Raw genomic sequence first — 72,089 nt, 5'->3', positions numbered from 1 at the left:
AGTGAACCCGCAGACATTGATAACATCAGACAAAACTCACATGGAGGCGATACTCTCCTCAGAGCGTCGACGCTTACCTTACGTGTAATGCTGGATATTTTTAATCTTAAAGTGTGAGCCTGATTCTCTCACACAGGCACTCGACATAGTGTTCTGTAAAATATCCTCATCCCTGTGTAGTATTGCATCAGTTTGTTGATAACAGCATGTGGAATAAGATTAGGCTCCTTATTAGTGACTACAGAGTGATGCCTCAACCTGCAGTTCCGACTTTGCCCGAGGCAATACAGCCTCAGACAAGTGCACGCACACACACACACACACACACACACACACACACACACACACACACACACACACACACACACACACACACACACACACACACACACATATGCAAACACACTACTGTACGATTTAGGGAGCATTTGGATGCACCACGCATAAACTGGAATCCAGCCTGGAGCGAAAATTTTCAGGCTGTAAATACCTCCATACTCTCCTGTTGCCCTTATTGTTATTTCGAATGTACCAGGGAAGTCAAGCAAGATTGTTGTTTATACAATCAATTTTTTTATCCTTTAAGGCAAGAGATGAAATCAATTCAGTCTTCCTTTTGTTTCTCTAATGATTGAGCTGATACTGTGGACTTACAATACTCATTAGGGGATGCTGATTCAAAAACAGATTTTATATTAAGAATGCAGGGAGAGTGTTTGCTCTGATGGCTGACTGTGAATAAAGTAGTCAACTAAGTTGAACAATGGGTAAAAACAAACATAAAAACATGTAGGAACCATTGGTTCCTAAAAAAAAACTTTATTTGGATGGTCCACATTAGACATCCTACTATAACTTTGCTACTACTTATCATCTAGGGTTGCCAACTTCTGGAAAGGAAAAAAAAAGGGGACAAGTGTTGTTCTTTATAGGAAAATAAGGGACAAAATAAGGGGCACTTAAAACATTTGCACTGTACCACACAGTGTATGTCAATTCAGTGTCTGCAGTTAAGTGTGTTTAAAGGTGTATAAAAGGTTAATACACAGAAATAAACTTTGGGCCATTCCGTGTCAAACTCAAACACATTTCCAACACTTTCCCGGCTCAAATTTTAGATTTTGTTATTATTATTTTTTCTTCTGAAGAAAGACACACATATATGAAGCCAATGTGATATATGTATGTATATTTACAGAATAATTGAATATTTTGTAGAGGAGGTTAAAAAATGTAAATTTTAACCTGAGATTTGGAGTCAGGGGGGTAAAATGACTTCCCAACAGCATCATTATTTATTTTTCAGACAGAGATTGGTAGGTTTATTAGTTAAATCTGTTGACTTTAGCAATCTTTGTTTACACAGTATTTTTTCAAAGTGTGTGTTCCTGTAACTATATATATATATAAAAAAAAATAATATCCATCTATGCTCATTCTTTATAAACTTTTCTTTTGTAATCTTCATTTTAAAGATCCTATTGTTAAAACCAATAGATCATGTGGCTCTATGTTCAAATTGATGGATTGGTAACACTTTATAATAACTGCACGCTATTAATCATTAGTTAAGCATTAGTAAACAGTTAATTCATCATTTATAAAGCATTAATATACATTAAAAAGCAGTTTATAAATACAGCTACAAATGCTTTATTCTTGATTTATAAGCATATCTATTTGTAATTTCTAAATGAAGTATTGCATTATTTACAAACCAGTTATTTAAGAGTTGTCAGTGATTTATAAGATCACTTAGAAAGTGTAAGTAAATGTAGTAAATGCAGGTAGTTATAAAGCATTTAGTAGTGGTGAGTTAACTATTTTTGTGAGCTCATCTAAAGTGAGGACTATTCATGCCTTGTAAAGCATTTACAAAGGATATTTAAAGGCTCATTTGTCTTCTAAACAGAAAAAAAGACACAAACACAACACAGTGATACAGAACATAGAAATATTAACAGCCTTTAAATCTCCTTTGTAAATGCTTTACAGTGCATAAATAGTCCTCACTTTAGATGAGCTCACAAAAATAGTTAACTGACCACTACTAAATGCTTTATAACTACCTGAATTAACCATGAATTACAGTAGAAATACATGTTAATAAAGCATTTACTAACACACTAAGTAACTATTACTATATGTCTGAATAATAAGATGTATGAATGTACATTTAAATAGATTATTAATCATTTACATACACTTTCTAAGTAATATTATGAACCACTGACAACTCTTAAATAACTGGTTTGTAAATAATGCAGTACTTAATTTAGAAATGATAAATTGATCATTAATAACATATGAAAATATAATTATTAAACACATTATAGATATGCTTTTAAATCAAGAATAAAGCATTTTTAACTGTATTTATAAACTGCTTATTATTGTCTATTAATGCTTTATAAATGACGAATTAACTGTTTACTAAGAATTAACTAATGATTAATAGTGTGCAGTTATTATAAAGTGTTACCGATGGATTTTGTTTTATCCATTTTCTATAGCTAAACCAACGGATATTAAATATCATCAACCTTTAATCTAAACGATAATATAAAAAGTTTTTTTTTTTTTTTTTGTCAGGAAGATACATAGATGGCATAATATTTGAAAGCATAATAACTGAACGTCTTTGACATTTCAGCCAATAAAGCATTTGTTTTAAGCAATGGCATACAATTTAAAACTAAATCTTGTTATAACTATGAAGAATAAATTAATAATTGAAAATGCATATTTTTAAATAAAAAATAACTTAGAGGGTTAATATGAGCTGCATTTGATGCTTGAGGCTTGTTATTTTGTGTTTCAATAATGAGGTCCAAGAATACGCTAAAGTTACTTAAATGTAAAAATAAAATTCTTAACATTAACTTACATAAGTCTTCCCTTTTTTGATCACGTCTTCCCTGCAGGAGAATGCATGTTTTCTTGCGTTGCTGAATGTTGGACTCATGAACAATACTCACGCTGTCTGCATTCTCCCCAAAATTATCTGCCAAAATCAAAACGCAGGCAGTGAAAGAAGGGATTTGCCGTTAGTGCGAGGCCCACTCACTGTGAAGTGGGAACAACCAACCGGCAGATGATTCTGCTGGGTCTTAAAGCCTTCAGCAAATGGCTACATCTGCAAATCAAAAAAATGATTTGTCTCAAAAGAAAAAGGGGAAATCCAGCATCCGGAAAGCGTACCTTCTATGGTGGCATCCATTGGATAACAAGACATCACCTGCTGTTAGCATTCCATTGACTCCCATTCATTTTGGTGTCACTTTCACAGCGAATAACTTTACATCTGAGGTGTTTAAAGACTCTATTTGTCCATTGTTTATTTCTAAAAAAACAAGACAATGTATAAAAGTCATTACCTTGTATCTTACGTTATGGTCCCGTAGAAGCCGTTTTTATAAAAATAGGCTTACGATTGCGCCATAACCACGCGACTCTCTGTCGCACAGTCGAGAAATTACCGTATAGACAGGCGGAGAAGCTTGCAGGCAATCGGGGGGACGTGGAGGAAAAATGACAAAATAATGAATCAGAATACTTACCAAAAGTTGCTCCTGCTCCTAGCTCATGGACAGCTCCCATTCACGCTCTCTGTCTCTGCAAGATTCGGAAGGGAATGATTCAGATTTCTCTTGGCACAGCTCCTAGAAGACTTACAACTGTCAGACAGGCTGCTCACATCACATCTACATCGTCAAACTCAGTTTGAGGCTGCGCAGTACGCTCAACCATCAGGAAGAAAGTGCTTCTAATTGACTTCACTGGTCTCCGTCGAACTCTATGGGGTCGCTGTGTACATTTATTTTAATGTCTATGCAAAAGAATGATTTATTCTCAATTTAGAGCATATGCCTGAGTATACGAGACAAACTCTGTTCCGTATGGCTCTCATTGATCCCTTAAATATTCAATTCAATTACATTTTCATTTATTGGTATACTGTAGTGCTTTTCACAAAACATATTGTTTCAAAGCAGCTTTACAGAAAAAACAAATATATATATTAGGGGTGTCACGATTCTCCAAATTCTCGATTCGATTACATTTTCGATTCTAAGGTCACAGTTCGATTCGGTTTTTACTTTTTTTTTTTTTTTTTTTTTTTTTTTAAGCACAGGTTGCTATGCCATTTTTAGACCAAACTTTTATGCATAATATCTGACCTTTGTTCGCAATGTACCACAGTACATTGTCAAATTTAAAACATTTATTAAGAACATAATGTAACAATACTTCTTCAGTCAATTGGAAACTAAAGCAAAATAACCTGCGATCTAGTTTCTCTTTTGTAACTGCAGTCTTCTTCACAGAAGATGACATTCAAGTTCACAACAAAACAAACAAACAGTTTAAAAGATAAATCTATGCGTCGCACAGAGCCACGTCTTTAAAATTCTAACACTTTATTCTCTGAGTGTACACACACACACACACACACACACACACACACACACACACACGGCGCCATTCGCCGTCTGTCCGCGGCGCCCAGCAACGGCTCAGGACCTTGTTCAAAACGAATCCTGCCGCGCCAGAGTGCGCCATTCACATTGTATATTACATTTATTATAAATTAATAAATTTTATATACATTTATTTGTCTCAAATCGTCGTTATGACTTCGCTGCAATATACATGTTTTACATTCATTTACAGAAATCAGCTGGTTGAATGAAAATTGCTGATGTTATCGGATTTTCAGGATACATTCAGTTAACGGACGCTCTCTGAGATAAAGTGCAGACTAAGCAACGTTGTACAGTAGCCTCATAACATAGACATGATCTTAATTCCATAATGTCCTTAAACACAATATTGCAGGCCACATGAAAGTGCGCATCCGGTGTGTGCGATACCTCGAGTTGTCAGACGCGACGCTTCTCGTCCGGTGTGTGCGATACCTCGAGTTGTCAGACGCGACGCTTCTCGTCCGGTGTGTGCGATACCTCGAGTTGTCAAAGACGCGACGCTTCTCGTCCGGTGTGTGCGATACCTCGAGTTGTCAAAGACGCGACGCTTCTCGTCCGGTGTGTGCGATACCTCGAGTTGTCAAAGACGCGACGCTTCTCGTCCGGTGTGTGCGATACCTCGAGTTGTCAAAGACGCGACGCTTCTCGTCCGGTGTGTGCGATACCTCGAGTTGTCAAAGACGCGACGCTTCTCGTCCGGTGTGTGCGATACCTCGAGTTGTCAAAGACGCGACGCTTCTCGTCCGGTGTGTGCGATACCTCGAGTTGTCAAAGACGCGACGCTTCTCGTCCGGTGTGTGCGATACCTCGAGTTGTCATAGACGCATAGATTTCTGCTTGACAAGCCGACCGAACGTGACATGGGGGCGTGGCAGCATCGACGATTCCATTTTTTAATTCGATGATCGAGATTGTGACTTAATTTCGATCGATTTCGATTTAAAATCGAAATCGTGACACCCTTAATATATATATATATGGGACAATTCTCTATTATATGGAATGGATGGCAACATCATGTTAACTAACTGTCATTAGAGTATTAGTAAACTGTCGGCTTAATGTCTGCTGACACTATTTTATTACTTTCCCAAAAGACATTCTACTGACATTTAAAGTAACTTTGCAAGTATGTCAACTTATTCTACTTCCAATGAGCCAAATAATGAGAAAGAACCAAATTGCTTACCACAGCTATGCAGACGACACACAGATCTACTTAGCCCTATCGCCCAACGATTACAGCCCCATTGACTCCCTGTTCCAATGCATTGATGAAGTCAACAGTTGGATGTGCCAAAACTTTCTTCAGTTAAACAAAGACAAAACTGAAGTCATTGCGTTTGGAAACAAAGATGAAGTTCTCAAGCTGAATGCATACCTTCACTCTAGAGGTCAAATAACAAAACATCAAGCCAGGAATCTTGGTGTGTCTCTAGAGTCAGACCATAGCTTCAGTAGTCATGTCAAATCAATAACTAAATCAGCATACTATCATCTGAAAAATATTGCAAGAATTAGATGCTTTGTTTCCAGTCAAGACTTAGAGAAACGTGTGCATGTTTTCATCACCAGCAGGGTGGATTATTGTAATGGACTCCTCACTGGCCTTCCTAAAAAGACCATAAGCCAGTTGCAGCTCATACAGAACGCTGCCGCCAGGATCCTGAGCAGAACCAGAAAATATGAACATATCACACCAGTAAGGTCTTTACACTGGCTCCAAGTTACATTTAGGATTGATTTTAAAGTATTATTACTGGTTTATAAATCATTTAATGGCCTAGGACCTCAATGCATTGCAGATATGCTCACTGAATATAAACCCAACAGATCACTGAGATCATTAGGATCACATCAGCTAGAAATATCAAGGGTTCACTCTAAGCACGGCGAGTCCGCTTTTAGCTATTATGCCAGCCGCAACTGGAACCAGCTTCCAGAAGAGATCAGGTGCGCTCCTACACTGTAAAAAAAAGATTAGTTGACTCAACTTAACTAAGTCAAGTCATCTTGTTGCTTTGACTGAGTTAATTTGAGTCAACTTATAGTGTCAAGTTTATGCATCAATTCGTGTTTTGAAGTGTAATAAACTTGACACTATAAGTTGACTCAAATTAACTCAGTCAAAGCAACAAGATGACTTGACTTAGTTAAGTTGAGTCAACTAATATTTTTTTACAGTGCAGTAGTCACATTCAAATCCAGATTCAAAACGCATCTGTTTAACTTTGCATTTACTGAATGAGCACTGTGCCACTGTTCGTCCGACTGTTTGTACTGTATTTTATTTTTATGTTTTTTCTAAACTGTTTCAATTATTCTTATTTCTTTTGATTATTTTAATTTATTCTATGTAAAGCACTTTGAATTACCATTGTGTATGAAATGTGCTATATAAATAAACTTGCCTTGCCTAACCCTTAACCCTAACCTAACTGTCTACTAATACTCTAATGAGAGTTACACAATACTGTACAGGGCTGCGTTTCCCAAAAGCATCGTAAGCTTAATTTGACCCTAGAACAATTGCCACCAATGGTATCTACGATCAATTTAGGCTTACAATGCTTTTGGGAAATGCAGCCCTGTACTGTATGAACAGCCAGTCTCACAGACAAAACATATATATCACAGTAAGAGTTCCTGGTTAATTTAAAATCTGACATAAACCAAAAATGGATTTGCAGTTCAGGGAGGGAGTCAGCTGTGAACTCAATAATGGCTGTGAAAGTTTACCTCACTCAGTGAATCTCTCAAATCTCTGATTCAAAACATTAATGCACAATGAGTCTGAAACCATTTTGTGGAGAGTTTTAACTGTTCGAGTGTTTCAAAAGGGTGTAAAACAAAAAGTCATATTTTTTTAATTCTGGGTTACTTTTCAGGTATTAAACTTGCAGTATGTTGTTTTTGTAGAGTAACCTCAGATTTTCAATTTCATGACCCCTTTAAAATATTTTGCAATCAAATCATAGAATATTCCTAGATTATGCCCTAAATCTTCAAGCACACAAAACAGTCAATATGCTTCCCTTGAGCAACATGATCAATGCAACAGGATCATGGAGCATAAGAATATGGATTGTGGATCTAAACATGGACATAATGAGATCACCAGACACATGGGCTCTTATACAACCCCTCCAACCCACCCATGTATCCACGTATCCACAAACACTGATTTCCTTTTACTGGTGGAGGACGTCAGGCCCTTACAAACAGCGCATGGGTGGTCACAACATGGCGTATTGATTTATTCTTCCTCTTCAGCATTCAGTTAGATAGTATCTTTTGCCTCCCTCCCTCTTTCTCTGTCTCATCCTGTCGCTTTCACCCCTAGCATCACCTCTATCGTGTGCAGCGTGTGAGAAGCATAGTTGAAAATCTGGGATTGAGCTGAGACAGTCAAAACAATGCCAGCCGGCCAAACTCTCGTAATCTCACTCCATGGCAGATGGCACAGTGTAACCTATGGCCTTGACAGATTGCTGTCTCTCTTCACCCTTCCAGAGCAATCTCTCGGTCCAAATGAGAGAGGAAGGGAGAGAGCGAGAGAGAAAGCCGTGTCGCTCCAAATAGTGGAAATTACAAATGCAGCATGATTTGACAACTGGGGAATGCAGTGACTACAGGCAGGTTGTATGTCTGCAACTCCATAAATGATGTTCGGATATAAAAAAGAGAAGGATGCAAAACTTGGGTCTATCAAAGGCAGGAATATTTCCAACAATGACACTCAAAACATGAGAAGGAAAACAAGTCCTGTTAGCAAGCTGGTAATTATAAACCAGCCCCACTGATGACTTGTCATCTATAATTCAGCGGTTAGAGGAAGAGACTAGCTTTAATTAGTGGCATAGTGCTGTAGCCTAACCTTCCAGCTCTTCTGTAACGATGGGATGCTTTCGGGCCAACATGACACCGTTGGCATTTCAGCTCCTCTGGGGAAAGACCAATTACGAACAATGACAGTGCCTTACATGGTTCAATTGAGATATTATTTAATTGTCCAAAGTACGAAGTATGAAGTTCTGGAAGGAAATGCGATTATGATGATGGAGATAATGATTGATTAAGAAGATGAAAACAATGCCTACAACTATCTGAGAATTCTTAACATACTCTAAACAAGCAGTTTTCCCATTAAAAACAATCCAACGCTTTCATGTTTACAAGTTCTTATTCTGCACGAAAGTTCCCCATTCCCCACTTCTGTCACTATTCATTTATTTATTTTGGACTTTATGTCCTTGGAATTTAGATTAGATTGTTATTAACATGGTGGGGAAATCTGCAGAATCTGAAGGCTACATGTTCAATTCAAAAGCTTTCTGCCAGAACATCATTTGGAAAGGATCATATGAAGTTCATGTTTTTTCTCTAATGCTACATAAATCACACGTTTTGTGGGCCCTGGGAACAGCGGCCAATTAACCTAGATGTGCTGGCGTAGTTTTTGAAAGCGTTTCACATGAGACATGGACATTGATCAGACTTCAAGAGCTGAAAAAGAGAAAAGTGGGTATTATCAGGACAGTAACATTAGCAGTACAAGTTCTTATTGCTAATTTCGCCCACACTCTCATTTCCCTGTTTTCCCATTTTGAGGAACAGAGACCATTACACTGCTGTGTGTGCATGAAAGTGGGAGTTGAACAGTGGGATAAATATTCTTCAAGCACGTCAACATTTTTTTCAACAAGATGTATTCACTGCCTTATGTATTTGCCAGCACTACACATACAATTATAATATGCAGCAAGGTAAACAAGCTGTTGTTTCTGCTTCAAAAAAATAAAAATAAATCTATTGGTTCATATTGGCTATAATAACATACACCACTGATTAAAACATGGTTTGGCATAATGGATGGATTTACTTAAATCACATGTGTCAAACTTTGCTCTTGGAGGGCCACTGTCATACAGAATGTTGCTCCTACCATCTCCAAAACACCTGCTGGAAGCTTCTATTGATCCTGAAGACCTTGGTTGTGGTGTGTTTAATTAGGGTTGGAACCAGACTCTGCAGGAAAGTGGTCTTCCAGGAACTGAGTTTGACACCCCTGATTTAGCGCTCATACTGTACATGTCAATGATGTAATTTTTTTTTAAACAATTTTCCTTTGCATTTTTTATGTACAGAAAACAGCGTTGTCAAAATGATCCCCGTTCACACAGATCCGATTAAAAACGCCACCAAGCAGGACGTGGCCGAGAGCTGTGAGAACAGACCTGCTTGCCACCGCTGTATTCTGCATGCCAGGCCAGTAGTTGGCGAGGTCACGTTGTAAACACTACACACCTATAGGCTGAACAGATAATATGCATGCGCATGTTTCACAAATTTGTGTTTTTTGTTTACACAGAGTTGATGACGTTATAATTTTCAAAAAAAAGTTTATCAAAAAGTTTATAAAAAGTTTGTTTTCAGGCTGCAAAAATGTCTCTGTAGCATAAACAAATGGCCAAAGCACATACAACGTTTTCCGTTCTTAGTGTTGTGTAAACGGCCCCTTAAATTTTGTGTTAATGATCATTGTTAAATCTGTTTTTTTATGTTTTTTTAAGCCACTGAAACTTAATTATTTGAAATTCATAGATGGCATTTTTATTAACTGTGCAAAGCAATTCAAAGTAGGCAAATAAAATAAAAAGTGAAGAAATTCAAGGACTCTTCTCATTTATTTTCTTTCTTTTATCTGATCTAATCTCTTTTATTTCATTCTCCCTTTTTCAGCTTTAAGACTGACTCAGGATCTCTCCATGTCTCTTCTGATAAATATTAAAAGATATTTCTGGAACTGAAATGTTTAGAAATAGGGAGATGAACCCATTAACATCTCTAAAGAGAGTGTGTGCACCCTAATTAACAAAGTAATGACATAAAAAAGAAAGAAAAGAAGTTCATTTCCGCTACTCTGTCACAGAGGGCCTAATACACACATAATAAAGCTTTTTACATTCCTACTCTCCATTGTCACTCACTGTTTGAGGCTAATTGGATTTTGATAATGAGTCACATTACGTCAAGGGGACAGTTCCTGATTCCAGTTTATTTCAGTGCAAATGACTTGTCTATCTCAGGGATTTGTAATGGATTCCAGCGCTATATGCTAAAGAAAGAGGCTGTTTAAGCAAATTAGGAAAAGGGTAGGAGATGACCATATACAATTGTATTAATATTGCAACGCAATAGGGAAATTTAATTAGAGTAGGTTGTGTTTAAAGGACGATTCAGTACAAGTTAGGCTCTATCAACAGCATTTGAGTAATTTTGATTATAACTGAAAATAGTTTCACATATCTAACTTTTTCCAAACAAAAATAGCTAACAGTAAAATACTTAAATACTTAAAACGTGCAAAGCCATGAACATAAATATACACAAAAATATTATGCATGTTGGCATACGACTAATCAACTAACCAGTTTATTTCAAATTATACAGAAAAAAAATGTAGAAAGTCATAGTAGTCATAGTATAAAATCTAAAGTGGACTATCGAAATAAAGTGTAATCAAAATGTGCAAAAATGTTACCTTTAAAATTTGCAACAGCTTGTCACTGGGACAGTACCCTTAAACAATAACACTTTACATTAAGGTTCCATAAGTTAACATTAGTTAATGTATTAACTAACAATGAACAAAACATGTGTTACAGTATTTATAAATCGTTGTTAATGTTAGTAAATAAAAATACAGTCGTTTGTTCATTTTACAGTAGTTCATTAACTAGTGTTTACAAACACAACTTTTGATTTTAATAATGTATTAGACATTGTTGACATTAACATTCATTTAGATTAATAAATGCTGTAGAAGTATTGTTCATTCTTAATTCATGTTTACTAAAGTAGTTAACTAATGTTAACTAATGAAACCTTATTGTAAAGTGTTACCCCCCTAAACTTTTTACATTACATACTAAAGTTGCATAAAAGTTGCATTTTAGAACCTTAAAATAGTTATAGAAAGGTGGACACTTAATATTTAGCAATATTAGTGATTAGACTGTACTGAGACTATTGGAATGAGAACTGAATTGAGCTGGATGATGACATGAATGTTCCCTTTTGAGGGAACTCGCGCTGCATCGTATGATGACATTTTGTGAAACGCCTTCAGCGTGACTGTGTCTAAAGCATGTGTGCAACTAGTCCAATCCTGATTGGTGATGCGTTACCTCGTGACATGTGACAGTGCAAAGTGATCTCATGAGATTACGTGTGTATTTTTAAGTCTAGTTCTACCACACGTACATTTATTTACGTTTTATACACACAGAAACGTATAATACTGACGTATTTACAGTACTAAAACGTAAAACATTTACGTATTGACAGCACAAAAACTTAATTTATTTACATTTAAACAACTCTACCAACGTACAAATGTATACGTATTCATATTTATGCATATTAAAATCGTGGCATTAATGTTTTAACTCTTGCATTCAATTGTCTTATCACAGTCGCATTTAATAATGCAGTTTACTCAAAATAGTCATAAATAATAACATTTCGCTCTGTCCGTGCCTTCTGCTACAAACTCGTTTCGGATCGTTAGCCTAACTTACATGGTGTTAAAAAAGAATACACTTTAAAACCTTAAAAATACTCCTATAGAACCATATACACTAAAACACAACATAAATTCACAAAAGACATCAATTTTATTAATTAGATGTAATCCCGTTGGTAGAATGCATACGTTGTTTGCAAGAAACAGATTCAAATGCAGCCCTTTATCCAGCGATCTTCATCTTCATTATCAGCAGCGACCGTAAACGTCAAAATCCCGCGCTCGTGAAGAATTCAAATTCAAAAATTGTTACACGCGTTACGACATGTTTTACGCCAGTGATATCAAACGCTCATTGGCTCTCGCCTGCTTTGTCACAGATTGTGACATGCCGTGTTTTGGTGCACTACAAATGAAATGGAGAAGCGTGCACGCCATCACGAAGTCGGAATGCTGATTTACATTTTCAAGGATTAATAACTTAAATTCTGCTCTGTACCTCATACAAAACTATTACTGCCAGATAGGACTGCGACTGCAACTGCAATACAACGTCATGTGAACGACTTTCGGTACCGGTTTTGACATTTTCACAATAAATAATTTATTGTGATTACACTTGCTGGATGTTTTTCTTCTTAATTTGTAGTCTACGTAGTTTTAATGGTTACGGGTTTAGGGGTTAGGAATAGGATTAGTGGCTCAAAATATCTTTGTACGCATCTCTGTCCATTAAGTTTTATCATTTTTATATAAAATGGGTATGTTTAGGTTTGGGAGTGGGGTTAAGGGACCTTACATTTATCTATAAAATTGGTAAAAGGGAAATTATACCTCTGTCCTGAAAAAAAGTGATAATTTCTGGAAGAACATTTATTTCAATAGTCCACTTTAGAAATTCGACTAACTATAAGTAACTTTGCAACATGTCAACTTACTCTCATTAGTATTAGTAGTCTGTCTACTTAATATCCGCTTTAACTTTATTTTGATGCACCTCAACAGACACTTTACTGACTAGAAGTAACTTTGCAAGTACATGTCAACCTATTCTAACACTAACGTAACCCTAACCTATCAGTCTATTCTAATGAGAGGTAGTTGACATAGTTGCAAATGAATGAGATTTAATTGACATGTGGCATTACTTATAGTACAATGTCAAAAATGGACTATCGAAATTAAGTGTAAACCAATTTCTTTCAAAAATCTTACTGACCCCAAAGCTTTAAACTGTAGAGTATGAATTGACGTGTTTTGTTTGAGTGAATGCATGTTTATGAGAGGTATACTAAGAATGCATTGCAGTAATGCACTTTGGTACACTTTCTTCAGGCTAAGTAGTCACCATTGCTACAATTGTATAAATATGTCTTTAGCCTATACCATATTCAGACATGTAAGCACAGTTTGCCATAACCTTCATTTTAAAATTAGCTTTCTGCTCTATACACTAACTTACACTTCTATATAATTTCACTGAAATGTAAGTGGTTTTATATGAAAGAAGTTTGCAAATCACTGCAGTTGAAGTCATTCTGTTCATTAGAGCTCTTAATTGAAAAATGGATGAGCATAACATAAAAAAAAATTAAAGAAATGACAAATGTATATTAAGTACTATATATAAGCATAGCCATTTTGTTTAATATTAATCAAGTCAAAATGAATTCTGCCTATTACATCTCTCTCTCTCTCTCTCTCTCTCTCTCGCTGTTTCTCAATTGCTCTCTCACACACACATAGCCTACATGTGCAAGCCTCTGTCAGGAAGCAGGGGGACTCAAGAACAATATTAAACCAGTCTGTGGACCATGCAATTTCAATTACCAAAGTGAATCAAAAAGCTGAAAGGAATTCAAATTGATTCCTCCATTTAAAAAAAAAAAAAAAAATGGCAGCAGTCCCCTGGGTGCCACAGACTGAATTTGGAATCAAATCTATTTGTGTGTATACATCCCATCTAGAGGAACATGATTGTCTATGGCATCAGAGTTATTGTGTACTGGCTGTAAAAAAAAAAAAAAAAAAAATACAAGCCCACTATGTGACAAAATGCAAAGTGTCATTAAGTGGCATTGAAGTAGCAGAGGAAGTAGCAGAGGATAGGCACACACACACGTGCAGACGTGCAGACACAGTCCATACAGTGTTGATGGCCAGATAATAGATTTATGCACAGCTAAGAAGATTAATGTACGTGCTTTTAAAAAGCGCTCGCAGATCATTCTTACCCTGTAAACAGCTTCAGAGAAAACCAAAGCGATAAATAGGAAATACATTTATTAATCTCAGCAGCTTAGTTCAGGTTGAACTCGTCCGGCAAATTAAGTTTGCTGGATTTCACAGGAAATAAACAGAACAGCCTGGTGGAGATGAGAAGGTGTCAGCAAAATATTGTATCGTGATTTATATTCCGCCTTCATGTGCAGATGATTTCCTTGCCTCCTCATTATCACAAGTACAGACTATTTTTAAGTTCGCTCTTAGGCTGTGTGCATGTGAGTTTGAAATGAGCGTGCTGATCTTTGAGTATTATTTAAATTGCTCACGGTTGATGTCGAGGAGTGTGAGAACGTGGCGGTGCTAGAGACAGAAAGAGAAAGAATGAGATATTCTGTGTATGGGGTATTAAAATGGGTGTTATATACGAAAATAGTCTGAGTGATGGCTTCGAGTTTTACAGTCTGTTGAAGATGAGAGAACATTCACACCCTTTCCGTGAGTGATGGGATGAGCAGTTGCTAAAACTGAGTTGATGTAGACTATGCTATAGGTGTGTGCCCGTTGTGTGTTTGTGTGGAGCTGGGATAGATAAAAGTTAGGTTAGTGTGTGTGCTGAGGTCAAGCCTTTGGGCTGCTCTCTCACCTGGTGAAACTCATAAAAGATGGAAGACACCCTGCAATGGCTTCTCATTCTTGGCCAAACACAGACACACATTCACTCACAGTCTCTCACACTTACTGTCATTCTTCATAGTCTTCAATCTCTTCAGCTGACAGAGGCTCAAATTTTCAGACCTTTCATTTCAGTGTCTCTTAGAGAAATCTTTCATCCCCAGGCATTCTCTTGCAATGAAACCCAACAATATCCATTGCTATCCACCTTTGAAACCATACATGCTTTTCTCACCTGTTTTTGCTTTTAAAAAAGTCAAATCATTATTATACAATACCGTTCAACAGTTTTGGGTCTAAGTGATTTGTTGTTGTTGTTGGAAAGAAATTACAGTTTTTACCAACACTAGGATCCATTTCTCAATACTTATGTAACTTTTTTTCAAAAATCTTCACACAGTGAGCACAACAACAGTCTATGGTGGGCTAAACTGTGTCTGAACCTTCAATGCTTTGACACAAACTATATGAAAAAAATAAAAAAATAAACTTTACATACCTACAGACCAATTTGCATGTTAAGTGTTAAACTTAAGTTCAAAACCTAACAGTACAAAACGAAATAAAAATGCAATTTGCTAAATTTGTACATTAATACAATATTAAAAATATGAAATAATATGAAAACAATTAGATTAATTTGAACACAGGTCTATCAATTTCATTAACATACATGCAAAAAGTGGAAAACATAATTGTACACTGCAATGTAAACATGGACCAAGTATCATATACTGCAGAGTGAATTTTAAACAGAGCTGTCATTTCTTGTTTTATAGAGATTTTTTAATTTATTATTCTACCTGTTGTTAAAATTTTAGAATGACAAAGTAAGTTAGTTGACAACATTTGCTAGTGACAGCAAGTGAATGACTTTAATTAATGAGGCATTACTGTAATAAAATTTTGAAAAAGTGACTAACACATCTATAATATGAAACATTTATAATGTTAAATTATTTAAAATAAATGCTGTTCTTTTGAACTTTTCTATCTAATTTGAGAATATAAAATTATTCAGAAATTAAACTAATAGTTTACATACAAATATTAAGCAACACAAAATCATCATAGTAGAATTGTTTTTGAAAGGTCATGTGACACTGAAGACTGGAGTAATGGCTGCCGAAAAAGAAGCTTTGCCATCACATGAATAAATTATATTTTAAATATTTTCATTTCAAATATAATATAACATATATTTTCAAAAACATTAAAAATTCTTACTGACCACAAACTTTTGAACTGTATTGTATGTGATTATATTGTAGGCATCACAATCATTCCCCACCAGTGACTTAATTAGCAGCATCTGAACTTATGAACTCTTTGCTCACATGATTTGAGCTTTGATCAGGCCCTTGTAAGGCCTTGGAAAGCCTTCATAACAATTTGCAGTTTATACTAACATTTACATTGAATTTATTCCAGGAAGTACAGTCAATATGTTGATAAAGTCCTGCGTTTGCTGGTTGTTATGTGTTGCGCTTCTCACGACGGATCTGTTGATAATAGACCAGCAGCGGTTGATTGGAAAAGACAGAGCCAGGTATGATTTATGTTGCTGACGTTGCCAGATCATCCTTGAAGAGTAATGCATTATGGGAATGGGCTGACTGATAATGAGTGCTGTATGAATGAAAGGACTGAAGTTTAAATCGATTAGCGCTTGGCTCTCACTCACATCCATCATGACTCTGCTGATGCGTGCACTCCCAATCAGGTCCTGTTTTTCGATGGAGGATTTGTAAATTAATCTCTCTAACAAAACCTAGAAGACTGTTTAAACAACAATCAGTTGTGACATGCATGATTAACAAAAAATCAAGTATGAACGCGACCAAACTTCTATTGGAGGTTTATAAATCAGCATAAATGATTATGCCAGCATAACAGTTCAACAGCAAATAAAATAAAACGTGCAGGTTTTCACTTCAAAACTTTGCTGACCCACAAGTTTCTGTGTTACAGTATTGTTTCTCACTTAAATAAATGTTCTGGGTTCAATAGGGAAGATCTGACAGCGTTTTCACTTTTAGAGGAGCCACAGCTTGTCAGGAGCAGTTTCTTTAAAGTGGTCCTATTATGCTTTTAAATAGTTTTACTTTCTTTAGTGTGTAATGCTGCTGTTTGAGCATGAAAAAGGTCTTCAAAGTTACAAAGTGTAAAGTCCACACCAAAGGGAGTTACTCTAAGCACTGTTTTGGAATTCCCACAAACGCCACAATTATAGTCTTAAAGGGACAATAAGTATCTTTTTAGGTATTTTATTATCTAAAATCAATATTTTTATTCATAAATATGTCCTCAATGGTGTACAAATACCTCGGCCAATTATCTGACTTATCCTTATAAATGAAGAATTTATTATCTTTATATACATGAGACGGGTAGGTCCACGGAGGCTTCCATGTAGTTCCGCCATCTTGCAAAACTATAATAGCAGAGAGGGACAAAAAGTACTAAGCCAACGCATTTCCACAACGCATTTTCGTTCAGAGCCAGCCAGTCATGTGACGTGACTGAAACCAGCTGAAACGCAGGTGCAGAGCAGTGAGAGGCGCTTGAAACTGCACCGGCAAGTTTAAAAGTCTGGATTGCATTGTTATTATGGACCATACATATGCCGCGCCACAGGAGAAGAAAACATTGTCACCAAAAAAGTCAAAAATAGAACGTAAAAGGAAACGTGACCGTAGATTACAGAAAACAAGAGTTAATGTCGCTAATGTGGCTAATTTTATATAGCTCTCCTTTTTCAAAAACAATCCATTAGCTCAAGTTGTGAATATTTTGCTACGTGCATAGAACTGTATGCCTGACTCTCGATCTCCTCCTCTTCCTCGTCGTCCACCTCCTCGCCTAGATCCCACTGATCCACTGCCTCTCTGTCCTCTACCTCTACCTCTTCCTCTCCCTTATTGTTGAATCATCTGATGATGATATCTAACAATGAACATACTTCAGAAAATATAACGAATAAAGAAGGGTACAATTTGCCTGGGGGGATGCGTGGGATTTCCCCCTTTCTGGTCAATGTATCCCTGCCTCTGCTTAATTAGTTATATCCCCGGTGGGGATAAATTTATCCTCCCCTCAAAGTGATCATAGTGCTACTACATAGTGGCGAGACGGATCACAAAACTTATCACGGATCCGTGGTTTGATTAAAGTCAATTTTCATTTTAAAATGATTACTCACTCACTCTTGAGCATCTGGCGCGAGTGAATTCAATGTTAAGTCAATGTAAAGACGCGTTTATGCGCGTCTAGAGGTCCTGCGGCGCGGTAGACGCGAGCCTCATTCACGCGTCCAGTTTGCGCGAATGAGGCGAATTGCTATCACAGATGATGTCTTTTCTATCATTTCACTGTAGCTCAGCATCGCGATGTAAAGTTAATGTTATTGCATGATCACAGTTCATATGTGTGGGGAAAGATAAGCTATTAGAGTAAAAATGTTGCGTTAGGCTACTTCAGTTAATAAGAAAAAAGATTTTACAGTTCCTGCAAATGCAGTGATGAAGTTCACAAATCGCACCCTGGGTATAACTACAATATTTCATGTTTTTCACAGTCAGTAATTCATACTGTAACATACGTTTGTTTGTTGTCATGTTGCAGTTTGTTTGAAATAACACACCTGTTCACCTGAAGGAAAACTCGACGAAGTGAGTCACACACACGACGCTCCTCCACCTGCACACTTCTATTTACCTTTTCCGGCTACAACGAGAATTCCCACGGGACTTCAGCGCGAGACTACAGCTAGCCGTCTAAAACACTATTTAGGTGAATTTAAACAATGGCTAAGTTGTTAAACGCATCTTGTTGTCATGTAAGGACCCTGTTCATGTTGGACAGACATTTTAATTGCATTTTGTGCCTGTTAATAACACACACATGTATGCCAAAATGTCCGCATTGTTGAGTATCCTCATAACACAAGAGCAGTCTTAACTGAGTTAAATAAAGTCTTAAATGAACTTAAAGAGTTGTGAGAAAATGAGATGCTTGTAAGATCCGCGTCATGTGGAGATCATAGAACAAAGGTAACAGATACAATTACTCACTGCTATTGACTTGGTTATATTTAATTTATAATTGATGCAGTGCAGATTGTTTGATAACTTTATTCATTTTCTGTATATTTCCTACCTGTTAGGTAGGTAGGAAGGGCACAGGTAAATATGATATTTTCATTGAGACATCAGGAGTTGTATTAGTATCAGTGATACTGGCAGTAATAACTGTGAAATGATTACATCATAAATTATATTAAAATATATTATGCAGCACAACCATTTTCAATAATAATATTAATAATAAAAATGTTTCTTGAGCACCAAATCAGCCTATTATTATGATTTCTGAAGGATATTGTGACACTGAGGACTGGAGTAATGGCTGCTGAAAATTCAGCTTTGCCATCACAAGAGTAAATTATTTTTTAAAGATATTATAACAGAAAACACATTTTTATCACATATATGCAACCTTGATGATTCTTTCAAAAAATGTTCAACACTACTGTTACTCTCTTTGCAACAGTTTAATGTTGTCTGCATATCCAGTGTTGGAGCACACGGTTTCTGCCTCTAGAAACTTCTCTGGAAATAAAGCAAATCACGTCATTGTATGGGAAACGCACCCCAGCTCAGCTGTCAGCCATGACAGGCAAACAGTCCCATGATGAAGTTGTGCAAAGGGGCAGAAAACTCAGGGGCCAACAAATCAGGGGCCAACAAATCAGCCTACTGCATCTTTTTTGGGGGGAGAAAGACCATTTTTTCTTGTCTGTAAGGCCCCATTTCCTAACCATTGAGATTTTTCACAGTAGTCTATGACCTATGCCTGACATTTCAGGAGAGTAACACTTACTGACGTGCACCATAAACCGTGTCTTCATAGTCCTATTCATCCAGCGTTGGACACATAGTGGAGGCTGTTATGCTTCTGAAATGGTGTTTGGTAACAAATGAAAGGAGGCGGTGAAGGCCTGCCATTGTGACTTAAGTATGGATGGCAACATAGTGTTGAAATACAGCTCCATCTAAAGAGAAATTGCCTTCATAAAAGAACATAGCTCAGCATTTTAAATGGTTTACGTGAGGGATATAGGGTTATTTATGCCTTTGCATTTTGATGGAGATGCCATTTGTAACATAATTCGAGTCATCCTTTTAGCCAACTTTCTTTAAAACAGCTTTTTGTGTGTTAATGTTGTAAAAGTGCGAGTTGTTTTCAAGGAAGGTGGAACATAACTATCCCACCTTGACAGAGATGTTTAGGCTCACAATGTACCTAATTTTCTTCAAATCCGGTATTTTGTTATTTTTTTACCACTGTGGCATTTACATTCAGGCCCAGTACTCATTTAGACAGGTTCACAAACCTACACAGCAGACGCTGTCCTTGCTGCTGAACAGACATGGATGAAACAAGATTTAAACAAAGAAAGCCTCACTGCACAAAATATATAATGGCAGCCCTATTTGCATGCATTCACTCTTAAACCTCAGTCCATTTTATAAATGCTAAACTAACATCCAGGATCCAAAAGCATCTCTCTATACTTTATGTGCTAAGCAGAACATGGAGAGTAATTGCAGGGCATCTTACCTTTTGTTTTCTGCTTAGTGTTTTATTTTTATGGGTTACATTTGAATGCTTTAATTAAATTTTACCATTCGATAATCATGTCAAATCACCTGAATTCATATACTATATTATTTTATTTATTTATTTTTTTACAATAAAAGAGCCCTTGTTTCATTTCCCCCCAAATTCTGATTTAATTTGTCTGAATTCTGTTTTTTTTTTTTTTTTTTTTTTTTTTTTTGAAAATGGTGGTAATTAAAATCATTTACCAAAAATATTTAAATAAGAATATATCAACTGCTTTTCAACATCGTTAAATGTTTTTTTGTCAAAGTCCTGCCCAACAGAGTTTTACTGTATACATTGAAACAAATCTTTTGATTGATAATCCTTAAAACAATGTTTTAATAAGGTATTATTATTATTATTATTAATTTATAAATACATTTTACTATACAATAGTATGCAAATATATTTTTGTCATAATTTCTTCAGTTAAACCAACATTTTATTTTGGTGGTTTGTAGAGAATATATTTGAGTTTCGGTTGGTTTTATTAAATTAAATGGTGAAATGCTGATAAAAGTAACTTTCAGTGCTCTGGAGATGACTTTCATATGGTGTTTCCTCATATCCAACATATCCAAAAGGAATCTTAAAAAGTATTAACAAATTACTATTAGCAGACCATCAATAATTTCAGATGAGTCTTTTAGCAGCAATATAATGGATATGTGAATATTACTGTATAGTAATATATATAAAAGTCTATACTATGAAACATGCACGTATATTGTGTTAAAAAAAGAGTTCCGTCATAAACAGTGATGGTTATTTCAAAGTGCTTTTCTTCACTTTGACAGATAAATGTTGCAGATTCCAGCTTTACCAATATTCCAGAACATTATAAAAACACTTCTGGTGGATTGGTTGTGAAAAAGGGGAGACAACAACATTTTAAAGCACCACTTCAAACCGGAAGTGCCACCCATGATTTTAAATAATTGTTAAAAAAAATATGGATAATGAGACAGCAGACTCTGAAAGAGCAGTGAGGATGCTTGACTATGTGTAATAGGCAAAACCGCTCATTCGCTTTGAGACATCCAGAGCATGCAGACTTCATTTTAACAAAACAGTCTTTTTGTAGATTAATAATCACAGACATCCATACGTTGCAGCCCTATTTTTGATTTATTAATTCAAAATTTGACACATTCTGTGACATTCCTACTTATTATGTCAGGATTGCGCAATTCCATCAGCATTTTCCGCATCACAGAAGTCTTATAGAACAGGTTTAAGAAGGTAAGTTGAATTGGCAGACCATCGTTATTCACAGTTTGTATGAAGCGCACACATTTTCTCTCTATCTCACAGTTTTGGCAAGGTCTGCTGTAATGACGGCCCTTGGTTCCATATGTGTTTGATCACATATGGAGTACAAGAAAGCAGCATATGTGGGAGAAATGTAATTACTGCCCAACGCAATAGTGTCCTGACACAGTATCAATATTAGTCAGCTGCACTCCTGCCAAACCCATAAAATGGGCCAGTGTTGAATTATTGACCATCAATAATGTTTTAATGGCCATTTCAGGTGCATAATTAAGTGTAATAATAGCATAATTTCATGGATGTTTTGCATTTAAAATATATATTATTGGCTTTTTCTGTAATCTGAACTTCTGTCACCTACACAAACAATGGCTGTGCTACAAATTGTGAATATTACTTCTTCACTAATTGATGTGTTCAAACAGAGAACATTTTTAATGATATTCACAAAAATGTAATTTTCACGCATGGCTCCATAACAGAGCGAGATATGTATTGAATATTGAATGCTATTATCTTTTTTCCTTCCGGAAATATAAAGTCTTTGAACTTGCATTTTATTTTATATCTCTTAGAATTCCGCAGGGTCATCACTGGATTCAAACTGATTTGTTTAAATGTGCCACAGGCAAAAGATTTGACTAATTAGGCATGTGCTTGGACGTCTCTTAGAATGTGACATTTGAAGCTGCTGCGAAGTGCTGGAAATGTAAAAGAAAAGCACAAAGCAGCAGCAGGATTGGAGGTCGACTCTGTCTTCACTCTTAAAATGTTCCTCTTTGAAGCTACAAACAGACTTTTATGGGTATTTATTCTTTATTATTCTGATAGTGGGAGGCTGTACTTTAACTATGCATGATTGTGAGATTCTAATATGAAAATATGTTTGACGCTAATGATATAACTAGCGTTTATGTTTGTAAAGATGTAAACCCTTTCCAACATTCATAAGTGTCTAGTGTCCAAACATTATAACATTCGGTGGCATAATATATTCAAGGGATATTTTGAAAGTGGCCACAATTCTTGTATATAGTTTCTATTGCTACGTTTAGTGGAATTTTGCATGTATCCCATGAGGGGGAAAAAACAACAACAACTCTTTATTCGAAAAACGGTTACATCTCCCGCATCACAGAGCGATGCGTTGAGTTTCTGCTATTACCAAGTTGGATTTGGCCCAAGAGGCCACTTCTGCAAAAACACTGAGAACACATCAAACTAATTCTGACATCAGTTAGTCTGCCTGGAGCTATATTCAACAAACAATTGAAACAAGAGATTAATAAATCAGATACCAACACCCTGGCATATGTTCAATTATTTCCTATGAAATTGAATCTACTTGCTATCTCACATCAGAATGTTCACAAAGCTTAATGACTGAACTAATCATAGAACTTGACTGTGTTCCCTATAAAAATATGCCATGTTATGACCAGGAGTGCAATACTGTTTATTTGTGTCTATGTGATTTGTGTGGAGTAAAGATCTGATGCTGATAAAGCAGGACTGCTATCTCTTGTCATCGGTCTCAGGAAGAAACGCATCACACCTTTCTCTCTCTTTCTCTTTTTCTAACAAATCTAATTATAACTGTCAGATATTCCCAAGCAGCCCCTCACAGGACTTGTCAAAGTTATTCGTCCTTGATTATTTCTCCTTGATCCTTCTGTTCTTCACTTTTGTGCTGAGGAAATATTACGGTCACATCTAAAAGTGCACATTCTGTGATGCACTTCTATGGCGCCATTTAAAATCGAAATTTCAGATATAGTTTTACAAAATAAGCTTGGTTTGATGCTATTTGTTTAGAAATCCATCACAGAATCCATGTGTGCAGTTTCTGCTCTAGGTTTCTGTGTCAATATTATCATTTAGTAATGCAGTAGATTTGTATTACCAGACTTTTGAGTCTGACTATCAGCTTATTCTGCCGAAAAACTACAGTAGGAAATAAGGGGTTGTGGTTGAAATAAGGCCTGTTCACCCTGTGGAGTTTGCTTTGATAAATGTGACATCTATGTAATCTGAAAGATTGACATTATTTTGAAAAAGCTGAATCTTGGCAAAGCCAAGTGTGTTTAGGTCTGTTTATTTGTTTCTAAACAAATTCTGAACTCACTGAACTGAAGATTTGACACCTTAATCTCCAATGTGTTTGCAAACATAACTTTTCTTCATCCTGGAAACATTTCTTTCCTGGCAGATTGATAAAACGCTCTGTACCCTGACCACTGCATTGGCGGTTTGCGGTTTCACACAACTCTTGCCTGATGTTTTTGTGGGCAGCAGACATTCAGCGATAGTATGTGAGCTGTGTGTGGCTGTGCTTTCTGAGGCTTGACTAATAAGGTAGTGACCCTTAAGGCCACTGTTGACCTCTATGATGTACTTTAAAGATTATCTCTCAAGAGAGTGCAGGGTGTATGCTGCTTTCATACGTTTCTTGGGTCAGAATTTTTACTCAAAGTACTGAGAAACTATTACATTTATATCAGTTGAAAACATTACAATTCAAATGTGTGTATCCTAACTTCTTGCCCTCTTGTCCGGCTAGAAGACAAAACTGCATGCGTTTTGTGGAATAACATTGTTTTGGTTGTGCTTCGGTTCTGCGTGACTGTGTGGATGAATATGGTTATCCTACTGCTCATAAAACATTACTAGGCTTATATTATAGAGTTTAGATGGAAATGATCTCAAGCTGACTAGCTGAAGACGTTAGCTATACCCTTGAAAATAAATTCCAGCACAACGCTACATCAACCATAATGAAATTACCCTTCACAAGATGAGCTTTACAATGAGAGCTGCATATGGCAAAATATCTGTTAAATAAAAAAACCTTACTCACCCATTACCATACAATCGCCATCTCTGTGTTGCTTTTACAACATTTCAAATCCCCCACATCTCCAAAAATCCAAGCCTATGTTGATTCTTGTTTTATTACGAGCTCTGTCGCATTCTCTTTTTGCCAGCAGACTCTCCTCTGTTAGGCATTTGTTTTAAAACGGGTGATCCGCCAGAGGTTTGATATTTAGCTTGCTCCATGTCAACCGTGCTTGCTCGTTGTGACAACTAACCGATGCCACTCCCACACAGTATATGCGCCAAAGTAGCCAGAGAAACGTTTCTTTATTTACGGATATGACGAGACACGCGCGGTCTGTGCGCAATTACCCGCAAAATTGCGGACCCCATGACTTTGACTGCAATACAATTGGAGCCCCTTGACTTTGAAAAACAGTTATCTGTAACAGTAAATATCTTCTTATGAGAGCAATACAAGCAGAAACAAGTAAAAGTGACAACGAGTTGTGAGTAAGATGTGCAATATGAAAAAAGTGCAATATCCAGGTATCACCTATATGCATGAAATATCGAAAACAGATAAATGTGTTTGTATTTGCATGAAAAAGGGTTTTTACTCCTGGTCCATATACAGCCAACAGCAAAGTTCCTCTGTCACCCACACACACATGTCTTTAGCGAGTGAACAAGTGAACCAGACTCTCGTCGTCTGTCTCTTTCTCTTTCTCTCTCCACTTTAGGCTGCAAGATGCATGTGAGAAAGAGAAAAAGACAGTGACACTTTAAGACACTTGTGCCAGGCTGTTGGCTGTGGTGCGATGTATGTGTGTGTGCTTTTGTGTGCCAATAACGGCCCATGCTTTAGGCTGCAGGAAGATGGTGTGGATGAGGGTCCAGTCGTGGTGCAAGATTTCTCTCGGAGCCAACTGTAAGAGCGAAGGCGTGATCTGAACAGCAGGGAAAACCCCAGGGTACTCACACTATTCACCCAGCCAACTGAGAGACGCCCAGGGACACACACAGAGACACAAACAATAGACAGAGAAACAAAACATACAGATCACAGAAAACTAAATTTAACACATTTAAAAGCACCGTTATCACCCCATTCAACACCTCACTTGTCTTTTTCCTCTTTTCTACGAGATTAATTCTGCTTCCAACTCTTCTATGAGACCCGAATGGAGTCCGTCAGTGAAATAAAGACCTTTACTACAGACACCCCTACATCTTGGGTCTCTTTCTTCACCAGTTATTCCAGTTTAAAAGTCATTCCCCATTCCTGGAAATGCCACGGCCTTTCCATATGTGAAATGTCAGTCAGGAGCAGATATAGTTAAGTTTCACATTGTTATAGTGATGTTCATTTACACTGCAACAATTATTTTCCATTACAAATACCTAAAGGTTCCTAAATCAAGATAAATTAACTTTAGAAACAAACATAAATAAGATATTAAGTTATGGGTAGGGTTAGGATTAGGAATAAATGTTCAGACATAAATGCTATTCCAGACTGTTTCCAATGACTGGAATAGATTTTAAACACTGACTGTGAACACCGACTGAACACAACTGTCTCTGTCTCGGCGCATTTGAGCATGATCAGTCGTATCAAATTATATTCATAATCGGACTTACAGTCATTACGTGTGTCCCCGGCTTAAATTGAACCGGAAATATTACTATGTCAAAGAAGGCGGAGTCTCAGGGCACACCAACCTATTACGTAATCGCCATGGACCAATGGTAGTTTAAAGGTGTTCAACAACTAGAGAAAAGTTTCCAAGAAAAGTTTGTTTTTGCAAACTGTTTTGAACTCCCGAAAGCATTTGAGTATGATCAGTCGTAAGTATCAAATTACATTCATAATCGGCCTTCCAGTCATTACGTGTGTCCTTTTTTTTTGGAGGTTTAATTTGCTACTGCTTTGTTTTTGTGCAGAGTGGAAAGTAGCACACAGAATGAGCACGGACAGCTTGCTGCATATGGCAGCGTTATGAAACCTGATGGCTGTCTGCAGAAGGCATACTTAAAAGGACCTGAACATACAAGGTATGACTCATATGAATGTATGTTGATGTGTAATATTGAGTTAATGAATAAGCACTTATGGCATAGTGTCCGGATTGCATGTAAACATGTCAGGGTTTCTAACTGTCAGATAATTCAGATGTAACATGCAATCGTGTCTGTATGCTAACGCGCGTGTGTGTGGGCATGTTTATTCGGTATGAGTAACGTGTATTGTTGATGATCATATTAGTTTCGACTGACAGGGTGAGTGTGTGTTTGTGCACATGCAACAACCTGACAGATCAAATACTCGGTGTGAGCTCAGAAGCATAGACAGCCCCAGTGCTCGTTCAGGTTGAGACTGAAGGAATGTGGGAGATGTGGGTGACGAAAAGCTCAGCCGAAGGCCCCTACCTCTGTGTCATGTCACAGAGTGGGGAGAGAGAGAGAGAGAGAGAGAGAGAGAGAGAGAGAGAGAGAGAGAGAGAGAGAGAGAGAGAGAGAGAGAGAGAGAGAGAGAGAGAGAGAGAGAGAGAGAGAGAGAAGAGAGAGAGAGAAAGGGGGAGGCAATGGAGCCTGACAGTCTCATATCTCATCAGGACTCCTCAGGATGTGCACTACCGACATGGCCTTTTTTTGAGTTCTGTTGTCCTCACATTGTTCACTCATGTTTTTTTTGGTTGATGCAGAAAAATAATAAAAAAAATCAATAAAATAATACATAATAATAACAATAATACAACACTAATACCTGAGTTTAGACACATTTTAGGGTAGAAAGGGGCCTTTCAAAATTCAAGCATTTTATAGGCTCTACCTGTACCTCTATTTCTATTCACTGCATTCTTTTACGCTATATACTGTTTTAAAGTTCAAGGTCAGAAAGTTATATAAATAAATAAATATATATATATATATATATAGGCCTATGCAAAACCATATGAGTAGCAGCTGTATATCAGCATGCCTACCAGTGTGAAATTGCGTTTATACAACATTTTGACGGCACACGTGAGTAAATAAATAATAAACAACAATGGAGTGTCTTTAAAAACCTTCTTTTGTGCAGAACTACTTACTTCCGTTATGGATTCAAATCTCACGTTTAACAGTTTAACACGTTTAACAAGCCTCTGTTACTAATTCTAAAACGTCACTTTAGAATAGTAATGTACTCGGTTACTAATGTAACCTCGGTTCCCTGAGAGAGAGTATTGCGTAGCTATGGGAAAACTCATTTTCTCGATAATATTGAAGCCTTTATTTTAAAATGCAGTGCAGCTGCACAGCAAGCACTTTGCAGGCTGTCTTAGCGCGCTGATTGGCTGGGCTGCGGCAACTGCACGAACCTATGGCGAAGCAGCGAGGACGCGGAAACCTATTAGGACGCTTTGGCGTGGCTGCTGACTATATAAGCGGCCCATTTCGCCATAGGAATCAGGTTAAATCGACTGAAGCGACAGCACCTCGACGTGCAGCATAATAGCATGGCCGGCTATGCAAAAATCATTCCCTTATCTCTTGGAGAACCGAGGTTACATTAGTAACCGAGTACGTTCCCTTTCGAGAACGGTTCACTCATATTGTGTTGCTATACGCTATGGGAACCCATTTTAAAACGCTGTGCTATTAGCTGATGACTTCGCTCTGACTACCGCCTGGAACTGAGAAGCCCGAGACTTATCGTAGAACTAAAGTCAGAATCCAACGGGGACCGGATGAGTCGGGGGCCATCGAAGGAATATGTAGAGGCTTGGGCCCAACAGGGGCCAAGACCTTCAATAAAGAAAGGACTAGTACCTGCAGGTCCGGCACTTCCAAGTTGTAAAATCTTACAAATGTGGACGGCGAAGACCAGCCGGCCGCTGCTTAAATGTCATCAATTGGCTCACCACTGGACCATGCCCATGAAGAGGCAATGCCCCTTGTGGAATGAGCCCTGACGCCTATGGGGCATTGAGGGCCCATTGAAGCGTAGGCTAAAGAGATAGCATCTACTATCCATCGTGATAATCTCTGCTTCGTGACCGGGGAAAACTTTGGTGTGGCCACCGAAGCATACAAAGAGCTGTTCCGACTGCCTGAACGGAGGCAGAACGCTCTAAATAGACTCTGAGAGCCCTGACAGGGCAGAATAGTTTCAAGTCTCTATCGTCTTCGAATGGGGGAAGAGCCGATAGTGAAATAACCTGGGCTCTGAACGGAGTCGAGAGCACCTTGGGTTCATAACCATGTATCGGTTTTAGGATGACACTGGAGTCGTTGGGCCCAAACTCAAGGCAGGAAGCGTTCGTGGAGAGCGCTTGTAAATCGCCTACTCAATTGACCGATGCTAGGGCTAGCAGGAGTGCGGTCTTGAGCGAAAGTGGCTTTAAGTCAGCCAACTGAAGCGGCTCGAAAGGGGGTACCTTAAGAGCCTTGAGGACAATATATAGGTCCAAGGCGGGGATAGAGGGAGGTCGAGGCGGGTTAATAAAACTACATTTCTACATTTGACTACATTTGACACAACAACAGTAGTAATCTTAAAAAGATGGTGGATTCGATCTCCATGACAGTCGCCAAGCAGAGTGATACAAATGGTGAAAAGGTTAGAGTGCTGTTAAATGTGTAGACATTGTTACAAAATATTCAATTAATAATAATTCAATAAATGTTGTTCTTATAAACTTTCCAAAGAAGAATCCTAAAAAGCATTATCACAGTTTTCACAAAAAATATGAGGCAGCACAGCTGTTTTCAACATAAGAAATTATTCTTCAGGACCAATTCAACATATTCAATTTCTGAAAGAGCTTGTGACACTGAAGACTGGAGTAATGATGCTGAACATGCAGCATCGCTATCACAACAATACATTTCATTAGTTTAATTGTAGTAATATTTCACAATAATACAGTTTTAGAGTATATATTGACTGTATTGTTATGTAATGCAGTATGTGATTTTGGAATAAGGGCTATTGAGTTAACTTGCACAATAAAATAGAAACCCAAGACACAAACAAACATTTTGTCTTGTGTACAAAAATACACAAACAAAAATTGTTGCGGTTTATGAATAATTTTAACTATAGACATAACTGTGGTCTTCTTTTAGAAAATACACTTTAGAATTAGTTGTCTCTAAAATGTCAAAGCCATAAAACATTTTTTTATCTAGAAATTATAATTTCATTTGTACAGATTTTTTCTTCTTCTGATGTGACACTGTCTTTGTTGAGGCCTGAAAACAATGATACAACTCTATGAAACATCTTCTAAGATTGTCGTATGAATAATTTTAGAAGATATTTCTGAAGGACAACTGAAATCCACTCATTTACTCTAAGCAAACATTCAGTGTATTTTGATATGCTGCACAGCTCATCTTCCCTCTAAATGTTAATTATATAGATGCTCACACTCAGAAATCGTATTAAAAATGATTGCACAGTCATTTTTGTTTCTTTTTTTATTCCTTTTTCAAAGAGTCAGATGTCGCATTTGAATTGCAGGCTTCTGAAACCGGAGAAGAGGTCAAACATGAGGGATGGTCCCAGTCTTCTTTCCATCATCCTGAACATCTCTAGTCATGCGAAAGAAGAGGATGTTTCATGAAGTTAATTTTTCAGCTATCATTGATTATCTCAGACTATGAGGGTGAATTAGACATTTGATTGACAAATAATCAATCACTGTCTGACGTCTGCATTTATCTTCCGTCCATGGGGGACAGTTTTTTTCCCCTTCAAGATGGCATATCGTTTTAAAGGAAGGAGAGTGACTTTCATCCTTCATTGCTTATCAAACTAAGATCTTGACCTACGCACCCCTCTTTCTCTCCCCAGCCCTCTCTCTTTCTTACTCAATTTGTGAAATTTAAAGTCAGTGGTTACTTTGTTACTGAATAGTAGTGATTCCCAAACAGGGCTACCCGAGAGTATACATAAGCAAGTCCCTGGTTGTACTTTCTATTTTGATTTTGACTTGTCAACCCATAACAATACAATTATAACTTTGAATCTTTAATATTTGTCCTTTTTTTAATAACAAACCAAACTAATTCCGCATTAAAAATATGTATTATAATTATTATGATTTATGTATGTATTTGTAATTAAGGACTTCATATATTTAGTGTTAAGTCAATAAAAATATGAATTATGTGTAATGTAAATGTTTTCAACAACAGTAATAAGCAATGTTCTAAAACATTAACAAATCTCCCTGACCCAAAACTTTTGAACAGTGGCGTTATGTATATAATGTTTATATTACAAAATATAGAATATAGTGTCTTGCCAAAGTATTCATACCCCTCCATTATTTTTTATTTTTTTACATTTTGTTGTTGCTTACTTATGTTAAACTACTTTAAATTATTGTTCCCACATCAATATTCTCTCCAAACACCATAATAAAAGGACACTTGAAACCTATGGCAAATTAAATTGAATGGAGATGATTTTGAAAGGCACACAACAGTTGAAAATGCATATCAGAACAAAAACCAAGCTACTGTACAGTATGAGGTTGAAGGAACTGCCTAGAGCTCATAGACAGGATTGTATGAAGACAGTTCTTGGTAAGACTAAGGAAAATTAAAATCTGCTGTATTGAGGGTTACAGAAGCATGTAGCCTCCATCATTCTTTATGGAAGAAGTTTGGGACAACCATGGATTCTTCCTTGAGCTGGCCTCCTGGCCAATCTGAGCAATCGATAGAGAAGAGCCAACCAAGAAGTTGTTGGTCACTCTTGAGCTTCATGATCATGCATTGAGATGGAAGAAATTTACAGAAGGACAAACATCACTGCAACACTCTACCGATCTGTGCTTTATAGCAAAGTGGTCAGTCTCAAGCCTGTCCTCAGTGAAGACATATGAAAACCCACATGGAATTTACAATCGCCAAGTGCAGATGTGCAAAGTTTGTCACATCGTACCCAAAAAGACTTGAGGCTATAAAGGTGCTTTAACTATGAGTTAAGGGTACAAATACTTATGCAATGTACTTATTTCAGTTTTTCCTTTGTCATTATCATGTATGGTGTGTAGATTGATATGAAGTAATTTAAAGTAATTTAACAAAAAATGTAAAAGTAAAAAATGTAGCGTTCTGAATAATTTTGCAAGGCACTGTGTGTTAATATATATATATATATATATATATATATATATATATATATATATATATATATATATATATAGGCCTAACGATTTTTGACATTTGTAGTTTTCTTTACCTGTCTCACTTCTCCACAAAAATACAACACTCGTTCCTATTTTTGTCCCAGTGAATGTCTTAGCCAATAATTCATGATAAATAAAAAGTTCAGCATAAATTTAAACCAATGTAACACCAAAAAAAAAGTTATACAAAACATAATATAAAAATACATTTAAAAGCAGTACACGTGTCGGATTCAAAAACAGCAGTGACAATGCAACTGTAAATTGACAAAGCAGTTCAAATATGCACAATGGAGGATGACATTTCATCCAGTTAAGCAATTATATGGAGTTCTTTAACAGTCTTCTCCCGAGTTTGCAAGTATCGAACATGACAAACACTCGCATAATTGGATTTACATCGCTCACATCTGACTGATACAGATCCTTTAAAAAGGTCAGTATTGGTTCTGATACAAGCAATCCAATCCAGATATTACCAGTATATTCCTATTTTGGACATGTTCAATAATCTAGGCAGAAAGTATCAGAGTTGAGGAACAAAGAAAAGCACAGTGGTATTGAGCAAGAAAGGGATGAAGAAAGGCACACATAGAGGTTCTTTTTGGAGCCAAACTGCATTGTGTGCCTGTTTAAGATTCTCTCTCTCTCTCTCTCTCTCTCTCTCTCTCTCTCTCTCTCTCTCTCTCTCTCTCTCTCTCTCTCTCTCTCTCTCTCTCTCTCTCTCTCTCTCTATCTCTATCTCTCTCTCTCTCTCTCTCTCTCTCTCTCACAAACACGCATACAGACCATAGATACAGACACAGAGAGAGAATGTTAATTTGTGTATAATTCCCAATTTCTATTGATGTATTTGCACTTTTAATCTTGCTGAATTCTACAAGGCAAATAAATTAAGTTAGTTCCCCAGCCCCATTGTAAGAAAATTTTCTATTTTGTCTTTATTATTTTGTCAGAATGCACCAGAATGCTTCGTTTGTATGTGAAAATCAAAAAATATTCTGGGGGAGGATGCCCCCACACCCCCCTACAGGGGTTTGGTTTAGCCCCCATTAAAATAAAATGCACCAGCCGCCACTGCCTATAAATGTTCTACTCCAGGATAATATGAACTATTTCATTGTAGATGTGCTGATGTTCAATGTACTTTTCATCATAAAGTTGTTCTGTATGTTGTATTGCACAACACAAAGGACAAAACCATTCAAGATATCTTATAAAATTGACACACACGCACGCACACACACATACACATACACGCACGTGACATTAAATGGATTTGATTATTTCATCTATGACTGTCAATGTTTTAGATGGCATTATGATCTATGTTTTCTAACCAAATTCGTTAAACATTTAAAATGTATATGAGAGCAAGTGACAGCTGCATTTTTTTTTTAAATCATGGGAAACTCATAGCCTTTATCCTTTTATGCTCATTGTATCAGGTAATAGAATCACCAAAAAAAGAGAAGCTGAACTTTCTGTAGTCTGAATGTTTTAAAATAAATGTATGCTGTCTCCTCACGGCTGAGTTTATTACCCATGCTACAGCCTGACAGCATGTGATGAATGTTTAGCTCGCAGTTCTTTAACATAAAAATGATTACCCTGCTCCCCTTCACTCAAAGGTGATTATCTGCAATGACAAACTTGGATTTATTTCTCATCGGCTCTGGTTTGGTGCATCAATATAATTGCTGTAAGTAATCTCATGTCCAGATATGTGTACTTCCCAGCTACAGAGTGTGCAAAAAGCTGTACATCAAATAAGTCAAATGTGAGAATACTCAGTGTTTATTATACAGCAAGTGAACAACACCTAGATGACGTCCTTAGAAAACTATTGTCTTGGCTGTTAAAAATGTTTAAAAAACAAGTTTCTTCTCTCCGAGGCTACATTTATTTGATGAAAAATACGTTAAAAACAGTAATATTGTCAAATATTATTATAAATCAAAACAACGTTTTTCTATTTTACAGTTTTTCTGAATTGCTAAAACACTAAACCCCTTTCTCTGAAACAAGGCCTAAACCAATTTGTCACAATAATGCACTATTTCTGTAAACCCCTAAACAGGTGCAGGTAGTTAGACACTCAACACAATAAGTACATTGTACTTATTTTTTGATGTAAGTACATAGTACTTAAAGCCACTTAATATAAAGTGGGACCACACTCTTTTTGCAAAACTCTAAACACATTCTCACTCACTAAAACACATTTCACACTAAGGAGGAAGAGGACGAGGACGAGGACGAGATAGAGCAAGGTGTGGACAGTTTTGTCAAAGCTGGATCTGGCACAGCAGAGGGTTTTCCCCTTTGCCTGGCAAGAGACAACACTGCCTGTGATGTAGAAAAAGTTATCAGGCCTGACCCAACACAAATATTTGATATAATTAAGGAATGACTCTTTTGAGTGTACTGTGACATGAGTATTTATTTATTTTATTTTTTTGGCTTTTGCAGTTGGACTACTGTATTTTGACAGTATGCAAGTGTTGAATATTCAGACATTCAGTAATATTCAGTACAATACTCAGTACAATACTACTATACTTGCAGTGCATACAAAGTACTATACTTTTTTACATAATTCATGCAACATTTGTTTACTGTTATAACATAGCCTACATATTTTCTGTAACTGCATGCGCTCAGATAAAAAGGTTTTGAGGCAATTGTTGGATTTTGCCAGAAGAGTCTGATGTTCTCTGAACGTATAGTTGACTATTTGGTTTTGTGTTTAAGGTTTTGAGAAAGTTGGTGATGGTTTTGAGAAATGTATTTTAGTAATTCAGAAAAAACAATGCTCAAAGTGGGGCAGTACTCACCGGCACTTCTACATTTTACTAGTATGCGTACTTACACTTTTTCTTGCGTACCGCTACTTCTCGCATGTAGCCAGTAGCCTACTCTACCACTGACAGAAAAAGCGTTGCGGCCGTTTCACACCACAAGCGTGAGCAGCGCGTATTTTTCCGGCGTGCATGTTAATCAATGAGTGCATTCACACCAGGGGGCGCAGCGCGTGAGCATCAAGCAGGAGCGTCGCGTGAGCAGCAGAGAAGCAGGGATTTCGGCGCATATTTTTGCCGCGCTGCTCACGCTCAATTCACGAGTTCACACTTACAAATAAGTCAGATGGAATAAAAGCGTATTTGGCGTGCTGTCCGAGGAGAGAGCTCAGGGTACCCAGGGTACTCCCCCCGTATTCCTGGCTGTAAAAGAAAGAGCCAAGAGTGAGGGTGGTGGAGAGGGATGCTGAAAAACTGTCAATGAATGTTAGGTGAGTTGACAGAGTGTATATATATATATATATATATATATATATATATATATATATATATATATATATGCTTCTTGTCATGCTGATTAGGAAAGATGTAATTGTTTGATGACAAGTAGATTGGATTGGTTATTTGTGCTCCTCCCGAACTTTGTTTATAAAACATCATTTAAAGTGAAAGCACACTTTTGATGGATACATATGATTTCACACAAAAAGTGCCCAAAATGCACAGAATTTGCATGTCTAGTGTGTTTTAACAAGAACTGTAGGCTACGTCAGAAAATAAAATATTTATAGAAAATGTACCCATTTAACCTTGTTTTAATTTTTCAGTTGGGTGAAAGTAGTGTTTTATATAAAATAAAATAAAAAAACCTGTAAACTAGTCAGAATACACACACACACACACACCAACCCAGTCTCACGGCAGTTCGTGATATGGTCACGTAATTTAATCTATTGATTCGTGGCACGGGCACGTTTATTTCGTTATTTTCGTAATTCCAGCACGTTTTTTAAACTAATGTGTTTCAATGGGAAGCATCTTTCGTGATCAAAGCACGATTCTATCTCCCTATCGGGCTGCAGTAGAGAAGCTGTTTAATCAACATTTATTCACGAGATCTTATCATGGTTTATGTATTTATTTTAATTATATTATTTCGTTCTTATTGCCAGGGAAGCTGGATTGCTTTGCTGTTTATTGATATTTTAAAAAAAACATTTTATTAGTAGGAAATCGCGCTGAAGAAGTCTCATTCAGAACACCTCGCGATATTTGGCATCAGTTCACGTGTGCCAGATGTTGGTAAGTAGTCGTAAATACGCTGTCCTAATAATGTTTGATATAATGTATTTTCTGTGTGTCGAAATTAATCAGATTAGCTCAAGTTCAGTCACTGCATTATATCTGTCATCTCCACGGAGGCTTTGCGTTTCATTGCTTTCTATGAAAATGGTTTCTATGGTGATTAAACACTGTCTGTCACGTGATGTGCTATACAGTAGGCCTAGAGTAGACCTTCAATCAGTTAATCATATTCATATCAGGTTTTTAAGTTGTACAATTAGTTCCAAAGTTGTATGTGTAGTAGAAGCACAGTAAAAACAACACCATGCTTTTACCACAGTAACATTAGTTTTACTGTGATAAGTGTAGTAAAAAGACAGTAATCACACAACTTACCATGCTTTTACCACACTATTGGTAGTTTTAATGTGGTACTTATTGTAAATGCACAGTGACCACAAAACTTACCATGCTTTTACCTCAGTAACCTTAGTTTTACTGTGATGGGTAGTAAAGGACAGCAATCACAAAACTTACCATGCTTTTACCTCAGTATTGGTAGTTTTAAAGTGATAATTGTAGTAAATTATGCATATTAACCACAACACCTACCATGCTTTTAATGCTTAATAATGTAACATCCAATATTTGTAAGGAAAATCAGTACTTTTTCCTTTAAATAATCCTATATATTATACATAATGATATTTTATTTTCTCTGTTTTCAGCTGAAAAGACCAAAAGGGCCTTTCGGACTCAGTCAGCCCATTATTGTTTGAGGACATGTAAACGGAGGAGACGGACCGCTGCAAAGACAAATATTCGCAATGGTACGTATGTGTTGGTTTTAACCCTAAATCAAACATTTTATCAAGCATTTGTTGTTTCTTAAACCTGTTCTTACAAAACCCAAAGCCCAATCAGTATGAACAGTCTCAAAGTCTTAATAATTCACAAGATTTAACAAGTTGTCAAATTCGTACAATACTAGTACATATTTGTATACTCGTACATAATCCTGCAGCTTTTACTCCTAGTGCTGTCATTGGCTACTGCCTCAATTCCTGTACATATTTATCGCGACATTTGTAAATCAGTTGCGCCCCTTCTTGGAAAGTAGTCTGATGTCCCACACACTGTCAGAAAGTTTATATTAATTGCATTGTATTCATTAAAATGATTACAAATTGGTCCCTGTCTGTTCATGTTCCAATGTCCAATGATACATGATGTCTCTCCACACCTCATAACCTACCTCTGTTTGCAAGAGTGGAAAAGCTAATCTGACTTGTCACATGACATCAGATACTCGATTATTTTGTCGTAATCAGATCAGTTACACTGCTGATAACTGTCCCGTTTGCATGTAAATCATGTTATTTTTAAACGAGTTCATATGATTATTGCTTGCTATTAAAGACATACTTTTATTCATAGAAATGCCAACATATCAGTGAACGTATAACATAAAAATGCTTTTAACATTTAATTATGCAACACTCTTTACAGAAATAAATCCTACAGTTGTATAACTGACTGCTTGCATGTAATGTAATAAAATGACCTTACTTTCTGTATTGCAGGATTACTTTGTCCTTTTTTTTAGATCTCTACAACATCAAACTCAACAGCTCTTTTAAGAGCCAACCCTCACAAGAGCTGCTAGTGATTCGCAGCGGATCTTGCCGTGATCAGCCCTTCCCAGGTAAAGTTTCTAGAATATTTCAATCAGTATTTACTCATCAAATGCTCTCTCCTGAATCGTAAGGTAAATTATAACTGTCTTAATTTATGTTTCAAGAACAATAGTAATTGCACATAGAGTAAGTAGAGACTTTCTTGTTTTACAGCAGAGAAGGAAGACCAGTCCTTATATCAACACAAGCTAATCGAATAAGTCCTTTGTTTCGGGTGAGGAAGGAACATCTGCTGCCCAAAGAAGACAGAAAGGTGCGCGAGTCCATTGGTATGTCTTGTATTGAAACAATGCTGTAATATGTAGTACATAATTTGATTTTGACAATTTTACATTGTACAGGTTATCACTTGGTTTTTGACCAAGTGAAGCTCTTGAAACTAGTGACAGAAGAGTTTGTTGTCTTGAAAAAAATCAAGCATCACTTGCAAAGGCAAAAGAGACCATGCCTTTCTTAAAGATCTTTTAAAATAGGTTGCTGTTGATATGGGTAAAAAATGTTTTGTTCAGTACTTAGCTTATATTATTTGCTGAAATATTATATATATATATATATAATATATATATATAAAATACTTCAATGTGTATATTATATAATGTACTGACTGCTGCTTTGTAAATTTAAATCAGGAACGGCCAACTCTGGCCCTTTAGCGTTCTCCTTTTTGAGGTTAAGAGTTTTCCTCCAACCCTAATCGAGCACATATGAAAATCTTCAGCTTTACTTACAATAGGCAGGAGGGTTTGAGGTTGGAGCCAAATCTGCAGGACAGTGGACGCTAAGGGCCAGAGTAGCCCATCACTGCTTAATATATCGCAGAACATAGGCCCCGTTTACACGAAGTGAAGACACAGATATTTCCCTGCGGTTTGGCCTCTCATTTACACGAAAACCGAGTTTTTATCACAGAAAACGATTATTTCTAAGAACTCGGGCCAAAGTGGAGATTTTGGAAAACTTTGTTTGCACGTTTGCATGTAAACTGACGTCACAGTATGTGACTATTTTCGGGATTCTGATTGGCTAACGTGGGCTTGAGCTTCTCGTTACACTGCCACCTACAGGTTTGGCATGCTCTGGACGGCATATACACGGGTTCGTGTGCACGATGTTATTTTTTAAAACGAAGAGGGGTGAAATGTCCGTTTATGAAAATAGCCTTCCACGTGTAAACATAGCCATAAAGCTGACATGACTGTCCATTAAACAACTTAATTTGTATTGTTTGTGTTTTTTGCTTTACTTTCAGACCAGGACTGGAGAACGCCTGACAATGGGATGTTGAGACTTCTTCCTCTGGTTGAGAAAAAGCTACACCACATCAGTGATCACATCTTCTGTTCTTCTGTTGTACTGTAGGGTACACCTGAACAAACTGTTTAGACGAGGAAGAAGAACATGAACATGATAGAGACATGTACAGGGAAGAGCAAGAAACCAGTTTAGCTGTGATAATGAATCATTATTTTCCAACACAATATCAAATCTGTTTTCTGTATCATAGGTGACTGAATATGATTCTCTGGCACTCATTTTGTGGCTCAGCAGCTGTGAATGGATTAATATGATGTTAATGTATTTTTGAAAACACATTTTTATTTATCTTGAATCTCATTGTCTTTATGCTACTTTATCAACTTTATGCTGTGTCCTCCAATAAAGTATTGTGTAATAAAGTATGGTGAATATTGTGTATTGAAAGTGGTGTTTGGTACAGTAAAAAAAATATATATATTTGAGAAATGTTAATTTCTTATTTCTTTAGTTTAGTTTAAAACAACTACAATTTTAAATTTTAATTTTAAAACAACTACATGTAATTAATTACCATGATTCTTTTTCTTAGGACATACACATTTAGATCTGGTTAGTGATATTTGGGACAACAATGCAACAAAAGTTGCACATACTTGCATGTATAAGCAGTTTGCAGTGAAATAAAGGGAAGCTATGTGAATAACAAGAGGCTGCAGTGGCTATCTTGCTATAAACACTTCAAGCATAATTGAAGATGATCCATGTTGATCATTGTAGTACATCTACTAGCCTACTGCATTTAAAATGAAAGCATAGACATTACTGATGTCGGGCATATAAGCAGCAATCAGAGGGGGTGAAAAGGAAATGTTGGCAATGTTTTTTTGTTGTTTTACTGAATGGTGCATTATTCCTGTGTAATAGTAATAGTGTGTGTAGATTGTACTGCACTTCCACCCCCAAGGGCCCAGCAACGGCCCCCAGAAGAGCAAAAAACTGCACATTTCAAATGGCTGTAACTCACAGTCCGGTTAGTGTATCAAAGAGAAAATCAGCAGGACAACTGCTTATGCTATGTTTACCAAATACTGTTGTGCACAGTTTTCTGACTTATACGGAAAGCTGGCATAAAGGTTATTTTTAAAGTACTCACAGTAAATTATCAAATTTCAGCCTGTCCCTCATATATGTCATAAACGTTTGCACAATGAACAAATTTAGATATCCAGTTGTCCATTAAAGTTATTCTTTATTTAACATTTATTGTTTCATTACTAAACGTTTTAAACTACATTACCCAGATATCTTTGTCATTCTATCAATGGAACAGGAAACATTGTCCTGTAGTTCATTGAAATGAGCAGACATGCTTAGGGTTAGGGTAGGGATCTCAGTAAAGGAGCAATTTCTCACAACATAGAGACACTTTATAGTTAACTTTATGTATAACTAACGCAATAATAACACCAAAACATGCTTTGTAACATGAAGCGCCGTTTTATATGGGTTAAACGATAGTCCAATCACAGCGAGCTCTGCGATAAAGTCACAGCCAATAACAACCCAGCTGAACAGATGCGTCACACTTACTTGCCCATTTATGGTAAATGATGACAGATCTCTTCTGGTTCCGGCTGTAGGGATAGATACCTTAAATATTTAATATTTGGGCTGTAATGTATTCATTCTAATTAAATTATAAAATCACATTTAAAAACAAGACTCCTCTGTGTGGTTACCATCCAAAAACGAGATCACATGATCAATGACACAAATGTTTATATTTGATTAGACTGATTCAAAATTACATTTGAAAGATAAACTTTTTTCTAAGCAATGGCCTACAGCAGGGGTAGTTTTGCAGAATTTTAATTAAAGATAATTACATATACTAAAGTGCTTCTAACATTTACAGCGTATGTATAGTATATCAAAGGTATATCAATTATATTCAAATAAATGTAACAAAATCACAATGAATGCACACAATTTTGAAAGCATATTCCAATATTTAATGTCAAACTGTTTAAAAGACAAATTTAGTGCCAAACCTACTGCACAACAGTATAAAAATCAGTTAATTATATATAAAAAAAATATCCAGATACAGGGGCAATCTATTATAGTGACACATACAGTAACGTTAAAAAAATCGCTATGATGAAGTTACATTTTTACAAACCAAGAGATGAGATTCAACTTTGTTATGTGAAAATATATTTGTTTCTTCGCTTTAAAGAACAAATAGGCAAAAATGTAAGCACAACATTTTACATTCTCAACTTTAATTCTATATCCCTGTGATTATTGGTCACTTTTATTGTAACTAAATGAAAGGCAACTTAAAATAGTTAATGATTATAAACGTCAGTAAGAAAATGCTTCAATAAAATACATTCACGGGTATATTACATTTACATTAACCAGGTAGTGATATAATGATACCATAGATGTAGTTATGGTGGACATTTACTATAGTGACCACTGTAATAAAATGTTTAATGAAGCTAAATGTAAGACATGAAGTCCATCTAAATGTAAAGGTAACAAACTCAGAATAATGTCCAGTATGTCAAGTGTGTCATTTCTGTAATATTCTTTCAGCACCAATAAGATTTCCATAAATATTGATTGTTTTCTCTATCTTCAATTGTTCGGACAAACACCTGCTATATACACTTGCAGAAATATACATGTGTCTATTGCATCATGAAGTCACTGCATGACTAGAACTAATAGATGGCAATGAATATGTCCTTTTGGAAAACACCTGATGCACACTGACGCTTCTTTGATGAAGGGATTAGGCAGACATCAAGCACAGTTTATGAAGCTGAAAAGAGAAAACAAAATGCTTAAACAATATGGAAAAAAGATAAATCACTATTTTCAATATTGGTTCTGCATATATCAAAGAGATCCTGAGGAGGAGTGGGACTTCACATGAAGACTTTCAGAAACTGTGACAGAGCAAAGGGTGCACCTCGCTGGACACATCCGACGCATGCCCAAACAACACCACCCAAAGACAGTGATGAAGTGGACACCAACAGGAGGATGCAGGAGACAGGGAAGACCAAGGAAGACATGGAGACAGACGTTTCACGAAGACCTGAAGAATGTCAGTGTCCCATGGGAAGATGCGGAGAACTTGGCCACGGATCGAATACGTTGGAGGACACTTGTTGCCCAATGTGCCCAGCACAGGACTTGATGATGATGTTGGGAGTTTATCCATAACTGTGGGATATATTTCTGTAAAGAGTGTTGCATAATTAAATGTTAAAAGCATTTTTATGTTATACGTTCACTGATATGTTGGCATTTCTATGAATAAAAGTATGTCTTTAATAGCAAGCAATAATCATATGAACTCGTTTAAAAATAACATGAAGCGTCAGTGTGCATCAGGTGTTTTCCAAAAGGACATATTCATTGCCATCTATTAGTTCTAGTCATGCAGTGACTTCATGATGCAATAGACACATGTATATTTCTGCAAGTGTATATAGCAGGTGTTTGTCCGAACAATTACTGCTTGTGTTATGTGTTCAGACTAGACTAATTGAGATGGATGAAGGTTTACAGCACTGAGAAGAAACATCTGCCGAGAGAATTATTCTGAATTAAGCAGATAAACCGATAAACATGCAACTTAGTGACTGAGCCAGAGGTACTATCCAGCTGTTTCTGACTATGCCTCTAAGCAAAAGGCCTTCAGGGGCTGGAGTTGTGTGCTGCGATGTACAGTATGTTGCCAGATTTATTTAGCTCTCATTCAGGTTTCAGACATAGTGACATGACAACTCATCTCCCATATACTCCCAAATATTCAACGCATTCTCATCCTTGGGCGTCATATACTGACGCTTTTGACAAATCGTCTACATCCAACGCACATGGCACCCTTTAGCGTCAATATGAGACGCAGAGAGCTTTGTTCGGTTATGGTTGGGTTTAGGTCTGGGGTAGGGTTAGGGTTAGACCACTAGGATGCACCTTCTGGCCCATATCTATCTGCGTCTCATATTGACGCTAAAGGGTGCCATGTGCGTTGGATGTAGACGATTTGTCAAAAGCGTCAGTATATGAGGCCTTGGGATGAGATCGGGCTGAAATATTCACATGTGAGGGCGAGCCCTCTGTGTTTGTGTCTATTACCCTGGGTGACAACAATCAAACAAGAACCTCAAGCGGGACGGCATAATCAGTAACATCTGGATCACCAAAGGTGGATACAAAAGAGATGTTTGTGTCCCAGTAGAGTATCCCTCAAACCTCACATGCATCTTCTCTCATTTTTGAAATCGAGTGTATTGATGTAACCTGTGCCTTACTTGCATTAGCTGGACAACTAACCAATATAGGCAGAAATGCCTGTAATAAAGGTGTCATGGGGTGGTTGAGGATCAGTGTGACTAGTATCACTAGATCCCTATGTTGTATTCAGCTCTGAAGATGTACCACAGGCATTGATTGTATTCTCTTCTTCTGAGCTGCTGTTCAGCCTCGGGGTCTCCTCAATATTGAAAAGAAGGTGCAGGAACAACAACCAGCCCTCACTTCTCAAAGATTGAGCATTAAAAATAAGATTGCTTCATTGCAATATGATTTTTTTGTAACCTACCAGGTCCACCAAAAGCAGACAGTCCAGCATTCCATTGGGAGAACTTGAAATTCATCAGCTTCTAAAGTAAAAAAAAATATTATGACCAAAAAAAGTCTCCCTTTCTATAAAAAAATACACAAAAAGGTATAGAACAGTGCAATTGAAATGAAATTGAAATTATTTTATTATACATAAAGGTTTACATGCATCAATGATACTAATTTGTTCACTTGTACATATACAATAAAAATAAAATAAATAATAATAATAATAAAAAACAGTTTATTATACTTCTGATTTTACAATATACATTTTTACAGAGAATGACACCAGTCAAGCATTTTAACATACCTACTTGTTACTGTACCATTAGGATAGTTTTGAATAATCCTAACAATCTAAATGATATTATTATATCTTCCATTTGTCAGCCTTTGTCTACAGCTTTTAGAACCTGATAACAGTTTTTTTTACACACTGGGCATTCTCTCAATTGTGCCATCTGTTATTGTTTTCAACAGTCTTGTGCCCAAACTGTATGTATGCATGCATGTGTATATATATATATATATATATATATATATATATATATATATATATATATATATGCATGCATGTGTATATATATATATATATATATATATATATATATATATATATATATATATATATATATATATATATATATACATATATGAAATTACCATTGTAGAGACCAACGTTTTGAGTAATCACTTGGTATGTCAGGGATTCTTTTTTTTTTTTTTTACAAACTTCAGACATGTCACAATTCCAAAAAAGAATTGCATACGGTTGATAGTAAATTAAAAAAAATTCTGGACAATAAAGCTATTAAATTATATTAGTGAAGGAGGAAGACACATATTCCAAAACCACACCCTGTTGGGTCAATTTGACACCAGTTTTGCATTCTCTGATGAGTCTTCAGTAAATCCTGGTCAGACAGCTGCTGACTGTCAGGTGTTATTGTCAGGCAGTGGCCCTACAGAGTGCCCCAGGCCCTCAGACCCCTCATTTTAATAGTCTGAATATAATGGTTGCAAAACCATATGGCTGTCACAGAACAGAAGAATGCAACAAAGGTAATATCTAAAACAAGAAGTTTATTGCAGCAGGTATGCAAAAACAAGCGACGTTAGCAGGCGGGTTACTGAGTGAATGGATAAGTTGTCTGATGATAGCAGTGAATGACAGCTCTTTTCTGTTTCAGAGGGGAACGGCAGATGACTGGATCGCTGGAGAAGACTGAGCTGAGAGGTTTGCACAGGTAAGTATCTCAGCAGTAGCTAGTCAGGTAAGTAGGTCACACTATGAACTATGAGACCAGACTCCTGTGTGTGTGGTGCAAGCTTTTATAGAGAGGTGCTGATGAGGGTAATCGCAGACAGGTGTGGTGATTGTGGACTGTGAGCCACGAGGGATTCTGGGATACGTAGTGTGCTGAGGTGACTGGACTGGTGAATGGAGATCATGACAATGACACCCTCCAAACTGTGTAATGATTTCTAGAAGCTTGATACGGTCTCACAGGTTGACAGCTACCTCATGTCTCAAGTGGATGACCTCAATGAATGCCTAGATAAGGCCAGGTCCATTCCAACTTTAGATCTTACAAAAGGATGTCACCCACAGCATAAGAAACAGCCTTCAGCAAGCCAGATGGACTGCAGCTGTAATGACTTCTCACTTTTGGCCTGCAAGGGGGACACTTCAACTCATATAAAATGTGTGGCACAGCCTCAGAAACAATATGCTGCTGCTTGCCTAGATGATGTCTCTACGAGTAGGGCTGAACATTTACTGATACTCCATAGGCTTCCAAATGATTTTCTCAGGGCTGGATCTACTGTCAACCCATGGAACAAAAAGCAAAAGTGCATGCAAGCAGCACAACAGTTACCTTTTCCTGAGATATGAAGCAAGGCATGTGCCTCAACAACAGTTGCTTCTGATCCTCGATTAACTTTTCCTCGGTTGCATGTCCTCTGAACACTAATGGGAAGCTGTAAAAAATAGAGTTAAACGAGAGCAGAGATTACTTTCATATAATGGGCTAGACTTCACCTTTGTTCAAATCACTACACATTATATTTAGAGCTACATTATATTGTGAATATATAGTATTCATAGCTAAAGCTTGTTGTTATTGATCATGAAAAGCAGAAAATAAAACTCTTTTAGTCATAAATATTTTATAGCTCAACCTTTTTTTTTTTTTCAAAGGTTACTAACCTTTAAACATTGATTAACCCACATACATAGAGTACAACAAATATGGTAAATGGAAGCAGACATGCTTGGTTAATGTGTGAGAAGTTGAACCAATTCCTTTTGTTCTTGCATTTCACATAAGGATTTCACTAAATGTATTTATTATACATTTACAATGTATTTCTGAACTTGGTTGGTGTTTTGATTAAGGGACTTTAAGAGGAGGGGCATACATCTCTTAGAGGGAGAAATCTCTCATCTTCATTTGTGTTTCAAAGATGAATGAAAGTGTTTTTACATATTAGCTGTTGCTATATTGTGGATTAGCATGGTTGCCAATATGAGCCAATGGAGACTATCTATTTCTAAGTAGTCATTTGAAATTGTACCAATTGATGCTTGCATATCTAATTTTACCTACACTCTTCTGAGGTTTACATCTGACCTTACCATCAACTTAGACAAAAAAAATAGATATATCTTTGGACCCACGAGAGGAGTTTCTTTATCATCTGTTCTACTTGTCTGGGCTTTAATCCAAATTTTCCATTATAAATATGGCCTAGGTGCCTTGTCTAGTAACATAGCTCAAGCCTGCTGTTTGCTTGACTTCATCATTCATATTTATTTTTATTAGAGGATTTATACTTACATTTTCTTCTCTTTGTTTGCCATGAACATTTTTGGGGTAATATAGATTACCTTCGGTAGAAACTGCTTTTTCAGGTTTTTTTATGGTCTGTAGCCCAGAATAGCATTGATAAGGTCACAGATTGGAGACAGGAGCAGGAGCACAAATATTTACACATTGGAAGGAATCAGAATTGCAGAAGGGGGAGGGTGAAGAGGGAAAGGGCAGGAGGGAGCCCACATGGGATCATATATTAGTCAAAACTACTCGCTGCTTGTTTGTTGCCAGAGAACTAGAATGAGAGAACGAATAAAGATGTAGTGAGAAGGGGAGAAAAGAACATTGGGAGTTGTGATTAAATGAAGAAAATCTATTACACTGCAATTAGCGTTCATTGTTTGATGACTTGAAACCAAATATAACACTGAAGAGGAGAGAAATAAAGCAAAAGAGTTTGAGGGAAGATGTGTGCTGGGCAAAGAGATACACAGAGGCTGTGGTGTCAGGCGGTGGTGGAGGCATGTATTTTTAAATAAACATGAACATGAAATATTAAAAAGAGAAAAAGTGTGCAAAGGGAATATTGTGACAAATGAAAGGGGGCATGATGTTCTCACAGTGATTTTGCCACCACTAAAGGTCTGAGTGCTGACAAGGGTTTGGTCCTGGTTAGTGGTGGTGGCTTCCCTGTGGCCACAGTGAGTGTCATGGAGCCCACTGGCCACAACATGTGCTTCTCAGTCCAGATACATTTTTGCGATTCTCGTTTAGAATAGAATGAGGCATTTTATATAGTGCGATATGTACTACTGTACACCAAAAGCGCTTTACAATCATATCAGGGGTTTTCTCCTCAACCACCACCAGTGTGTGGCATCCACTTGGATGAATTAGCATATATTCAACTTTGCGCTGCTGCCCGCGATCGCTTCAAGGATAAGCCCAATTTTTTGCGTGCATCTTGAAAAGCAGATGTTTTGGAAAGTGCTGCGGCAAGTTTTTTTGCCATCTAGTGGTTTAGAGGAAAAACAATCAAAAGAGCCTTTTACCCCATGGAGCTTTTAGCTCCACTGTACTTTTCTACAAAATTACCATATCACCTTAAGTGTAACCTAAACGTGTAATCCATAAGTTTTTATTCGAATGAGCACATTTTAGACTAAAAGCCCAGAGGGATGAAAATAGGCTAATAAAACACAGAAAGGCATCAGCAGTAAACAGGTTAATGTAACATTTCCCGTTTCAGGACTAGCAAAGTAATTGCAACGTACTCTCTGTACAGTGTCCAAATTTGAAGATAATGGATGCGGAGGTGGGTGAAGAGGTTGGTGGTATTACCCCCTTTCTGTTGATCGAGAGTGCAGACTGGGATGATTAACGAGTCACTTTCGCGGAATCCAAAAAAACTTTAACAACAATGAGCTTACTTTCTTGGATTGTGGCTTTGCTGGCAGAGTGTCTCGTCTGTCATTTCCGTCGACATGCTTTTATGCGGTTGTAGCAGCTGCGTGCTGTGTCTTCTTGTGTTTTATGATACGTTAAGGTGCAATACAGCCACCTAATGTACTGTACATTGGGATGTCAACCTGTGTTATTTACACGTTACATTATCATTGTGTTGGCTACTCATTTTAAATATATCGCCTAAAGTGCATATTGCGACAACACCCCTTTTTTAACCTAATAACCATATTTATTTTTTTATATATATCACGTTATACTAATATCGTTAATATTAGTATTACTTGACGAAAATCACGAAACTACAAGAGAAAAAACTGATGAATATTGATAAAGGAAGACAGTGAATGGAAAAGATTTGTGTGACACAGCTAAAGTAGATACAGTGATACAATTTGCAGTAATAAAATTTATATTTATAAGCACCGGAAAACACACACACACACACACACACACACACACACACACAAATTGACCTCTCCCTTTACCTCCACTAAAGCACATGACTGTCCGTTAGCAGCTGAACCCCAGGAGATTTAGCAGAGTGCTGAGACTGCAGCTAACAATGATTACCAGACTGCAGCCAGGCCTACTAATCAATCTGAGCACAGGGCACTTTCCTCCTCAGGATTTCAGCTGTAATCATAGCACATTATGAAGACAAGCAGGTGGAACTTAATGAAGATTTGTCTGTTTGTGGCAGAGGATCATTGGGAAACAGAGGAATTGAGCTGGCTGACAATTTGGTTTAAAGAAGCTAGACAGAGAGATGAACAGGAGTTAAAAAAAAACAAACAGTGAATGGTGGGTTAAAGTCAACATGTGTCTTTCTATCTTCTAGAGATAAACGTAATATGTGTGTGCATCAGAGAGAGAAATGAATGTAAACAGTTTAAGATTGCTGGAGTGTGAGTGCCTAGGCCTATATGTCTCCTTTTCCTGTAGGTTGTCGGAACAAAGTGGAAAATGTTAAGCAGCATGGTGCATGTGATACCATTAAAAAAACAAAGAGAGTAACTCAGACAAACACCTATTGATCAGTCCTGCTTCCTATCCTGATGGCTACTTGCTATGCAAGTGCCTCAAACTCTTCATCACCATGGTCTCTTGGCACAAGGGTCTCTATGGAAACTCCTAGTCTTATCATCATCTCAGCCATCTCCATTAATGACCAGAACTGAGAGAGCAGCTGCACCCACATCTCTCATCTCTCTTCTGCCTGAGAGAGCTGCACTGTTTCCCATTACTTTCTTGTTCCCATGTTATACATCGTAACATTTTGTAAACACATGGTATAGCTCAAAATGAGAACAACCGAACTAAAGTGAAGTTCTAAAACTATTTGGTGGCTATTACATTTTCATAAATGAATAAATTTACTAATAATGTAAAATTAATTTATACATTCATTCATTCATTCATTTATTTTTTTCACTAGTTTTATAATCTTTTTGTAGATTCATGAATATTGTTGTTGCCCTTAGCAGCATGTAAGCTGCTCTGCGTGACACAGCCACTTCTATAGGCCACTAGAATCTGAATGGTTCCATACTAAATTAATAATATCTGTTAGAGCCGCCCCAAGGTCTTGGGCTAAATTATTCCTCCCATCTTGGCTTATTAATATTGATTAGGTCATGTGATAGAGTGTTCTATGTAGGTTAAGCAACACAACTAAGAGTTGTCTGCTTAAACCTCTTCAAAGGGTTAGTTCACCCAAAAATGAAAATTCTGTAATTGCTCATCCTCATTCGTAAGACCTTCGTTCATCTTCGGAAAACACAAAATGAAGATATCTTTGATGAAATCTGAGAGGTTTCTGAACCAGCCATAGGCAACAACATCATTGCAACTTTCAGAAAGGTAGTAAAGACAAAGTTAAAATGGTCCAGTGGTACAGTGGTTCAATCTTAATATTATGAAGCGTTGAGTCGAACAATATAATGAGTCGACTTTCTGACGTAGAACCCGGAAGTGATGCACTGTTACTTGTACTAACAGCGTAGAAGAATTATGTGGAAGATAAGAGATTGTTGAACTAAGTCGTTATTTTAGAGTTATATTTGCGCACAAAAAATATTCGCCTCACTTCATAACATTAAGGTTGAATCACTGTAGTCACATGGACTATTTTAAAGGGCACCTATTATGACATTTAAAATGTTCCTAATGTTGGTTTGGGAGTCCCCAACAACAGTTTTACATGCATGCAATGACAAAAAACACTTTTGTTGTCGTATAATATGCATTTATTTTTACCTGATTTGCTCACCGACTCCCAAATGATTCGTTCAACGACTCATTTTTCCAAACCCCTCCTTTGCGCGACGCTAATCTGCGTTGATTGGTCAGATGACCCAGCAGTGTTTACATAGATAATACTTATTGTTTAACACGGAGTACAATGATGCTTTTATCAATTAAATTGTGTTATAATAATGATTATAGTCCACTGCTTTGTAGTTTGTAGTAAAAAAATTAAAATAAGATAAAGAATTTAATATGTTAGCGAGCATAGCCCAGAGTTCATATTGTAAAAGCACAATCAGTCTTTGTTTGCGTTAGCCCGATGCATAAACACAACGTTTAAAAAAAAAAAAAAAAAAAAAAAAAAAAAAAATTAAATAAATGCAGTTACGTTACTACGAGGTATTACTCTATTCTTTAAGACAGCTCCGCAAAACAACGACAAACACATAGGCTATCTAAATACTATTGTCATTGAAGACCTAGAAGCTAAACGGTGCTTACACAACAAACTAAATAATTATTAAGCATGCTACATAAAACATAAAAGCAACAATTATTAATAACACTTACAGGTTGTGATACGGAGGAGGAAGCTGATGCAAATACACTTGGAACTGAACCTTCCTTCAATATCAGCCGGCTCGCGAATCCAAGTTTGATTGCATTTAAGTTGGTAAAGCAATCGTCTTCAAAATGGCGTGAACAAAGCACAAGGCTCGGACTATACTTCTGTGGTTCAGAACACTGTCTCGTCGCCATGATATTTTCAAGTTTGCCCTGGCCTTGGAGCGCAATAAGTGGGCGTATCATATTCAAATAACTTAACAAGTTGACGTCATCTAGTCAGAGAAAAAGCTTCGGTCTTCTAACGATTCATAAAAATGACTCAGAGTCGACTCTTACTTTTGAAAGACAATAACTTTATATACTGTGCACTTTCATATTTCAAACTTGGCAGGATGTTTTTGTTCACTTAGATCTATGTTACACACTACATGAAAGGTAAATTTCAAAATTCCATAATAGGTGCCCTTTAATGTCTTTACTACCTTTCTGGGCTTTGGAGGTGACAATGACATTGCTGCCTGGGTGGTTGAGAAACCTCTTGGATTTCATAAAAAAATATATTAATTTGTGTTCCGAAGAGGAAAGAAGGTCTTACAAGTTTGGAACGACATGAGGGTGAATAATTAATGACAGAATTTTCCACTTTTGGGTGAAATAACCCTTTAAATTAGCTCCCAGTGCCCGTATACAACCATCATTTTCAACAACAGCAAAACAGAAGTGTGGATGAAAAACATGCCAAAGCTTGTAAATTCATGAGCACTTGATCTTTAATGGCCATTAGTACAAATGTCAGATATGCAGAAAGATTCTCATATTGGCTACAACACATGAGGAAACATACAAAAATAGCCCATGCCAATTGGCCAAATTTATTATGCAACTGCAACTGCTGATATCTTCTAAATATCTTCTTGCTGCTTTCATTGAAAGCAAAATCCTCAAAATAAATCTTTAAAATCATGGGGGGGTTATGCTTCAAACAGTTCAACTAAAGTCTATTTTCATTAACTGAAGTCTTTTAGGGGTAATAGGTTTGGGACATGTGTAGAAACAATCATTACCTTTGCAATTCTGTTTGGTGGTGCAGAAATTGGCTGCGTCTGAAACCGCATACTTCCCTACCATATAGTTGGCGAAAAACAGTTTGTGACAAAATAAGTATGTCAGAATTCACAGTACTCATAAAGGGGTAGGCAAAAAAAGTACCCATATAACATAGTGCTTATGGTGAGATTCTGAAGTGTGCATACGATAGACAATTTACTATCCCATGAGGCCACGGGAGAGAATTTGTAAATGGCAGTTCAGTGACACAACTGACATTAGGTTACATAATAATGACAACATATGGCGAATATAGTACATCTGAATTTAATTCATACTACACACATTCATACTATACACATTCATAGTATATCTATCTTATTTTTCAGGTAAGCGCGAGCTTACCCATTTGTAATTGTAATTTATCTGGCTTCCGGTGTCATTCGCTTCCAGTTATTTTTAGCTGTACAAAACAGCTCATTACGCTGTTTTTTGCAAATGGTATTTCTTACCATATTATTTTAATGAAGTGTCTTAATTATAAACAAGCTGGTTTGTTGCGCAAACAGTTCTCTTACGTAGAGTTCTCTCGTACTGCGTCGAAAGAACGCTACGGGAAAGATATTTCTTTGTCGAGATTGAAGCCAAAAATTAATCCTTAATTTTGTAATATTGTAAAACGCTTTTCTGAAGCATACAACCTAGGCGGAGCAATACAGCTCACCCATTGGCTGCTCTGCCAGAAAAGCACAGCCTATGCGAGGCCAGGACGCTGACCAATGAGGACGCTTCGCGCCCTTCTGCGTCACCTCCCGCCCAAACAGGCGTGGCCTAGGCCTATAAATACGAGCATAGCTGTCTAACACGCTGATTTTCTTAAATTCAACGAAGCTGCACGCATCGCTGGATTGATTCGAGCCACCACAGCCGTCTGGATACAAGCACCTCAGCAGGACGAGCCCTTACCTGAAGCCGCTGGTCTTCGCCGCCTTCAGCCGCCGTTCCCTGCTGCGCTTCTCCGGCGTGGATATATCCTTTCAGTTTTGTGTGTGTTTTGTGTGTGTGTTCGCCTACCGCGTCACACGCTTTTTCCTCACAAAAGAGCACGAGCGTCTTTATAAAGATGTCTCGCTTTTCCTGCGGCTCCTGCCGAGCTGCGCTCATCGACGGGGACCACCACGAGTTATGTGTTTCCTGCTTGGGCGAGGAACATGCAGCTATCGCTCTCGGTGATGGCGGCTGCCATCACTGCGACATGATGCCAATCGCGACTCTGCGGACTCGCCTTGCATCTTTCGCCGAAGCTGCTCAACCGCCCCCTGTAGCGCCGCGCCGTAAAAAGCGCCGTGCTCAGCGGGTCCCGGAACCTCCCTCCACGAGGAGCTCGCCGCCGCCGCCGCTAGCTCCTCTCAACGTCTCGCTCGAGTCGCTCACCGACGGACAACAGCCGCAGCACGCCGCTTTGTCCGTTATGGATGACGACCAGCAAGCTGTATCAGAGGGAGATGATGATTGCTGTTCGCTTCTCGCTTCGGAGAGCGAGGGTTGGGCGAGCTCTGTGGACCTCCCCTCCCCCGCTGTTCGAGAGCGCAGAGGAGGGAAGATCAGCATCGAGGCGGAACTGATGCGTCTGCTCACACAGGCCGTGTCGAGCCTCGGCCTCGATTGGTCGACGCCCGAACAACCTGCACTCAACCGGCTGGATGGACGCTTCCTCTCTGGAGACCGCGCTGCGCCCCCCTCCAGACACGCACCGTTTCTTCCTGAGCTTCACGAAGAGGTAGCGAAATCATGGAAGGCACCATTTTCAGCCAGAGTACGTACTTCTGCCTCGCCAGCATTCTCCGTAGTGGACGGTGCTCGAGACAGAGGCTACCACGCTCTCCCTCCGGTCGAGGAGGCGGTAGCGACTCACCTTTGCCCACCCTCTGCGGGACGGCGGGCTAAGGGAGTCCTACCATCCAAAGCTTGCCGCACGTCTTCAGCTCTGAACGGTCGCGTGTATTCCGCCGCCGGACAAGCTGCATCGGCGCTGCACACCATGGCGGTGCTTCAAATCCACCAGGCCAACCTCCTCTGCAAGCTAGACGAGGAAGGCCCGGGCGCGATCAGTGTTCCGGACCTGCGTAGCGCCACAGACCTAGCTCTTCGCGCTACAAAGTCCGCCGCACACGCCATCGGCAGGATTATGGCCACAGCTACTGTTTCTGAGAGACATTTATGGCTGACTCTCTCTGAAATGGCGGAATCCGAGCGCTCTGCGTTTCTCGACGCCCCCATTTCACCGGCTGGCCTCTTCGGATCCTCCGTGAAGGACTTCGCGGACCGATTCGCCGAGGTACAGAAAACTTCGCAGGCCATGAGACATTTCCTGCCAAAGCGCTCCAGTTCCGCAACAGGCCGCCCTAAACAGCCGCCTGCCCGAACTCAGCAGCGCCCCGCGCCCGCCGCGCCGGCCCAGCAACAACAGGCCCGATAGAGACCACGGTCTCGCTCCGCCGGACGCCGCCCGCCACCCGCCACCGCGTGGTCCTCGGCCCAAGATCTCAATCAAGCCCGAGGCCTCGGCGCCATCCTAGCCCTGCTAGGAAAAAGACGGTGTTCGGGTCCCGCTGCGGCCGGACTTCCACCAAAGATTCCCGCTTGTACAGCCCTAAGTTCCGTGTTTGTACCAGTGTACTCAGCAGCCAACAAACCGGCCGTAAAGCCCGTTTGCCTGCACACAAACGCCGTTTTCACGGCGACCCAGATAAATCTAAAAAAGAGTTTAATTTCTGGTGTTCCGGCCAAGGCCGATGGTGTAATGTGTGTAACTGCAATGCCCACCCAGTGCCCATTCATTCACACAAGCACAGCCCCGTTCAACACAGGGTTTGCACACATAAAATCGGCTCACACCGATTGTGCTTTACGTGTAGTGAGCGTGCCCACTGTCCAGTGCCCACAACCACTACACACTGCACGTTCCGCGGTTTCTGTAAAAACGAAACTAACGAACGGTCAGTCAGTACACAAACACAGTGTCCCCGGTGTTATAAATGTGCCCGCCACCAAGCGCCCACGTTTATTCACAAACATAACGAGCCCCGTAGGGCTCGCCCCGCGTGCTCTCTCTCAACTCAGAGAGTCGAGCGCGCGCGGGACGCATACTGTGTTAAACATGTCCCCCGCCTCAGACGCCACGGCGTCCATGTCACAGCACATGGTTGCTCTCGTGTCGCCGCCATTTCGCGACCAGAGCCCAGATTACATTCAACCCCTAGTCACACGTGCAGATGCATGGGAAGGACTACCCGGGGTTTCAGAATGGGTGCTAGAGACTATAAAAAGAGGCTATTCGCTACAGTTTTATCGACGCCCTCCCCGTTTCACGGGAAAAGTCGAAACCACGGTAAAAACAGAAGTAGCACATCTACTTCGAGCCGAAATAGCGAAGCTATTGAGCAAAGGGGCCATAGAGCCTTTATCTCAAGCTCAGAGCGAAGGGGGCCTGTACAGCAGATATTTCCTGGTACCGAAGAAAGACGGGGGTCTCAGACCCATTTTAGATCTAAGGCGTCTGAACAAAACGCTTGCAAAGCGGAAGTTCAGAATGCTCACGACCAGAGGTATCCTCGCGCAAATTCGCCGAGAAGACTGGTTTATGGCAATAGATCTGAAAGACGCGTATTTTCACATACAAATTGCGTCACGTCACAGGCGATTTTTGAGATTCGCCTTCGAGGGCCGGGCATATCAGTACACAGTCCTGCCATTCGGCCTATCCCTAGCACCTCGTACATTTACAGTGTGCATGGACGCGGCGCTGGCACCCCTGAGACTCCGGGGCGTTCGAATTCTGAACTATTTGGACGATTGGCTAATTCTGGCTCAATCGCCGTCAGAACTCGCTCACCACAAGACACTAATACTCGATCACCTCGAGTGCTTAGGTCTGAGGGTCAATTGGGAGAAAAGTTCACTGTTTCCCAGTCAAAGGATCTCCTTTTTAGGACTGGATCTGAACTCACTGTCTATGACAGCACAGCTGTCATCACAGCGCAGGCGAAATACCCTGCAAATGGCGAAATCCTTCCTCAGCGGCCACATAGTGCCACTCAGGAGATTTCAGAAAATGCTGGGCCTCATGGCCTCAGCCTCAACAGTGCTGCAGTTGGGCCTGCTGCGCATGCACCCACTACAGTTCTGGTTGAGAGCGCGCGTACCGCGCCGAGCATGGCTACACGGTCGCTATCGCCTCAAGGTCACTCAGGAATGCATTTCAGCCCTGACACCATGGAGAGCGTCAGACTGGTACCGGTCAGGTGTAAGCCTGGGGACTTCCTCGAGCCTGAAGGTGGTGTCCACGGACGCGTCCACCTCAGGCTGGGGAGCACTGCTCGACGGCAGTCCGCTCTTTGGCCAGTGGTCAGAGCGAGCCAAACTACCGCACATAAACTGCCTGGAAATGATGGCAGTGGACTTTGCGCTGAGGCGCTTCTGTCCCCGGATAAAAGGACACCACGTCCTGGTCCGCTCGGACAACATGTCGGTAGTAGCCTACATAAACCGCCAGGGTGGCGTGAGATCCCGGAACCTATTCAGGTTAGCGGAACGCATACTGGTGTGGGCCCAGCACAACCTGCGCTCGTTAAGAGCAATGCACGTGCCAGGCCACTTGAACGTAGGCCCGGACAGACTCTCACGGAACAACGTTCCCACTGGAGAGTGGTCCCTACACACACAGACAGTGCGTCTGCTGTGGAAAACGTTCGGCAGAGCGGAAATAGACCTGTTTGCAAACCAGGAAAACGCTCATTGCCCAGAATTCTTTTCGAAGAGCACGAACGCGCTGGCCAGAGTCTGGCCCCGCCGCCCGCTCTATGCTTTTCCTCCTGTCTCACTCCTGCCTCAAGTGCTGGAGCGTATCAGGGAGAGCGGATGCTCAGTACTGCTAGTTGCTCCATTCTGGACGAATCAGACCTGGTTCCCAGCTTTGATGCAACTGAAAAGTACTGCCCCGTGGCCGATACCAGTGAGGAGAGACCTCCTCTCACAGGCCAAGGGCTCGATTTTGCATCCTCACCCCGAGCTTTGGTCCCTACACGTATGGGCCATAAACGGGTACCCGCTAACCTCCCAAGAGGAGTGTTAGACACGATCGAACAAGCTAGGGCTCCGTCTACTAGACGGCTCTACGCTTCCAAATGGTCGGTGTTCTCTGGATGGTGTTCAGATCAAGGTCTGTCACCACTTCAGTGTGGAGAACCGGAGATTCTCTCCTTCTTGCAAGAGCTATTGGATAAGGGAAGAACCCCATCCACGCTCAAAGTCTATGTGGCTGCCATATCAGCGTTCGTTAATCCAACGCTTGGCCGTTCACTAGGCAGGAACGACCTGGTGGTCCGCTTCCTGAGAGGCGCCAGGAGGTTAAACCCTCCAAGGCCTCCTTCAGTCCCCGTTTGGGACCTTTCTACAGTGTTGAACGCTATGAAAGGGGCCCCTTTCGAGCCTATTCACTCAGTTGACATGAAACACCTGTCTCTCAAGACCGTGTTTCTTTTGGCTCTCGCTTCAGTGAAGCGTGTGGGAGACTTGCAAGCGCTCTCAGTGAGAGCTTCTTGTATGGAGTTCGGTCCAAACGACTCTATAGTCGTGTTGAAACCGAAGCATGGGTACGTGCCTAAGTCCCTCAACACACCGTTCAGGGCTCAGGTCATCTCCCTGTCGGCCCTGCCGGCTTCAGAGGACGGAAATAGCTCCCTTTGCCCGGTCAGGGCATTAAGAGCTTACGTGTCCCGCTCCGCTGTTTTTCGACAGACGGAGCAGCTCTTCGTTTCGTTCAGCGGGCGCTCCAAGGGACGAGCCGCAACGAAACAGAGTCTGTCTCGATGGGTAGTGGACGCCATTGCGCTAGCCTACGCATCTGGAGGCTTGGAATGCCCTTTGGGCATCAGAGCACATTCCACGAGAGGCATGGCCTCCTCATGGGCTTGGTATAGCGGAATCTCGTTACAAGATATCTGTATGGCGGCAGGCTGGGCCTCCCCGTCTACATTTATTAGGTTCTATAACCTAGAGGTTCCTGCGTTGCAGGCTAAACTGCTCTCGGTCTAGAAGACTATGTATAAGTGTTCCTGCCCCGCACTGCGGCCCAGGTCACTTCAATGGTAATATGTACAAGTGCTCCTGCCCCGCGCTGCGGCCCAGGTCACTTCAATGTCTAATATGTATAAGTGCTCCTGCCCCGCGCTGCGGCCCAGGTCACTTCAATGTTTTAAGCATCACTCACTGACAATGTGTCCCATGAGCATGCTATTACCCCTCATATATATCTATATTTACATATATATGCTATTATGCCTTGAGAGGCACTACTATAAGGGATGATGCTATTTTAGCCGCTCTCCTTATACTTCTTGGGGTAGGCGCTTGTATACCAGGGCGCGCGCGCCCTTAGGTGTCTGTGTCGATCCAAGAACACGCACGGCGGTTTGCATGGGGTTCCCGTAGCGTTCTTTCGACGCAGTACGAGAGAACTCTACGTAAGAGAACGTACTCGGTTACTAACGTAACCTCGGTTCTCTCTAGGAGAGGGAACGAGTACTGCGTCTCATGCCGTGCGTGTCCACGCTGCGTCGCTTCATTGACGAAAATCGGCGTGTTAGACAGCTATGCTCGTATTTATAGGCCTAGGCCACGCCTGTTTGGGCGGGAGGTGACGCAGAAGGGCGCGAAGCGTCCTCATTGGTCAGCGTCCTGGCCTCGCATAGGCTGTGCTTTTCTGGCAGAGCAGCCAATGGGTGAGCTGTATTGCTCCGCCTAGGTTGTATGCTTCAGAAAAGCGTTTTACAATATTACAAAATTAAGGATTAATTTTTGGCTTCAATCTCGACAAAGAAATATCTTTCCCGTAGCGTTCTTTCGACGCAGTACTCGTTCCCTCTCCTAGAGAGAACCGAGGTTACGTTAGTAACCGAGTACGTTTTACTGTTTACTGCTCTTTGATATATTCTTCTCGTTATTTCCCTATAGTGGCTAATACATCTGAAGTTTCGCACATTCACAATAATAAAAAAACCTTACTACTGTGTTGAAAAATAAGGTGGATGTAATGTACTTTTTTAGAGTTTGCCAAGTACTTATTCTAAAATAAATAAGTACCTACTCAAAAAAGGAATGCAATTTTGGACACAGCTTTGACCTCATATTTGACCTCCTGTTTAGGTGCCCCCTACTGGTTATCCTGGGCTGTGGCCCATGTTCTCCATTAATTGCTCATTAATTCCAATGTGGCTGTGTTGCAAAGAGTTTTTATCCATTCTCCCAAAAACCTCCAAACCTCAGAATAGCCCAAACTCCTCGAAGTAGTGTTAGAATTACTGTAAATTTATTTACATCTCAGTCTTCCTGAATCTGAAGAAAGTCTTTTTGAGCTTTTAAGTTTCAGAAGTTACATCATATACTGCCAGCTCAATACGAAGGCTACTAGATGTGAGGGATTTCTAATGCAATAGCATGAAATACAACCAACAGGCTTAACCAAATCCTAAACATTCAGAGTAAACAGATTCTTGACTTGTCCCTTATGTGTTTCTGTGTTTTTAACACCACTGGACATTGGTCTCGGCAGTTTAAACCCATAACTGTGAGCAGCCCAATTACAAAAATACTGTATTTCAAAAAAAATATGTTAATCAGTTAGCTGTGCAAAGTACACTAATTTAGATTAGTAGCTATGTTTCCATCCAAGTTGCACATTTAATTAGTAAAAATCACAATTTTGCAACAAAAAAAAACTATTTGCAAATAAAGCAGCGTGTTCATGCCATGAGTTCAAGACAACAAATTCATCACTTCCAGAGAAATTTGATTAACATGGCAATGGAAGTTTTAGCAATAGCCACTGTGACACTTTCGTTACATGTAATAAGCTATTTGTGGTTTAGAACACGCAGACAAAATGCACTGAAAACGTCATGTTTGCTACTGTAGCGATCAACAGCAGATGCTTTGAGACTGAGGATGACAAATTCAGTTCTACCAGAAATACTCGGGATAATTATTTCAACAATCATACATTTATTGACAGCTCAGCAAGCTGATAATATACAAAGTCATTTGGCGTAGGCCCCGTCCGTAGTGAATAATCCGAGGGTATCGGATCTGCAATTCCTGCCTGAAGATGAAGGCAGGGGCGCAGCCGACCCCCCCGGGAGGTATGGACAGGACCATCCTGGTGGTGGTGGGGAGGATGGGGGTAATCGTCGCTTCAGTATCTGCGAACTCAAACATGTGTAAGTACCGAGCTTTTATACCAGCCTGTTCTCACCCAAATGCGTCTCTATAGCACGCAGTGTGTTTATCGTGCAATTTATACGCGAAAATGAGTTTTTACGTGGATATGATACGCAGTTTTGCGCGTGCATATGATACGCACTTAATTTCGTGATATACACACGCACCCCACACCACTAATCCTACCCAAGCGTATAATACACACGCACCCTACCCCACCCTAAACCCAACCATGTGCTATCCATGCGTATACTATGCACGTAAAAACTCATTTTCGCGTATATATTACACGATAAACACACTGCGTGCTATATAGACGCATTTGGTGAGATCGGGTTGTTTATACAGTGAGCATAAGAATATGATTGGATAGAAGTGAAGCAAAAGTTGACGTAGTAATTGAGTCTTCCCGGCAGAACTTATGCTAAAGCTTTCATTTCTGAGAGGTAATAGTAGACAATGATAGGCTGTGTCTCTAGAAAGTCAGAATGAACAGATCATCATTTGACATCCTACACCATGGTATTGGTCACATTACTTGTTAAGTCCCATGGATAAATGTAGGAATGTAATTAGTAAATGTGTTTGTGTGTATTCTTCTTACTAAAGAACACAAATCTATTTATCCATTATAAGTAGGTGTAGACATTTTTTATGTGCATTTTAGAACATTTAGTCATTTAGCAGACGCTTTTATCCAAAGCGACTTACAACTGAGGACTACAAATAGAACAAACTTGTTTGTTCTATTTGGTTCCACTTCATTTTGTTAGTCCACTTTTGACATTCATCTAACTTTAAGTAACTTTGCAAATGTCAACTAACTCTCAAAGTATTAGTAGACTGCTAGATTATGAATCGGGTTAGTAGAATAACTAAGTTGACATACTTGCAAAGTTACTTACAGTCAGTTGAATGTCTGTATGGGGACCATCAAAATAATGTGTTAGCAGATATTAAGCAGACAGGTAGTTGACATGTAGTTGCACAATTACTTATAATTAGTCCAATGGGTAACACTTTACTTGAAGGGTTGTGCATAAGACTGACATTACACCTTTATAATCATGACATGACACATGTCATGAATATGAAGGAGGTTTTATGTATGTTTATGGCAACTGCCATTAAGTGTCATTCACTCAATTATGACATTTTTAATGCAAATATGACATTGTTTGAGATGTCTTTGTTATGACAACTTGACAAACCAATATATCATAACCTGTCAGTGTCTATGTCATGACAACTTGACATTACCAAGACAACATAAATTGTCATAAATATGTCATAAACATGACATAGCAGATTAATTATCAAACTTAAGAAACCACTTAGCTTTATGGGTTAACATTACAATATTTTTCATTTTAATGTCAAATGTGCACCACTGTAGTTGAGGTCAATAAAAGTATACATGACACTGTTATGCAATTGTTTGAGAGAGTATTAACACTTAATGACATTTTAATGACAAATTCAATTTGTACCACTGTAGATGAGGTCAAGAAAAATATTCATGACACAGTTATAATGGCCTCATGACAGCCAAGTCAAAACCAATCACATGACAGTCTAATGTAACGTTAACCAATAAAGCTAAGTGAGTTTTTAAGTTTGTTCATTAATCATTTTCAGACATATTTATGACAGGTTATGTTGTCTTGGTAATGTCAAGTTGTCATGACAAAGACACTGACAGGTTATAATGTATTGGTTTATGTCAAGTCGTTATAACAAAGACATCTCAAACAATGTCATATTTGATTTATAAATGTTTAAATTGAGCGAATGACACTTAATGACAGTTGTCATAAACATGCATAAAACCTCCTTCACATTCATGATATGTGTTATGTCATGATTATGAAGGTGTCATGTCAGTCTTATGCACACCCCTTCAAGTAAAGTGTTACTGTAGAATGAATGTCTAAAGTTTACTGGCGAAATAACGAGCATTACAGTAATAGTGCTCCTATGTCTTTTAATGAAACACTCATTTCAATCACCATCATCATCATTCAGACCATGTGTGTATGTGGCTCATTTATCATGTGCACAGACTCTCCGTGTTTGGACTCTGATACGAGAGCAGTTACTGCAAGAGAAAACTGTTCTATAATAACCGAGCCAGCGTATTTGAGCCAGCAATGTGTAATGCCAAGCCTGTTTGGGAGATGCTCTATGCAGAAACCAGATTAACAAGTTCAGGCACAGCATCCACAGCCAAAATGAAGTTGAACGACGAAGCCATAAAAAAGCTCAGGCAAATGTACTTTCGCACAAACTCGTAATTACACAAAAGCATGAGGTTCAGTGAATATCGAGGACGGTCTCAGATGCGGCAGTATGTTTGTTGTTAGCATCTATCAGGGGAGTTAAAGAAAATTCCCTGGGTGCCTCCTAGTCCATGAAACATGAAAATTGTTGCTGCTCACATATTTGGCATGTATTTGGAACAAACTCTATTGTGTGTATATTTTCTTGTAAGAAATAAAAATAAGAGATGGAGTGTGCTATTTCCAGTGGATGCTCTTATGAATCTGAAATACATGCACTCAAACCAGGCAATACATTATTAAGTAAGGAAGTAAGTAACAAAATGTACTATTTGTAACTGAGAGACAAACAGAAAAAAAAGCACAGATGATTTAAAAACTGTGACAAAAAGGACGAGATTGAGAGGAAACGAGACAAATGGAAAAAGCGAGTGCGAGTGAGCAGAGGAGACAGAATCTTTAAGAGTACATGCTGGCAGATGGTGCTCACGGGAGCGTGATCATTTGGCATTTTTGCGCCAAAGTGCTCATGGGAAAGGAGGGCAGAGAAAAAAATGAGAGATGCCTTTACCCCTCTGTCTTCCTGTTTCTTTCTGGCTTTTTTTCTGTTTTTTTTCTTTTCTTCATGATTGTTTTCACTCATGTGGTGCACCACTGACTGGTTGGTAACTTTAATATTCACCGGCACTTCATAAGACATGTGTGCTTCTGGCACATGCCTGAATCACACAGCTTGACATCCCCTCAGCCATCCAACACAGATGCATTATATTGCAGACTTGCAGTAATGTGCAAATGTCTTTGATGAACTCAGACAATTGAGGGTTGACTGACACTGCAAGTCTATCTATCTATCTATCTGTAAATCTATCTATCTGTAAATCTATCTATCTATCTATCTATCTATCTATCTATCTATCTATCTATCATCTATCTATCTATCTATCTATCTATCTATATTCCAAATATGTTTTATGTTATTTAATTACATTTATGACTATGAATAACGCAAACAATGAAAATTATGTCATTAATTACTCAGAACACAAATTTATTTGATGCAATCTGATTGCTTTCTATACTCTCTATTGACAGCTACGCAACTACCAATTGGATGCTTCAAAGAGTGTATAAAGAGATAATAAAAACTAATCCATGAGCGGTTTATTCCAAATTTACTGAAGAGACTCGATTGCTTTATATTATGAACAGATTTAATTTAGGCTTATTTTTTGATCAGCGAACATAAGCTCAATCGAACCTGCTTGACGTGCGAGAACAAACCTCATAAATTCTTGCAGATGCTCAAACGTGCTGCGTAACACGAGAACGAACATCATTGGTTCTTGCACGTCAAGCGAACATGCTTGAGCTTCCGTTTACAGCTGATGTGTGAGTTGATGAATGTGAATAAAATCCTACATTTAATCTGTTTATCATATAAAGCATGGATTAGTTTTACAATCTCTTTATGAACATTTTGAAGTATCAAAGTGGTAGTTGCGTAGCTGTCAACAGAGGGACAGAAATGTCTCAGATTTCATTAAAATATCTTCATTTGTGTTCCGAAGATGAACAAAAGTCATACGGGTTAGGAACGACATACGGGGGTGGGTAATTAATGACAGAATTTTAATTTTTGGTTGAACTATCCATTTAAGCCTAGTCCCAGACTAAAATGCATATTTGAGCAGTTTTAACTGAAAGCAACTTTGCATTTTAAAATATGTCAGTATTGTTTTGTCTCAAGATGCACACCAGTAATGTTTTTTCTAAACCATGTTTAGAAAAGCTACTTAAATATCCTAATTGAAATAGGGCATCTGCCATAATCCTGGCTTTATCTAAGCCCTTTCTGTGAAACCAGGACTTAATGTATTATTTCAAATATTAGATCTCCAACAGGCCAATGTACAGTATACTGTATGTATATTACAAATCAGTATGCTGTTATTTAATTATTTATTTTAACATGGAACAAAGATTTTGAAGGAGCTTCTTTCTACAGATCTACAATTCATAGTGACCATGTTTTTTCATCTTCTAAAAAAGAAAAAAAGAAAAAAAAACAACCGCAATAAAGGTGTCCATATCAATATTGAAACAGAACAACAAAGTACCGTTTTACAGATAATATTCCATTCCAGTTCTAATTTCAATATGGCCTGAAATTAAGGAATAGATCCCTTAATGTCTGCAAACTAAGCTATGGTTTTGAGAAGATTAGCTTGGAATATAGTACACACTATATTCCCCGCACCAGACATTAACAAGACAAAAACATACCTGATGCACGTTAAAATATGTCATTAACAACTAGTTGTTCAGTTCGGTTCAGGACACACTGCATATAATTGTTGTAAATGCGGTTGTCACTACCTGCATTTTTGGGGAGTTAATTTGGCTGTATAGAATGTGGTTGTACTCCCGTACTGTTCTCCCGTAAAGTAATGAACCGTGTGTACAGAACAGGATTAAGCTCTAAAAGGTGAAATGACAACTACATTTAACTGCATTGTGTGACGTTGTTCCTACATGCCAACTAACTCTCATTGGAGTGGTAGAGTATTAATAGACTGTCTTCTTAATTCCTACTAACATTTTCTTTTGATTGTCCCCCAATAAACATTCTACTGACTATAAGTAACTTTTCAAGTACATCGAAGTTCTCGAACCCCTCATTCTATTAACCCCTAATTCTATTAACAGTCTACTAATACTCTACTAATACTCTGCGAGTTAGTTGACACATATAGGTGCAGCATTATTTATAGTCAACAGAATATATGTGTGTGTGTGTGTGTGTGTGTGTGTGTGTCCTTTTTGGAATTTTGACAGACATACATAGTTACTATGAACTTGTATGGAAATAGCTGTTTCAATATTATACTTTTTTTTCTCAGTGGCACAACATGAGGGTAAGTAAATGACAGAATTTTAATTTGTGGGTAAACATATTCTTTTAAGGTCATACATCTGCCATTACCCCCTTATCTTCCACAGGACAAATAACAATGTGCCTGTTCCCGTTGTTTGTAGCTGCATGTGTCCCACTGATGAAGTCACACAGCTGCTTCAGAGACCTGCTGCTCTCAGACCAGCAGTTCTGCAAACACGTCTTTGCAGTGATATGATTAAGAGTACTGTTTTAAAAAGTGTATACACAAGACCACCACAGGGTCGGGATTTTTGCTGATATATACTCATACAGCATTAGAGCAAGACGGAGACAGTTTGTGGAGAAATGTTATATTGGATCTATGAGTCATGAGTGCATCGATCCTCCTTCAATGCTGTGCTCACACTGGTGCCCTCAATCACACTCTAGACTACAATTCCCAGCATTCCTCCTGATCATCACCTGCACTCACTCAAACATCACCTGCACCTGCACCTGCACCTGCACACACACACACACACACACACACACACACACACACACACACACACACACACACACACACACACACACACACACACACACACACACACCTTTAAATCTGCACACATCTCAGTCACAGACACATGGTCTGTTCTCGTTTATGAGAAAATAACTACTTTCCAGTTCTAGTTTCTAGTTCCCATGTCCTTCGTGTCTCCAGTGTGTTCTATAGTACATGTGTGTTTAAGGATTTCATGTCAGTTTCTTCACTGAGCATCTGTCTTAAGTCTGTGATTCTGTAACAGAAGACCAGGCCTTTAAAAACAGACAGCAGCATGCATGAGCATTCTACTATACCCTATCCACCTGTTGGACTCTCTCCCAAAATGGCTGCCTGATTTAGGAATATGCAGGGGATTTCTGGGATCTTGATGGTCTTCCACCATTTTTGTAGATGATGTGACATTAATGATGATCTTTCATGGGGGCTTTAAATAAACCAACGTATTATCAGATGCCTTGGGATGCTAACAAATGCACATTGGATCAATATATCCTCTATGGACTCCTGATTAGGCGATTCACTTCCAGAACACCCACTCTTCTCCCTCCAGTCCATGAGCCCACTCCAGCTCCAGAGCTTAGGCTGCGTTCCAGTCCAAAATTGTCCTGCCCTTCACTTGCTAACTTCCCTCCGCCTTGTTCACACGGATGTATGTCATTGCTTACGTTGCACGAGTGCCCACTACAGGCGGAAAACGCAATGGGCTGAATTTGAACGTCCTAAGCCCTTGATCACTTGGAATCAGGAGTTGATTTATTATTTATTTTTTTTCCCCTTTAAGAATTTGTTCAATGCAGCATCCACATTTATATAGGTGTGCTTAGGTTGTTTTAAATAAAAAAATATATAATTGATATATAATCAAGTTGTTTGTTGTGGTGTGATGATTAGACGACATCTGTGGTGACATCATAAGCGTATTGCATTGTGGGACATATAGGTGCCTGAAGTGTACATATGAAGTAGACTCGCTCCCTCTGTCAAAATCAGGGGAACGAGGGTCTGTCCATATAAACTTCCCTCGTCCACTTCACGAAGTGGAACGCACTTCAAAATGACGGCAGGGATTCCCCCGAGGGGAAGTGCTTAGGGAAGTTCGCAAGTGCGTGTCTAAAAGTGGACTGGAACAAAGCCATAGTCTTGATGGCTGCCTTGATGACCAGTCATGATTGCACTGGTCCTCACTCACACTCTGGACTACAATTCCCAGCATTCATCCTGCTCATCACCTGCACTCAGTCAAGCCATTATCTGCTCCTGATCAACATGTTGTAATTGTAATTTATATTTGTTGTTTTTCAGATCAGCTGCTATAGAAGAAAAACTGAAATCTGAATGCAGAGACAAGCAAAGAAGAAAGTAGTATGGTTTAATCTCATATCACCTCTGTTATAGAGATTTTTAAACCAGGCCTACTGAAAGGTGATTCGGTCAGTCTTGGTAGGAAAATGTTAGCAATGTGTCCAGTTCAGGTGTTTGATTGTGCTTCCTTTGAGTCACACACACACAAATGGTCACGGACTCAGCAGCTCTGGTTGAGTTGGGCAGGTCATTCCAACAGCATGGAACAGAGCAGAAAAAGAAAGAGAAAGACATTTTGTGCCTCTTTGAGATGGCACCACAAGATGGCGTTCACTTGCAGAGCGCAAGTTTCTGGATGGCACGTAAATCTGAAGTAATGGGTTTAGGTTAAAGGGAGCAGAGCCAGTGGTTGTTCTGTAGGCAAAAGTCAGTGACTTGAATTTGATGCGAGCGGCAACTGACAACCAGTGCAATTTTGTGAGGAGAGAAGTGACGTGTGCTCTCTTCAGCTCGTTGAAGACCACACTACCTGCAGCATTCTGGATCAGTTGCAGAGGTTTGACAGAGCAAGCTGGAAGACCTGCGAGGAGAGCATTACAATAGTCCAGTCTGGATATAACAAGTGCTTGGACAAGGAGTTGTGTAGCATGCTCTGATAGGAAGGGCCTGATCCTCCTAATGTTGTATAAGGCAAATCTGCAGTTCTAGCAATGTGGTCTATAAAATTCAATTGATCATCACTCATAATTCCTAGGTTCCTGGCTGACCTTGATGGAGTTATGGATGACGAACCTCACTGAATTGAGAAGTTGTGGTGTAGTGTTGGGTTGGCCGGGACTACAAGCAACTCTGTCTTTGCAAGGTTTAGTTGAAGGTGGTGGTCCATCATCCAGCCAGAAAAGTCTGTTTGACAGGCTGAGATGCGAGCAGCAACTGTCAGATCACCAGGCTGGAATGAGAGTTAGAATGTTTCTAAATCACAGATCCCATTGATGTCATGTAGATGGAGAAGAGAAGTGGTCCAATCACTGAGCCCTGAGGCACCCCAGTATCTAGATGTGGGATGATAAACACCCCTCCACGACACCCTGGATGACCTACCTGAGAGGTAAGACTTGAACCATTGCAGTGCGGTTCCCGAGATGCCCTTCGTTTTTTGGCAGTTCGTTTTAACTGTGTCAAAGGCAGCAGACAGATCCAGCAGGATGAGGATTTGGATGCTGCTCTTGTCAGTCTCAGAGCTTCAATTACCGAGAGCAGGGCAGTCTCAGTTGAGTGTCCGCTTTTGAAACTAGACTGGTTGTTGTCCAGGAGGTTGTTCTGTGTAAGAAAGGAAGAGATTGGTTGAAAACATCTCGTTCAAGTGTTTTCATGACGAATGGAAGAAGGGATACCGGTTTGTAATTGTCCAGATGTGCTGGATTTAGAGTGGGTTTCTTAAGCAGTGGGGTTACCCGAGCCAGCTTAAATGCTGTGGGAAAAGTCCCAGTGTGAAGATAATTGTTTATGATGTGCGTGAGTGCGGGTGCAACTGAGGAAGAAATGGTTTGAAGTAGATCAGTGGGAATAGGATCAAGCGGACAGGTAGTCGGGCGATAGGAAAGGAGGAGTTTGGAGACTTCTGCCTCTGAAAGCAGAGATAAAGAGTGTGTGTTAGCTGGTAAGATGTGTGTGTGTGTCAGTTTGTGGTTTGGTAAATTGGCCGCTTATGGTGGTTGTTTTATTTATGAAGAATGTGGCAAAATCGTCAACTGTTAGGGTTGATGAAGAAGGAGTGTTGAGAAGAGAGAAGGTTTTGAAAAGCATGCGAGAGTCAGAAGAATTGTTAATGTTGTTGTCTCACAGGTCGGGGTGGACTTCCCTCCCCTTCAGCAACGTACCACCTCGAGCAGTTACCCAGAGACACAAAGGAACAGACAAGGTAATAGAGAACGTTTATTTTTATTTACTTAAAACAAGTCCAATCTCCTTTTCTATCCAGCAGGTGGCGTGGGTAGGTCACCCTTCAGTTCTTCGCGACCAGAAGTACGCGATGGAGCAATCGCTGTTAAAGCTCTGCACGGTGGTTCCTCTTCGGCCTGACGTAAGCAATGGAGAGTAAGTGATAGCTCAGGCACTGACGGGGGTTTACACATCAACTCCTCTTCGGCTGGAGGTAAGTAATGGAGGGTAGGTAATGGCTCAGGCACTGGCGGGGGTTTGCACAGCAACTCCTCTTCGGCTGGAGGTAAGTAATGGGGGGTAAGTAATGGCTCAGGCACGGGCGGGGGTCTGCGCAGCAACTCCTCTTCGGCTGGAGGTAAGTAATGGACGGTACGTAATGGCTCAGGCACTGGCGGGGGTTTGCACAGCAACTCCTCTTCGGCTGGAGGTACGTAATGGAGGGTAGGTAATGGCTCAGATACTGGTGGGGGTTTGCACAGCAACTCCTCTTCGGCTGGAGGTAAGTAATGGAGGGTAAGTAATGGCTCAGGCACTGGCGGGGGTTTGCACAGCAACTCCTCTTCGGCTGGAGGTAAGTAATGGGGGGTAAGTAATGGCTCAGGCACGGGCGGGGGTCTGCGCAGCAACTCCTCTTCGGCTGGAGGTAAGTAATGGACGGTACGTAATGGCTCAGGCACTGGCGGGGGTTTGCACAGCAACTCCTCTTCGGCTGGAGGTACGTAATGGAGGGTAGGTAATGGCTCAGATACTGGTGGGGGTTTGCACAGCAACTCCTCTTCGGCTGGAGGTAAGTAATGGAGGGTAAGTAATGGCTCAGGCACGGGCGGGGGTCTGCGCAGCAACTCCTCTTCGGCTGGAGGTAAGTAATGGACGGTACGTAATGGCTCAGGCACTGGCGGGGGTTTGCACAGCAACTCCTCTTCGGCTGGAGGTACGTAATGGAGGGTAGGTAATGGCTCAGACACTGGTGGGGGTTTGCACAGCAACTCCTCTTCGGCTGGAGGTAAGTAATGGAGGGTAAGTAGTGGCTCAGGCACTGACGTGGGTTTGCACAGCAACTCCTCTTCGGCTGGAGGTAAGTAATGAACAGTAAGTAATGGCTCAGGCACTGGTGGGGGTTGGCACGGCAACTCCTCTTCGGCTGAAGGTAGTAATAGACGGTAAGTAAGGGCTCAGGCACTGGTGGGGGTTGGCACGGCAACTCCTCTTCGGCTGAAGGTAAGTAATAGACGGTAAGTAATGGCTCAGGCACTGGTGGGGGTTTGCACAGGTTTCCGTTGTCAACAACGGGGCTTCCTCTCCACAGGACAGCAACAACAGCATTTAATAGTAGAGGGCAGTTTCTCTATGTTCACAGAGCAAACGTGATGAATAACAGACTGAACATTCAGCAACTGAATCTTCTTACCACAGTACAGCGATGTCAGCATTCAACGGCAGCGAGCAGTTCCTCATAAATCCTCTTCCACTTGGACAGGGCAAAGTGACATTCCTGCACAGCGTATACTCCATACACAACAGTTGGTGCAAACAGTAGATCAGCCGCAATGGATTGCCTCCAGCCTGAGTTCACCCAAAAGTCCTCTTGCCCAAACCTCCAGCACAAAGCTCAGACTTCGCTGTCACGCTTCACAAAAAGAACGCCCTCCTGCCCATCAACCGGATCCTTTTATAATCCCCCTCGCGGCTCAATCTCTGCTCCTCGCCCAGCTGTCACTCGTTTTCCCAATCAGCAAGCTCCGTCAGGTTGTTTACACAGGAAGAACCCGGAACTGTTCCGGTGTTACATTGAACTTGCTCCCTCTGGAAACAAACATAGAGCGGGGCAGTTCCACTTGATCGTCACCCTGTGACATTGTTGTGATAGTAAGTCATTTTACCAGTAGAGATATTGACAGAGAAGGAAGAGAGGAGGGATTGATAAAGACCAAGGTCAGTAGGATATTTTGATTTGCGGCACTTCCTCTCTGCACCCCTGAGTTTAGAACGATGTTCGCGAAGGAACATTAGATAACCAGGGGGCAGAGGGTGTGGCGTGGGCTGGCCTGGAGGAAAGGGGGAAGACGTTGTCGAAGCAGGATGTTAAAGTGGAGAAAAGAGTATCAGTTGCACTGTTAGTATCCAGTGTTGAGAGCTGATCAGGTGGAGGAAGTGTGGATGAGACCAAAGGTCATAGGCGAGAGAGTGAGAGTGAGCGTAGGTTTCGCCGAAAGGTGACCTGTGGAGGAGTTTGTGTTGTGTTCTGAGGCAGGTTGAGAGTGAGGAGGAAGTGATCTGAGGTGTGCAGTGGAGTGACCAGTGTATGGTCAGTGGAGCAGTAGCGCGTGTAAATAAGCCCACCATTTTATTTTGCACAACTTATAATTTCCTTAAATCTTTGCAACAGAGGTGAATAAAGTGCATGTCAGCATGACCACAAAAAAAACACGTTCATATATACAACATACCCTCTAATACTCACAGGTTGCTTTATTGCTGCAAATAATTGAGCAGAGTTCAATCAAGTCACTGATACTGTATGTGGTGTTGGGCTTCTTCTAATCTTGTGTTTAATGTAACTCATAAAGTGCTGTATAGTGATGACAGACAAGAGGATAAAAATGGACACTCATGTCTAGCTTGATGAGGATATAGTCAAAGCTTTGAAAGGTAAACTGAGAAGTCAATGAAATTCTAATGCATATCTATGCAAATGATAATACATATATTCAAACATGGATACAAAAATGTTAATCATTGTTTAATTTCATATAAATTCTTCCCTTTCACAGATCATGTGATAAAGCAGTCTTGAATACTACAATGTCTGAACCACAAGCCCTCAGTTGCAGGAAATCGTCCACTTGAAGATGAGAATGAAATTTAAACTCGTTTATTTGGTTCCATTTGTAGGCCTAAGTTTGTAAATAATGCATTATTAATTTCTGCACATTCTTTTTCTGTAATTTTTCTTTTTCCAGAAAATTGAATTGTGATATTTATTTAATGATGTAATATTTATAGTGTGCTTTTCAGTAATACAGTATAACTGAAATATTCTACAAAAACATTATAAATATAGCTCTGTCATGGCATTTCACTGATCTTTATTATAATGTATTTTGTTCAAGAGATTATATATGCTGCTGTACTTTTTTTAATGTACT

The 72,089-nt window shown here is 39.2% G+C and overlaps 1 long non-coding RNA gene across 1 annotated transcript; it reads left to right on the top strand.

Annotated features, from left to right (window-relative positions):
• Positions 1 to 37,545: 37,545 nt before the first annotated feature.
• LOC306994654 lies at positions 37,546 to 39,493 on the top strand. Its single transcript, XR_013796714.1, has 3 exons — positions 37,546 to 37,649; positions 37,795 to 37,910; positions 38,891 to 39,493. It is a non-coding gene; the product is annotated as an uncharacterized lncRNA (long non-coding RNA).
• Positions 39,494 to 72,089: the final 32,596 nt, after the last annotated feature.

The sequence above is a fragment of the Phoxinus phoxinus genome, assembly GCF_949152265.1.
Source record: "Phoxinus phoxinus genome assembly, chromosome: 2".
Classification (NCBI taxonomy): Eukaryota; Metazoa; Chordata; class Actinopteri; order Cypriniformes; family Leuciscidae; genus Phoxinus; species Phoxinus phoxinus.
Note: the sequence above shows the minus strand (reverse complement) of the source record. Positions and strands in the feature narration are given on the sequence as shown.